The following is a 72089-nucleotide window of genomic DNA, read 5'->3' on the forward strand; positions in this document are numbered from 1 at the left end:
GTTGTGTATCTAGTTTGGTTTGCTCTTTGAATCATTGGAACTACGAATCCTAGCAAGTGAAATAAATCATTGATAGTGTGACTAGTGTAGTGATTCTTATTCTACATTATCACTAATCCATAGGCTAGACGCATATCCGGTTTTCCAATAACAGTTCGTTTTAGACTATATTTTTCTCGGCCGCTTCCGCACTTAAAACAAATTTTCAAAACCAATTTTTAATTGGTAGCGCCGACTCAAATTTTAATTGGGATCTATTTAACCCCCCCTTCTAGATCCGTGACATAGTCTAACAAGTGGTATCAGGAGCACCGGTTCACTTCGTGCTTCAAAATATAACTTTGATAGAAAATGGCTAACGAACCTAAAGGGGCTTATAATAGAGCTCCCGTTTTCAATGGTGAAAATTATAGTTATTGGAAAGACTGTATGCGGGTGCACATAAATTCCATAGATAGAAGAATATGGAACGTTATTCTCAATGGTCCAATTGAAATAACCATGACCAATGAGAATGATGAATTAGTGCCAAAGCCCGAAGCACAATGGACCGATGCTGATGAAAGAAAATACAATTATGATTGAAAAGCCAAAAATATCCTAATCTCCTCATTAGGTGTTGATGAATACTATCGTGTATCCCATTGTCCTACTACTAAGGCCATGTGGGATTCACTACAAATCGCCCATGAGGGGACGAACGATGTTAAGTTGGCAAGAATCAACACACTAACACAAAAGTTTGATCTCTTTTTCATGGAGCAAGGGGAAACCATTGCTAACATGCAAAAGAGATTTACTCATCTCATCAACCGATTACATTCATTAGGTAGGCCGGTTTCCAATGATGTTGCTACTAATAAGATCTTGAGATGTCTTAATAGGGAATGGCAGCTGAAAGTGACCGCCATCAAAGAAGCAAATGATCTTACCGTATTAGACTTGACAACATTATTTGGCAAACTACAAGAGCACGAACAAGTACTCTTGAGCCTAGAACAACACGAAAAGAAAGAAAAGTAGGACAAAACAAAGGTGAGTGAAAAGAAATCTATAGCTCTTAAGACTTCCTCCTCGAAGTCTCAAGCAAAAGAGCAAAGTGATTATTCCTCGAGCGACGAAGAAGAGGACAAGAGCGAAGATATGGGGTTGTTCGTTAAACGTTACAATCGTTACGTGAGAAAGAACGACATCCAACATTCCGAGAAGAACTTGGTAAACTTCCGGAAACAATCGAGGTACTCTAAAGATGATGACTCAAAAGGAAAAAAGACTAGAGGGTCGTGCTACACTTGTGGGAAGCCCGGTCATTACAAACCGGACTGTCCGATGAACAAGAAGACAAAGGAAAAGGAATCATACAAATCACACAAGAAATCATCAAAGCCAAGGAGAGCATACATAGCTTGGGAAAGCGATAGCGACTCCTCCGATGATGAAAGTTCTAGTGATGAAGATGAAGCTGCAAACCTATGCCTCTCTGCTCATCGAAAGAACAAAAAGAAACAGGTATGACATGCTAAATATGAAAAATCCTCTAGTATGTCTCATCATGAATTACAAGCTGCATTTGATACTTTACATTGTGAAGCTAAAGAGGCCTTTAAAAGGCTTGCCTCAAATAACCAAATTTTTATCCATTTGGAACAAAAAATTCGAGAATCCGAAAGGAAACTTGAGGCACTCAAAGCTTCTATGGTAGAAAGCACAAAAGCAGGTTGTGAGGACCTTAGAAATACAATAATTAACTATGGGTGTGATACTTGTTATATTTGGCAAGGTGAAGTAAGAAACCTAAAGGCCAAACTTGACAAGGCTCTTGAGCCCACGATTACCTTTGCAATCGATAAATCAAACTTTCGAAAAAGTATGGTTAATCCATATCAAAAATATAAATATGTTATAAAGGATGAAGATAGCAAAGGGAATCAAAATGTAAATTTCTCTTGTCTTTATTGTTGCAAGAAAGGCCACTCCATTGCTAAATGCAGGTTTAGGAGATTCTTAGTTCCTAAAGGCATTTATCAATGGCTGCCCAAATGCAACCATTTCGTTACTCACCATTCAGGACCCAATAAGCCATTGGGTACCTTCTCGTGTTAATTACATTTCCATAGGTACAATGCCTCGAGGCCACCGAGAGAAGATGGATTCTCGACAGTGGATGCTCAAGGCACATGTCAGGAGACATATCACTCTTCATTGACTTCGTGACTAAGAAGAAAGGATATGTAACCTATGGTGACAACAACCGTGGAGCAATACTAGGTAAAGGTAGTGTAGGTAACCCTTCTTCCACTACTATTTCTGATGTATTGCTTGTCGAAGGTCTTAAACACAATCTACTTAGCATCAGTCAATTATGTGACAAAGGATACAATGTATCTTTTTCAAAAGATTGTTGCAAAATTGTACGTAACGATGATAAGAAGAGTATGTTTAATGGCCTGCGAGTGAATAATGTCTATATGTTAGACTTGAACGAAGTATCGTTAACAAGTGACAAATGCCTTGTAACAATGAGTAAAGATTCATGGTTATGGCATAGGCGTTTAGCACATGTTAACTTTGACTTACTAAATAAAGTAGTCTCAAAAGATCTAGTCTTAGGTCTCCCCAAAATAAAGTTCACCAAGGATCACCTTTGTGATGCTTGTCAAAAAGGGAAGCAAACGAGGATCTCATTTAAATCCAAAAATATCGTTTCACCAACGAGACCTCTCGAACTTCTTCATATGGACTTATTTGGGCCGTCTAGGGTTAAACGTTTAGGAGGAAATTATTACGGTTTCGTAATAGTGGACGATTTTTCTAGATTTTGTTGGACTATCTTTTTAGTAAGCAAGAGCGATACGTTCTCCGCTTTTGAAAGGTTTGCTAAGCTTTCCCAAAATAAATTAAATACAAACATTGTTTCAATTAGAAGCGACCATGGGGGTGAGTTCGAAAACCATTTATTTGAAGAATATTGCGGTAACCATGGTATCGATCATAACTTCTCCGCTCCACGTACTCCTCAACAAAATGGGGTTATGGAGCGTAAAAATCGAATTTTGGAAGAATTGGGAAGAACAATAATTAACGAGAGTGGTTTACCGAAATATTTTTGGGGCGACGCCATTAGTACGGCGCGTTATGTTTTGAATAGAGTGCTCATTCGCCCCATTCTAAATAAAACATTGTATGAGCTTTTAAAAGGACGAAAGCCAAATGTTTCTCACTTACATGTTTTCGGTTGCAAATGTTTTGTATTAAATAATGGAAAGGAAAACTTGGGCAAATTCGATTCCAAGGTCGACGAAGGTATCTTCCTTGGATACTCTCAATCGAGTAAAGCATATAGAATATATAATAAACGATTACTTGTTGTGGAAGAGTCTGTACATGTAACTTTTGACGAATCCTATCCGAGAAACGTCGGAAAGGGTAGTGTTGTTCATGGTGCAGGTACATCTACGGAAGACATACTCAAGGGTGGCGAGCCGTGGATTGATCAACCCGACAAAGTCAAAGTTGAGGAGGATAAAGATGTACACCATGAGGAAACCGAGGTAGCTCATCCACCTTCAAACGATGATCTCCCTCAAGCTTGGAAGTCTCCCAAAGACCATCCAATTGACAACATTCTCGGAGATATCTCAAAGGGTGTTACAACTCGATCGAAGCTAAGTAATTTCTGTTATCACTTCGCTTTCGTTTCACAAATGGAACCTAAAAACCCTAAAGAAGCCCTACTCGATGAACACTGGTTTTTGTCAATGCAGGAGGAACTAAATCAGTTCACTAGAAATGAGGTTTGGGACCTTGTCCCTCCTCCGCGAGGTCATCTAGTAATCGGCACCCGATGGGTGTTTAGGAACAAGTTGGACGAAAACGGGGTAATAACCCGTAACAAGGCGCGTTTAGTCGCGCAAGGGTATAACCAAGAGGAAGGCATCGACTATGAGGAAACTTATGCGCCGGTTGCCCGACTCGAGGCTATACGCCTTCTCCTTACCTTCGCTTGTGCGAAAGACTTTAAACTATTCCAAATGGATGTTAAGAGTGCGTTCCTTAACGGTTACATAAATGAAGAGGTCTACGTCGCACAACCTCCGGATTTTGAATCTCATGAGTATCCTGATCATGTTTGCAAACTAAAAAGGGCTTTATATGGTCTCAAACAAGCTCCTAGAGCTTGGTATGAGCAACTAAGTAAATTTTTACTTGATCAAGGTTACTCAAGAGGAAAGGTTGACACAACTCTCTTTATTAAACACCAAGGAAAGCACTTGATATTAGTACAAATTTATGTTGACGATATTATATTTGGGTCTACTAACATGAATCTCGTGAGAGAGTTTTCGGATCTTATGCAGGGTGAATTCGAGATGAGTATGATGGGGGAGCTCACGTACTTTCTTGGTTTGCAAATTAAACAACTCAAAGAAGGAACATTCGTGAGTCAAACAAAGTACTGTTTGGACCTTATCAAGAGATTTGACATGGCAAAAGCCAAGGCCATTGACACCCCCATGCCAACATGTGCAAACTTGAATAAAGATGAAAACGGTAAGGACGTAGAGGTAAAAAGGTATAGAGGTATGATTGGATCACTTCTCTATCTTACTGCTTCTCGTCCCGACATTATGTTTAGCGTGTGTATGTGCGCAAGATACCAATCATGTCCCAAGGAATCCCATCTAAAAGTTGTCAAACGAATACTTCGATACCTATCCGGTACTCCGAAGTATGGACTATGGTACTCCAAAGGTAATGATTGCTCATTGGTAGGTTTCTCCGATTCTGATTTTGCCGGTTGCAAATCGGATAGGAAAAGCACTAGTGGTAACTTGTCATCTATTTTCAAATTCCTTGGTCAGTTGGCATAGCAAGAAACAAGTTTCAGTTGCTTTGTCAACCGCCGAAGCGGAATACGTTGCCGCCGGTAGTTGTTGTGCTCAAATCCTATGGGTTAAGCAACAATTATTGGATTTTAATCTCAAACTCGAACGTATTTCCATTTTCTGTGACAATACAAGTGCCATTAATCTTACCAAAAATCCTGTGTTGCATTCTCACACCAAACATATCGAAATTCGACACCACTTTCTTCGGGATCATGTAGAGAAAGATGATGTTGTATTTGAACATGTTAACACTAAAAATCAACTAGCGGACATTTTCACAAAGCCGCTAGCTACTGAGCCTTTCTTTCATATTCGCCGAGAACTTGGTATTCTCGACATTTCGGAACGGGCGTTATAAATTGCTTGCTTTATCTTATTTCATTTAAAACTATAATCTTGTACTTCTAACAAGTTAATGTTGTTGCAAGCACAAGTATATTGTTCATCAAGTTATTCCGGCATCGAGATGATATTGTTCCTTTACCCTTCTCTCTCTCCCAACCTTCATGGCTAAATAGTTATATTACATGATAATATTGTATATATATATGACTTGTTTCGTATACCATATATGTTTGGATGTTTAATGTTGTGTGGCGTTCTATTTATGCATCAAACATGTGAGCATATATGCATAACAGTAAAAAATTGCAAAATTTTCCTGTATGAGTCAACCATAACAGGGCAATGGTCGACGCACACCTTAAAAACTTTCTTTTTTCACAAAATTCAAACAGTATGCGTCGACGCATGCAGAGGGTATGGTCGACGCATCGCACGAAAAATCAGTTTTTCTGCATAAAATGTTCAAACTTCCCGTGCATTTACATTTCAAATTCTCATTAAGTGTGCATTTAACCCACTACATTGTGAGTTGCATCTACCTAGTGCCTATCGTCTCTTGGCCTCTCCTCTTCCCAAAACCCTAAATCTTCATCTATAAAAAGGGAAAACCTCCTTCTTGCAAATCATTCTCAAAATCCTTCACCAAGCTTCACTCTCTACCCTCACAAAAAGCTTCAGAATCTTTACCCATGGCTTCCTGGTCCCGCAGACCTACCGGTAAGAGATCAAGGGAATCATCCTCTGCCTCCTTACCCATTACCGTTGTATCATTAGTTCCACCGGCTCTTGTCGACACCTTCAACAAAGACATTGGTAAAAGAGGAGTTGTGCGGCAACATGCCTTCTACAAACTCACAGCAGAACGCATGCATCTCAGAGAAATCCTGAATCTGCTACAGTATCACGATATTGTTAAATTCCTGGAATGCAATGCCAAATATAGCGAAGACCTGGTCCGTGTGTTCTACACTTGCCTTCATGACAAATTTCGTGGTCAAAAGTTTCACTCCAGGATCGGCACAAGAAAGGTATCTTTTAAGTCTGTTGTTTGGAATAAATATTTTGATCTGACATTGGCTGCTGATGAAAATCCTCCTGCTGAGGTAACTGATTCTCACACAATAGAAGGATATGAGTTTAAGAGCGCTTTGAACGCTATGCTGAAACAACCCTACCCAGACCACATTGTGAACAGTGATGCGTTCCCACGAACTGTCACTGCCGGTAAGCTGAAAACAGGTGAGCGCATTCTCCAGTGGATTGTGTCATGCATCCTGCGGCCTAAGAAGGATGGCCTTTCCCGAGTTGAACAGGCTGAGGTTCATCTCATATATATCCTGAAAAATCAGCGCAAAATAAACTGGCCCTACTACATTGCTAGTAGGATGTTCAGTTTACGAGACTCTGGACGAGGAACGACTCTTGCCTATGGATCTTTTATTCAAGAGGTTCTTACTGCAGCCGACGTTGATTATCCGTCCTTTCCGTATACCTCTATTTCCTCAGATAAAGAATTCAGCCCAAAAACTCTCTCTATGATGGGATACTTTTGGTGTGATGAGCGAACATACAAATTTGTTCGCAGGGGGTATGTTCCTACGAGTGTTGAAGAATATGATGAAAGTGATGAAAGTGAAGAAGAAGACCAAGAGGAAAACGAAGAAGAAGGAGCAGGACAAGCATTTGAGCAGCATGATAGTTCCCCACAAGCAGACACACACAACTACACAAACACCGCTTGGATTCAGAATACCTATTCGACTGAAGAAGATGCCCCCAACCATGGTGGCTGGGGTGAATGGCAACATATGCAGCATTCACCAAAACATTTGCACGACAGGAGCGGTCCGTCGATGTGGGCCTCAAGTATCTAAGTAGTGTTGTTGACCAAATAACGGATGTTTGTTTCGGTCGAGGACGAGGCCATTAGGGCATAACACTGCATGTGCATTTGTACTTTTGTTGTTTGACTGAACTTATTATCTGTTATGCTTGTTTGTTAATCTAGTTTAATGTTATCTCCTTTTCAATTTGTTCAGTAATAATATTTGGTGTGGTATTGTTATATGATTCGCTATCTCCTGTTGAATGTCATGTTAAGTTGAATAATAGTTCTCTTTCTCTTTTTGAGGTTGTCAAAGGGGGAGAAGAGCATGTACCAAAGCCAAGCTAAGATATTCACAACAATTAACAGTTTGTTTTGCAGCCAGCCTTAGATTACAAAAGAAAGGGGGAGTGTGTGTAAATATTGCATGTTGTTTTTTCTTTGGTTTCACACAGGTTGTCATCATCAAAAAGGGGGAGTATGTAAGGGCAAATTGTCATACAACATACGATCATAGGTTTCGATGATGACAAATTACCACCATGGATGAATCGGCATTGTCGATTCCACCTCTACAAAACAAATGCAATATATCACCTATCATATCCTTTTCTATGCTCATCTAAACTATTATATTTCATAAAACATATGTGGATAAAATGTGGTCAAGACAAAATGCATGAAAACCACAAAAACCTGAATTTTTGCAGATTTGCAGGGTTTGAGTCGACCGTAGGGTTGGCGCATAACATAGTGCATTTCCTCACAGGTCAGCGCACAAAAGGCTTGAGTCGACCGCAGGGGTCAGCGCATGAACCACGGGTCAGCGCACGCCGACCTATGGTCGACGCATACTGATGTGTTTTTCAAACTATCCAAAACTGCAGGCTATGCGTCGACGCATAGACCTGCTATGGTCGACCGTTCGTGCGCAAATTTAGTTTTCAAGTATTTCCCACTCTGTTTGAAAAGCTGTTAAGTGGGTTGGTTGGTTTGTTACTATAAATAGAAGTTTAGTTACTTGTTTCAACTAACATTTGACAAAATTGATTCAAGTGTACAAAGAACAAGAAAAAGTGAAATAGGTGTCCAAGATTCTTCATCTTCATCTTCAACATCTCACAACACATCAATTACACACAACCATTTTTGAAGTGCTTTGTGATTGTTTAAAGGTGATAACGTTCGAAGCCGAGATTGGGGAATCCAGTTCGGGTTGAAGCTTGCGACAGGTTTTTTCTTGAATAAAACCTTTAGGGTTTTGTCCTCCAAGACTGGTTTGATTTTGGGGGTTTTGGACGAATTCTTCATCAATTTTCAGCTGAGCGAAGGTGATTGAGAAGAGGAAGTCTTCATCAATCTAGTAGCGGATTCAGTGATATTGAAGGGAAGATTTCGGGTTCGATTTGTTGTAGTTGAGATCAGCCGGGCCGAGGGTTTGAAGAACTGAGGGTTATTCAACAAAGGGGCTGGAATCAGAGGTCTATCAACAACAATCGAAGGACTTGATTCACCGTGAATCAAGGAACAAGGAGTGGAAGCAACATTCAGCGTCTTGAGAATTCTGTTGTATATTTGCTTGTCAATCCTTGTATAAACTGTTATACTCAACAGGTGATATCTATTAAAGCAATCTCAATTCTAGTTTTAGAATTGAGGGCAGACGTACCCCGAAGCGAGGACGACGGGGGAACTGCCTCATCAAATCTTTGTCTTCTCTATTTTTCAGCATATTTGTTTTTGGCTTAAAAATAAGTGATTTTTGTATAAGCACTTTTATCAAACCTTGATATTAATTGAGTAAGAAGTTAAAACTCTGTTTCTGAATCCAAAGTACAATAAAATATTGTACTAGACTAATTGGAATCACTTACTCAACATAAATATCACTTGGAGTGTTTTTGCACACCAAGTGTTTGATAATTTGCCTAAACCAAAATTATCTTAGTTGTGTATCTAGTTTGGTTTGCTCTTTGAATAATTGGAACTAGGAATCCTAGCAAGTGAAATAAATCATTGATAGTGTGACTAGTGTAGTGATTCTTATTCTACATTATCACTAATCCATAGGCTAGACGCATATCCGGTTTTCCAATAACAGTTCGTTTTAGACTATATTTTCCTCGGCCGCTTCCGCACTTAAAACAAATTTTCAAAACCAATTTTTAATTGGTAGCGCCGACTCAAATTTTAATTGGGATCTATTCAACCCCCCCCACCTTCCAGATCCGTGCCATAGTCTAACAGTTTATTTCTCACTTACCTCAGACGGTCGCCTTCAAGGAGAACAAGGAATGTCTACCGTGGTCCACGAGACTTATGTCTCTCACTAATGATGATATCTCTTGGTATAACCATGTGTATGATGGTGTGCGGATTATTGACTCTTGTGGCGAATTCTCCAATGTACCTCTTCTTGGTACATGTGGTGGGATTAACTACAATCCTGTTTTGGCACGTCGGCAGCTTGGGTTCCCCTTAAAGGATAAACCCAATAACATTCTGTTAGAGGGTGTATTCTTTCAGGATGGTAAAGATTCCCAAGGCTTGAAAGCTAGGATGGTCCGTGCTTGGCGCAAGATTCATAAGAAAGGAAGGAAAGAGTTGGGTCCTAAGAATTGCATCGCTTTGGAGCCTTACACTGTTTGGGTTAGGAAGAGGGCGTCTGAGTATCTCATGCCTTACGAGTATCCGAGACCTACACCTATGATTATGGCTGGGCCTTCAACCCTCCCTAATCAAGGAGTAGAGGAGTTGAGAGACGAAGACCGTTCACGTGCCTGGATCCGTGAACGTGAAGAGTTGCTTCAGCAGATTAAGGAGAAGGATGCGTTGATTGAGTTTCTTGAGCATCAGGTTATTGATGACCCTGATGATGTATGGACTTCTCTACTTCCTCAGTCTTCTATGTTTTGGAAGAGGAAGTATGATCGACTCGCCAAAGAGAAGGCCGATATGGAGGCAGCCTACGAGAGGGAGGTGAAGAGGCTTCGCGCATCTTATCTTCCTGTGTCCCGAGCTTTGGATGATTGTTTCTAGGGATCCATAGGATCATTATTTTCCTTTTCTCTTGTATATGATTGACGATGCTGCACTTCTTTTCCCTGATATTATTTGATGATATATTTCCATATGTGATAAAATGCTTAATATTTCCAGAATTTGCAAATAAAACTCTAAAGTTCCTTTGAAATAAAAAAACAAATCATATGCACAAACATTGCATGCATCATATGCATAAGCAGGTTTTGTTTCCGGTCCCTTGCCCTGTGGTCTAACTCTGTGTCCTTCATTTATTTTGAAGACAAGCTGACTCACCGGTACTACACTAGAGCCAACATTTCAAGACTGATGCATCACTTAGAGCAAGAGAACCGCGAGCTGAAAGAGGAAGTGGCCAGATTGACTGCCCTAATGGAGTCACTCATGGCTGCCCAGAGCCAGTCTTCTCCGACACCTTCAACTCCTCCCCAGAGGACAGTTATCTCCGAGATTGTCTCCTCTACTGTGCCCGCTGCCAGTGCACACTTTGTTCCAACAGCCATGCCAACCGGGTTCCCGTGGGGGATGCCTCCCAATTTCATGCCTGAGGGTCCTGTTCCTACCTTTGCTTCTCTGTCGGCATCTAGCCCGGTCCTTGCCGTTCCTCCTCCTATCGTGCATACTTTGCCCAAGGTAGACGACACCATCTACCATTCTGAGCCGTTTGAGGGTCCAGATGTTTATGAGAAGATGGATGCTATGAACAATCAATTTCTTGAGCTTCGCAAGGAATTGAAAACTCTCAGAGGGAAAGATCTTTTCGGCAAGTCTGCTGCCGAACTGTGCTTGGTTCCAAATGTGAAGATCCCTGTGAAATTCAAGGTCCCTGATTTTGAAAAGTACAAAGGAAATACTTGTCCTCTCAGCCACCTGGTCATGTATGCCAGGAAGATGTCGACTCAAACCGATAATGACCAACTACTCATCCACTACTTTCAGGACAGTCTGTCCGGTGCCGCTTTGCGTTGGTACATGGGTTTAGACAGCGCGAACATCCGATCCTTCAATGATCTCGGCGAAGCCTTCGTCAAGCAGTACAAGTACAACGTGGATATGGCTCCCGATAGAGATCAATTGAGAGCCATGTCTCAGAAGGATAAAGAAACATTTAAGGAGTACGCTCAGAGGTGGCGAGAGGTGGCAGCACAGATTGTGCCTCCGCTAGAAGAGAAAGAGATGACTAAGATCTTTTTGAAGACTTTAAGTTCTTTTTATTATGAGCGGATGATTGCTAGCGCTCCTTCTGACTTCATCGAGATGGTGAATATGGGGATGCGTCTAGAAGAAGGGGTCCGTGAAGGACGGTTAACCAGAGAAGAAGGCTCTTCTGCCAAACGTTATGGGGCGTTTGCAAAGAAGAAAGATGGAGAGGCACATGCTGTGATCTCCCATGAGAAACCAAGAAGACCCTCTGTGAGGAGGAAGACTGTGCGTCCCGCCAGTAACCAGCACCAGGTGGCTCATGTAACAATCAGCAACCACATCCGCAATATCAGCAACAACAGCACCGACTGCAGCAGCAGGCCTACCGGCCTCGAAATGGTAATCAAACCAGCACGAGTTACGAGAGGAAAAGGGTCACCTTCGATCCTATTCCTATGACGTACGCAGAGTTATATCCCTCTTTGATAGAAAGGAAGTTGATTACTCTAAGAGACCCACCGGCTATACCTGCTAACCCCTAGTGGTGGTATAAGCCTGAGTTACATTGTGTTTACCATTCTGGTGCTCCCGGCCACGACGTGGAGAATTGTTACCCTTTGAATACCAAGGTTCAAGACCTTGTGAGGTGTGGTATTTTATGTTTTGAGGACGTAGGCCCTAATGTGAAGAAGAACCCATTGCCCGAACATGGGAAATCTGTCAACATGGTCCAGGGTTGCCCTGGAAAATACAAGGTCAAATATGTCAGTCATATTCAACAGTCTCTGGTCCAGATGCATCGTTTGTTGTGTGACTACAGTCATTATGAGCATGACCATGATAGATGCCGAGTCTGCTCTGTTAACCGATTGGGTTGTTGCCAGGTGCGGAAGGATGTTCAGGAAATGCTGGACGAAGGAGTCATTGAGATCCTTCAAAACAGGAATGTTGATGAAAATGAGCCTGAGGTCAATGTGATCTCCCCAGTGTTCCGGATACCCGAGCCTGTTATCATCAAGTACCATGGTAGCAAGCAGAAGGCTTCTCCCGCTCTGATCATTAAGCCTGTTGGTCCTGTGCCTTACTCTTTTGAAAAGGCAGTTCCCTGTCGCTACAACGCCGTAGCAGTAGAGAATGGGAAAGAGGTGTCCTTGCCCTCTTCTTCTGTTGTGAATATTGCCGATGTTAGCGGTTTGACCCGCAGTGGCCGTGTATTTTCAGCGCCGCCAAAGCCTCAAATTAATGCTGATTTTGTTGAACGCCCGATCGGGAACGCTGTGAATTCTCCGAATCCGGCACTTGCTGTTAAGCCCTCCTCCGTACTGAAAACTCCTACATCTGTTGGCCCTAGTGGCAATGTGAAAGAAGACTGTGATGAGATGCTGAGGCTCATCAAGAAAAGCGAGCACAATGTTGTAGACCAGCTTCTACAAACGCCATTCAAAATATCTGTGTTATCATTGCTTCTGAACTCAGAACCACACCGAGAGGCTCTGCAGAAGGTGTTGGATGTGGCATATGTGGATCACGATGTCACTTTGGAGCAATTCGATAGCATTGTTGCAAACATTACTGCTTGTAACAACCTGAGCTTTTGTGATTCTGATCTCCCTGAGGAGGGAAGAGACCACAACTTGGCGTTACATATATCCATGGGTTGTAGTGACGATGCCATGTACAATGTACTGGTGGACACTGGGTCATCATTGAACGTATTGCCAAAGTCCACTCTCTCAAAACTATCATATCAATGGCCTCCCATGAGGCAGAATGGAGTAGTTGTGAAGGCTTTCGATGGGCCTCGCAAAACTGTGATTGGGGAAGTTGATCTCCCAATCAAAATCGGACCAAGTGATTTCCAAATTACCTTCCAGGTTATGGATATTCACCCATCATATAGTTGTCTCTTAGGCAGACCATGGATTCACGAGGCAGGCGCCGTGACGTCCACCCTACACCAGAAGCTGAAATTTGTGAGAAATAAGAAATTGGTGGTGGTAAGGGGAGAAAGGGCTCTCCTGGTTAGCCATTTGTCTTCCTTCTATTATATAGATGCTGAGGTTGAAATTGGAACTCCTTTCCAAGCTTTATCTACAGCTGAGCCTATTGAGAAGAGAACTCCTTCATTTGCTTCCTACAAAGATGCAAAGTTGGCCATTGAGCGTGGTGCAACCACTGGTTTAGGAAAAATGATTGAGTTAGAAGACAACGAGTCCCGGGCTGGCATAGGTTTTTCTTCTGGTACTTTCAACAAGCAAGGGATGTTCAAGAGTGGAGGTTTCATTCCACACTGGTCTAGATGAGGAGGCTGCTACCATTTTAGAAGAAGATACAAAGGATTCTGGAAATTTCATCATCCCTGGAGGGGTCTGCAACAATTGGGTCGCTGTGGATATTCCAACAGTTGTCCATAAGTCAACGTAATGATCACTTTGTTTAAAAACCCTTCTCCCATGCCAAAAGGAGGTGTGATAACATTGTTGGCAACATAAATACAATGATATTTTCATTCAATAAATTCATGTTAAATGTTTGTTTTTCCCATTTATTTTCCCTTTTCGCTTTTGCATGAAATTGGTGATCACATAAAACCCTAAAAATAAGAATAAAATCAATCTTTTCATCTACATAATGATTTGCCTTGTTTGAATTCTAAATCTTTTCATATCCAAAATCATTATGTAAGTTGATTTCTAAACCCATTGAACATAATGACCCAACACCATCTCCCAATTTTGAATTCCCTGTATTTGAGGCAGAGGAAGATGATGTTGAAGAGATTCCTGATGAGATCACCCGACTACTTGAGCATGAAGAGAAGATCATTCAGCCGCATCTTGAGAATCTGGAAACAGTCAACTTGAGGTCTGAAGATTGTGTGCGAGAGGTAAAGATTGGGGCACTTCTGGAAGAATCTGTTAAGAAGGGGTTGATTAAGTTGCTACGAGAATATGTTGACGTCTTTGCCTGGTCATATGAAGACATGCCTGGTCTAGATACTGATATTGTGCAACATTTCCTACCTCTAAAGCCTGAGTGCATGCCTGTAAAGCAGAAGCTCAGAAGAACTCATCCTGATATGGCAGTGAAGATCAAAGAGGAAGTTCAGAAGCAAATTGATGCGGGGTTCCTGGTGACTTCTATATATCCTCAATGGGTGGCCAATATTGTGCCCGTGCCTAAGAAATATGGAAAAGTCCGGATGTGTGTGGACTATAGAGACTTGAATAAAGCTAGTCCGAAAGATGATTTCCCTCTACCACATATTGATATATTGGTAGACAATACAACTAAATTCAAAGTCTTCTCGTTTATGGATGGATTTTCCGGATATAACCAGATTAAAATGGCACCCGAGGATATGGAGAAGACAACATTCATCACACCTTGGGGAACATTCTGTTATCGAGTGATGCCCTTCGGTTTGAAGAACACCGGAGCCACGTATCAATGAGCTATGACCACCTTGTTTCATGATATGATGCACAAGGAGATTGAGGTATATGTTGACGATATGATTGCTAAGTCAAGAACGGAAGTTGAACATGTAGAGCATTTGCTGAAGCTTTTCCAGTGTTTGAGGAAATATAAGCTTCGTCTGAATCCCAACAAGTGTACATTTGGAGTCCGTTCTGGCAAGTTATTGGGCTTCATTGTTAGTGAAAGAGGTATTGAGGTTGATCCTGCAAAGGTCAAAGCAATACAAGAGATGCCTGCGCCCAAAACTGAGAAGCAAGTCCGAGGTTTTCTTGGCCGCTTGAATTATATCTCCAGATTCATATCCCACATGATTGCCACATCTGCGCCTATATTCAAGTTCCTCCGGAAAGATCAGTCCCATGATTGGACCGAGGATTTCCAAAAAGCTTTCGACAGTATTAAAGAATATCTGTCTGAGCCTCCGATTCTGTCTCCGCCTGTAGAGGGAAGACCTTTGATCATGTATCTGACTGTTCTTGAAGACTCGATGGGTTGTGTCCTTGGTCACCAAGACGAATCAGGGAAGAAGGAGTATGTTATTTACTACCTGAGTAAGAAGTTCACTAATTATGAGTCTCGATACTCAATGCTTGAAAAGACATGTTGTGCTTTGACTTGGGCTGCTAAGCGCTTATGCCAGTATATGATAAATTATACGACTTGGTTGATATCCAGAATGGATCCAATCAAGTACATCTTCGAGAAGCCTGCTTTAACAGGGAGAATTGCCCGTTGGCAGATGTTTTTATCTGAGTATGATATTGAGTATCGAGCTCAGAAGGCTATTAAAGGTAGTATCTTGGCTGACCATTTGGCACATCAGCCTATTGAAGATTATTAGTCAGTTCAGTATGACTTCCCGGATGAGGAAATTTTGTATTTGAAAGTGAAAGATTGTGATGAGCCTACACTTGATGAAGGGCCAGAGCCTGGTTCCAGATGGAGTATGGTGTTTGATGGCGCTGTAAATCAGTATGGAAATGGTATTAGGGCCGTGATTATTACTCCCTAGGGCGCGCATATTCCTTTTACAGCAAGGCTAAATTTCAAATGCACGAATAATATGGCTGAGTATGAGGCCTGTATTATGGGATTGGAGGAATGTATTGATCTAAGGATCAAGCATCTTGATATATATGGTGATTCGGCCCTCGTTGTTAATCAGATTAAGGGTGAATGAGAAACGAATCATCCTTGCCTCATTCCATACAGAGATTATGCGAGGAGGATTTCAACGTTCTTTATTGAGGTTGACTTCCATCATATTTCTCGAGATGAGAATCGGATGGAAGATGCTCTTGCTACGCTTGCTTCAATGATTGTGGTTAAATTGTGGAATGAAGTCCCCAATATCATCGTGATGCGCTTGGACAGACCAGCTCATGTATTTGTAGTAGAAGAAGTAAAAGATGATAAGCTGTGGTATTATGATATCAAGTGTTTCCTTCAGAGCCAGATTTACCCTCCTGGGGCATTTGTAAAAGATAGGAAGACTTTGAGGAGATTGTCAGGCAGTTTCTACCTCAATGGAGAAGTGCTTTACAAAAGAAATTTTGACATGGTTCTGCTCAGATGCGTGGATAGACACGAAGCAGACCTGTTGATGACTGAGGTCCATGAGGGTTCATTTGGTACTCATTCCAATGGACATGCCATGGCTAGAAAGATGTTGAGAGCAGGCTACTATTGGCTGACAATGGAGTCTGACTGCTGCAAATTTGTGAAGAAATGCCATAAGTGACAGATTTATGCTGATAAGATTTATATTCCCCCGACACTTTTGAATGTGATCTCATCACCATGGCCTTTCTCCATGTGGGGAATTGACCTGATTGGCATGATAGAGCCGAAAGCGTCCAATGGACACAGATTTATTCTTGTAGCAATTGATTACTTCACCAAGTGGGTTGAAGCGGCGTCGTATGTAAATGTGACCAGGCAGGTGGTCGTGAAGTTTATCAAGAATCAACTCATATGCCGATATGGTGTGCCAAATAAGATCATTACTGATATGGTGTCCAAAATGATGACAGAGCTGTGTAGCGAGTTCAAGATTGCACATCATAATTCTTCTCCTTACAGACCCAAGATGAATGGGGCTGTTGAAGCTGCTAATAAGAACATTAAGAAAATTATCCATAAGATGGTTGTTACGTACAGAGATTGGCATGAGATGTTGCCATTCGCTTTGCATGGCTATCGTACATCTGTCCACACTTCAACAGGGGCAACCCCTTTCTCTCTTGTTTATGGTATGGAGGTTGTACTCCCAGTAGAGGTGGAGATCCCATCAATGAGAGTCTTGATGGAGGCCAAGTTGACTGATGCTGAATGGGTTCAGAGTCGTTACGACCAGCTGAATTTGATTGAAGAGAAGAGATTGACGGCTACGTGCCATGGTCAGTTACATCAGCAAAGAATGAAGAAAGTTTTTGATAATAAGGTCAAGCCTCGTGTGTTTCGAGAAGGTGACCTCGTGCTCAAGAAAGTCTTGTCTTTCGCGCCCGATTCCAGGGGCAAGTGGACTCCAAACTATGAGGGTCTGTATGTTGTTAAGAGAGCCTTTTCAGGCGGTGCTTTGATACTTACAACTATGGATGGGGAGAATTTCACTCGTCCTGTGAATTCAGATGCAGTCAAGAAATACTTCACCTAAAAAGATAAAGAAAAACTGAATAGCTCGCTAAGTTGAAAACCCGAAAGGGCGACTTAGGCAAAAATGAGCGTCTCGGTGGATTGAAAACCCGAAAGGGAGGTCCAGGTAAAAGTTAGAGACATAAAAAATGAATATATGTATCCCGCTAGATTGAGTACCTCATCCTGGGGCAATCTAGGCAAAAATTAGGGATTTGGCAAGTAACTGCATCCTGACAAGACTTTGTTCCACAACTGTCAATTGTCAGATATTCTTGCTCATTATCAACCAAAGCTTCAAATACATCGGATTCAGAATTGGTGGAGAAATGGTCATTATGTTCAATGTAGTCCTTTTCCAATATATATCACCAATTTCAAATTTGTAAAGATCTATGGAGTCTTGCCATTCGCAGACTACCATTCTATCAAATAAATTTGAGCCTTTTATCCAATTATTGGCACTCTTATCTGTTTCTATTCAACAAATGTTTTGCATGTTTTGATTAAGAAAATATCATTGTTTTAAACGATCAAATTTTGTTATAATTTGTTTTTAAACAAAGTGAACATTCACAATGACGAAAGGATACTTAGGAGATCCTCAGTGCTCTCCCAAGGGTGGTACGATCCCCAACAGGGTAAGATTTTTGTCCATATTCCTGGCATGACTGTATCTCCTCCCTCCGGAACCCCTTGTGGTTTATCCTACCAAGTGGATTGCTTGTTGAGAGTCACCTCTCTTCCCTTCAGCAGAGTAGCAATCTTTCTTCCTCAGTAGCTTGGATCTCTTTGGGCAAGAGCAGTATTTGGTGGTTGATCCCGATAAGTCCTTTATCTCCTCGGATAGATTCCCCAATAGAGTTGTTGGTGTGATGGACCTTGTCTGTGATAACTCTCGTCCCCAGCTGGAATGATTGATGATTCATCCCCTGCAGAGTTCTTTGCTTCCTGGTATCTCTGATCCCCAGCAGATCGGATACTCTCCGGTGAACTTGGCTTTCTCTCTTGAGATGTAGTACCGGGTGGTTGATTCCTGGACCTGGTTGTGTTAGATATGTCTGTTTGTCAGCATACATAAACCATGCATATTCATGCATAATTATAACATTCAGATATTCATGTTGCATTCTTTGCCATATATCGTTGTTTGCTGTCTCCTGCTATTTGGTGATATACTTCCCCGAGCAGATGTGTGTGTCTGATCTCTCCATATAGAGTCAGCTCCATAAGCAGAAAGCGTCTATCCTTTCTTCCATATTCCCCACCGGGTTATATCCTCGTTGATGTTGATTGTTTTTGTTCCTTCCTAACACATATACTGGGATGGTTTTCCCCATTGAGTTATATCCTCACCGGGACAAGTCTTGATTTGGTGTGCCTATCTAGTTTGATCCTAGATCGGTCTCTTGAGACTCTTTTCCTGTTTCCCCGTGGTAAATGAATAAGTGCTCAATAATAAGTAATTATTATCCCCGGCGGAGTCTGTGTTTCTCTACCCTCATACCGGTAGTTGTAAACCCTATTTCTTCCCTTTTTGCAGAGTAACTATTTTTGCTCATCTTTAATTGGTGACAGTTATCTTCACCCAATACTCGATGATGATATCCCCTCATCTGCTTGGATAATTGCCCTGATTATGCAATTTATCCCCAACGGGTCATCTCTCGTCTACCTTGTTGTTGTTGGTAATGATTGTTTCTCCCCTGAATTGGTCATCATTATATACCTAGTTTTGGTATCCCGATGCCTTTTCTTTTCGGTCGATTTATCCTTTATTAACCCAGTAACCGGTTGTGGATAATCGTCCATGCGAGTATATTACCTATGTTCTGACGGTAATAGATAGTATATCTCATGCACTCTCGGGTCTGAAGCCTTTTGTTGTTCCCCAGTTGAGTAAGATTCGTATCCCCTTTGTGGAGTCGAATATCCATCCTGTAATCGAGTTTGCTTTTAGCCCTCTTTTGGATGATAAGTGTTTTGGGAATATTCCCCAATTCACGCCTTGGTTGGTCACCTATTATATGCCCAGTAACCGGTATCCCTGGTGTTCCTTCCTCTCTGCTCCCTATTATGACTTTTTTTCCTCTGTGGAGTCAGAATCCCTGAGTTGAAGTATACCTTTTAGGTTTTCCTCAGACGTTTTGAAGTTTTGATATCTCTCACCCTTATGCCGGTCTTGGATATTCATCTCTTCCTGAGCATGTTGTATCTCTCACCCTCATACCTGGCGTTCAGATCACATGTCTCCTTGAGCTTATTACCCAATAACCGACAATACCTCGTCCCGCTGCTTCCCCAGGAGTGTCCTTGTGGACATCCCAGCGAAGTCCCTTAGTGGATTGTTTTCATCCAGATTTTATCCGAAGTATCCGCTGTGGATAGTTTTTTACTGTATTGGCATATTCCCCAAAGACCTGAGTCAACCGCATGGCACAAGTGGTATTCACAAGGGACGATCAAGATTAAAACATGGAGGATGGATCCTATGGTTCAGAGATTGTCCAGATCATCGCCGGAGCCAGAGCTCCGGTCATCTTCTCCGGTGGCACTCACCGGACTGGTCAAGATAAACCATCACCAAAAAAAGGAAACAAGGACATGATCTTAAAGAGAAAATGGCACTAAGCTCGAATCTAACCTCCAATTGCTCCAATTCCAAATATATTCAGAGATATGTGGAATTGAAATCTGAGGTACATGAACTGAGTTGCTTCGATTTAGCCTCAAAGCAACTCAATCTTCTTGCCTACATTGGTAGGACTTCAGACAACCAAAGAATCAATGGAATTGAGCAATAAATTGAGAGAATCAAAGAGTTGAAAATTTCTACAAATTACCTCCAATGGAGGTTTGATCTTGATGGATCTTGAGCTTGCTTGCACTTGAACTCACTCTAATTGCTTGCAGGAGAGGAATGAAAAGGTTTAGAAGCAATGGATTCCTGGAGAATTGAATTCCAAAACATTGGAGATTCAAGCTCAAATTTAAATGAATTTATCAGGTTTATCCTATGAGAGTGAAGGGTTTTCAATGGGGAGTCAAAGCTGGCGCAATGTGTCTGTTAATTATGAGCAAATGCGGATCTATATATAGATGAATCCATGTGATATTTTCACACTCTCTCCACTTTCCAAAATTGGCAAAATCATGATGGAGTGATGCATGGGCGCACATAGGCCCATGAAATGATAGCTGAAGGTCCAAAATTAATGATTAGATATGTTAGAGTTAACTTAGATTGCAAGGCACATGTTAATTGTTGCTTGCAGTTGGATCCATGCCAAATGATATCACCCTGTTTAAGCAATGCGCAGCCTAAGCATTTCAAGTCCAAAATGAATGAAATTTAGCTCTTTGGAAAGGTGAGATCAAGAGGAACAAGTTTTATGTTGAACACTTTTTCATTTGGATCTTGGAACTTGGAGAAAATTTAGGTGGAAGTGTCAAGCCATATGTCTCAATATTCCACCTGGCTTAACTTTTTATGGGAGCTTCAAATGAGAAGCGTGTCTTCATAAAAGTTGTATCTCTCTCAAATAACTTCAAAACGGTCACCAATTTCATGTCATTTGGATTTGAAATGATAGAGTTATGCATTTTTGAAGTTTGGAAAAATGACTTGATCAATAGTATAGGTCAAAAGTGACCTATAATGTAACCTCATATCACATGCTCAAAAAAGTTGAATGAGCTCCCACTCCAAACATAAAAGTTGAAGTAGACATATTGAATTTGATTTTTAAATTTGGAAATCTTTCATCTCATAAAAATTGAGCAAGTTATGGCCTTGGGAAGTTGACTTTCAAATTAGGGTTTAGACAAAATGACTTATAATGTTTCAACATAGAAAATGATTTTACATGAAAAACTAGCTCTAGGTATCAACATAAAAGTTGTTTATAATGTCATTTAGAATAAGTTTTCTCTTGGAATCATTTTCATATGGTGAAAATTGTAGGAGATAGGGTCTAGGGAGACCCAGTTTTTATAAGATGAATTCATCTGGCCAACCACCATCAACCAACTTGCTAACCTTCAATTCTCTTGACTTTCTTGGATCATGGTAGATCATATATGCATAAGATGATGAAATTTGAAGTGTCCCTTGAGAAATTTGATCAATTGGTGAGATAGCTTGTTGGAGAAGTTACTCAAGATACCCAGTCAAACTAGGGTTTCCAAGGCAAATCACCCTCAAACTCTTGAAGAAAACTTGATCAATATAACATGTGGAGAACATTGGGACTCATATATGATGTTCATAAACATTCTTGAATCAATTCTTGGTTGTTCTCTTTGTTCATGAGGGTCTCAAACCCTAGATATGATCTTGATGAATCAATGAGATCATGCCCTTCCTACAAAAGAGTTAGATAGATGCAAAGACATGTTTTTGGTATTTTGGTTAGTGAAATGATAAAAATATAAGTATGATATAATCAAAAAGTTCTTGGTGATCTCTCCCAAAACAAATCTAATGAATGAGGGGTAAGGAGGATGCCAAGATATGATCCCAATGCTAATGCATATAATGATATTGCATGAGGGATCTTAGGGTCAAGATTAGGGGTCTTACAATGTGGCTATATTTATTTGATGCCTTGTTATTCAAGATAATATATTGTGCAATGTTTGTTGCTTTATTCTAAATGTCCAAGGGAATTTGGGTTTTTATATGGCATTCTTGTCTATTGGATTGCTACCCATTGGTCAGATCTTTTCAACTCTTAACTTTTAATTTTGTGCTTAGGATTATCCTCTTCATATCCTCCCCACTTCTTTAATTTCAAAATCTCCCCCTCTCTTTTAAAAATATTCTTTGCTTGTGCTAGCTTTTATAAACTTAGACCTTTGCAAACTAGAAACATTGGCCTTATGCCATTGCATTTTTAAACTCCTTTTCTTAATCAAATTTGTAAATAGACTTAATAATATTTGACTTAAACTTTCAAAAAGCCAAAAAGAACTAACTCATTCAAACCATTTTAAGGCCTCTGTGCCTTTCAAACTTAATTTGTGTTAAAAAGCAATGTGTCCACTTTGAAATTTATACCATGAACTACGAGGTTTTGATCCCTCATTCTTATGTTGGTACGTAGGCACAAGTCAGAAGGTCTTGTCAAACATAAAAATATAATTAATTAATTCTTTTCTCATCCCTCTATTCTATTTATTTATAAACATCACTCTTTGGACAAAATACATGTGCACAAAAAAAAGGGCTCCCTAGGAGTACCTAAGACACTTTGGGCGATAACACCTTCCCTCTGTGTAACCAACCCCCTTACCTGTCATCTCTGACATTTTATTAGTTTTGATTTGAAAACTTCTTACTTTTAGGTTTTGTTCGTACTTTTCCCTTTTCCCTTGGAAACAATAAAAGCTTATCCATAGCTTGATGATCATGAATTTACCTCTACATGAACTAATTCTTGATTGATCTCCTTGCATTGAGGGGCTTGAACCCTAGGTATGAGCTTTATAGAGCATAAGTAAGCATACACACTAACTACAAAAGCAACAAACTACACATTGACATATTTTTGGTATTTTGGTTAATAAATAATGAAACATAAAGTATGATACAATCAAAGGTGCTTGGTGATCTCTCCCAATTCAAACCCAATGAATGAGGGGTAAGGAGAATGCCAAGGTGTGATCCCAATGCTAATGCATATGATGAGATAACATGAGGGATCTTAGGGTCAAAATTGGGGTCTTACAGCTGCCCCTATTTAAGGACATTCTAGCTGAGGAGATGAAGGTTAAAATATTCGTATCGACTCAGTAGAATGGGCTTAAATAACAACATATAGAAACAAATTTTTGTCCCTAAGAGACCTCATGATGCATATGACATGAATGTTAAAAATAATCTTGTGGGGAAGGTGGTACCATAAAGGAAAAGAATCCGGAGAGACTGAAAGTCCGCAGGAGCCTAATGTATTCCATAAGGAAAACTCATTGGGGGAAACATAGACTCTGGGGGATAAAAGAGTTATGCGTAGGCCAGGCTACGAATTTAAACCGCTGGGGGGACACGAGGGATTCCATGAAAATAATCAATGGAAAGACTCAGCCGAGGGATAAAAGGAAAATCTGCAGGGGAAACGGGTAGATCAGAACAAAGCTGAAATACTCGAAACAAGCAGGAGATGGCGACTTCACTGAGGAAGTACGCACTCAAACTCAACTAGGGAAGACATGATCTTCAACACAGGAGTAACGAAAATGTATTATCCAATATCGGTTACTGGGTAAGGAGATAACAAAAATCTGATGGGGAGGACATCCGTTACCAGTTAGGGTAAACATATCAAGGATGACTCACTAGGGGCCAACAGGAGGTGTATTCATTACCATTTACTGGGTAAGAATAAACTGTTGGGAAAAAGCCAAAATAGGATTTACAACTATTGGCTACTGGGAAGAAGAGCAAAGAGAGAGAATATTCGTCACTGGTTAAAGTGAACATATCAAGGATAGACTCAAAGGGAATAAAATTCGTCATCGGTTAAGATGAACATATCAAGGATAGACTTCTGGAAAAAATAGGAATTACATCTATCTGTTACTGGATAGAATACCGAAGAAGAGAATATCCGTCATCGGTTAGGATGAACATATTGAGAATAAACTCCGAGGGGAGGAATCGGAATTATATCTATTAGTTACTGGATAGAATACCAAAGAAGATAATATCCGTCACCAGTTAGGATGAACATATCAAGGATAAACTCTGCAAGGGGAAATAGGATTTACAACTACCGACTCCTGGGCAGAAGACCAAAAATAGGAGGAAACCCGTCATCGGTTAGGATGAACATATCAAGGATTAACCCTCTAGGGAAAATAGGGAATACAACTACCTTTTTACTGGATAGAATACCAAAAAGAGAATATCTGTCACCGGTTAGGATGAACATATCAAGGATAGACTTCCTGGGGACACGTGAGGACGAATCTGCTGGGGAAAAAAGGAAATAAATTACTTTTACTGGGTATTGGGAAAAGGTAAAACACTCACAAATTGAGAAGAATATTACAAGTTACTGGGTAACAGACTCTCAGGAGACCCAAAAGCATCTATTTAGGTAAGATCTAGAAAGAAAAGGTCAATCAAAGACTCAACCCAATGAGGATATAACTTAGGGGGAGTGGTTCCATCCAGATAATCAACTAGGGAGGAAGTTGAAATAATAATTATCCACGAGGAAATAACTCAGTGGAGAATGAGAAAGGTTAAATTCTTTCTGCTTAAGGGGATAACACTCTATAATTGAAGGAGGACGGACACACCAAATCTGCGTGGGGGAAAAGATACCACCATAACAGAGGAATTAGAGAAATAATGAATCATGAAGTGCCAATAATAATGCAATAATGAAATCTCTGAATATATATGTATATGTATATGTATATGTATATGTATATGTATATGTATATGTATATGTATATGTATATGTATATGTATATGTATATGTATATGTATATGTATATCTATATGTATATGTATATGTATATGTATATGTATATGTATATGTATATATGATGATTATGCTGACAAAACAATCACAAAGGGTACAAACATCACTAGTCTGAATCATCAATACAACACTCAGCCAATCTCGACAGGAGGGAGCTAACTGGAGAAAGAGAGGTAAAAGATGAACACGAATCATTCATCTCAAAGGCTCATCCCTGGCTGGGGAAAAGGGAACAAGATCTGCCGAGATTCTGCACCATCCACTCTACAGGGAATTTTAGGTCCACACCATATCAAATGGGAGACAACCTTACGAAGGATCAAACATACTGCTCTAGAGCCAGGGATCAGGCACAACTCTGCTGACGACCTGAGGGGAGTAATAATCTGTGCTAAATCTAATGCAAACTACTGAGACAACGCGCTTACAACTCGAGGGAGGCATTTACGAACTCAGCCGGGGAAACCAACAAAACTCGTCCGGAGATGCTAAAATGCTTCCGGAGAGGAAACAGAGCTTACGCCAACTGCTTGGGGAAAACCAACAATGCTTCGCATTTTAGGGCTTGCCTGTTTTCAGACCGTTGTTGATATTCCTTAAATGAAATCGATTGCTTTTAAAGTAACTGCTTTTCTTATTTAAGAAAACATGATTTTTGATTTAAAATTCAATTTCAAAGTGATCATCATAAAATTAAAATCTATTTGGCTAAAAATTAAATAAGAGGAGAAACAATTGAGTAAAAAGCTCAACTTTATTTAATAGAATGGTAGTCTGTAAATGACAAGACTCCATAGATCTTTACAAAAGTTGAAAAATGGTAATTTATATGGAAAAGAGCTACATTGAATACAATGATCACTAATTATTCTACCAACTTCAATATCCATTATGCTCTTGGCTTCGGTTGAAGACGATGAATCAGAACCAAAGGTCATGCTCAAGAATGTCTTCAAGACTGAAGATCAACAAGATGCAGTTACTTGACGTAATCCCTAATTTTTTGCATAGATTTCCCCAAGGTGGGGCACTCAATCTATTGGGATGGATTTTTTTTTTATGTTTTATGTCTTTAATTTTTGCTTGGATCGCCCTTTCAGGTTTTCAATCCACTGAGATGCTCATTTTTTCCTAAGCCTCCCTTTCGGGTTTTCAACTTAGCGAACTGTTCTTTTCTTTTTTAGGTGAAGTATTTCTTGACTGCATCAGCATTCACAGAATCTGGTTTGAAAGACAAAATATTAGGGGTCCATTTGCCCATAGAATCTGGTTTGAAAGATAGAATATTCTTGAGCACAAGGTCACCTGCTCGAAATACGCGAGGTCTGGCATTCTTATCAAAAGCTTTCTTCATTCTCTACTGGTATAACTAACCATGACACATGGTAGTTAACCTCTTCTCTTCAATCAAATTCAACTGATCATACCTGGTCTGACACCATTCAACTTCTGTCAACATGGCTTCCATCAAGACATGTAATGATGGGATCTCAACCTCTACTAGGAGCACAACTTCTATGCCATAAACAAGTGAGAAAGGGGTTGCCCCTGTTAAAGTTAGAATGGACGTACGATTCCCAAGCAAAGAAAATGGGGGCATCTCATGCTAATCCCTATATGTTACGACCATATTCTGAATGATCTTGTTAATATTCTTGTTTGCAGCCTCATCATCCCCATTCATCTTGGGTCTGTAAGGAGAAGAATTATGATATGCAATCTTGAAGTCTTTGCAAAGAGTTTCCACCATATTAATGTTCAAGTTATATCCATTATCAATAATTATCTTACTTGGCACACCATACTGGAATATAATCTGATTCTTGATAAACCTTACAACAACTTGCTTGGTTACATTTGCATATGATGCAGCTTAAACCCACTTTATGACGTAGTCAATTTCCACAAAAAAGAAACGATGTCCTTTCGAAGCTTTGGGATTAATCTTACCAATCATATCAATTCCCCACACGACGAAGGGCCAATAGGAGGAAATGACATTCAAAAGTGTCAGAGGAACATGAATCTTATCTACATAGATTTGACACTTGTGGCATTTCTTCACAAACTTGCCACAGTCAGATTCCATTGTCAACCAATAGTAACCTGCTCTCAACATCTTAGCCATATCATGTCCATTGGAATGGGTACCAAAGGAACCTTCATGGACTTAAGTCATCAACAAGTCTGCTTCGTGTCTATCCACACATCTGAGCCAAACCATATCAATGTTTCTCTTGTAAAGCACATCACCATTCAGGTAGAGGTTGCCGTCTAATCTCTTCAAAGTCTTCTTATCTTTCAAAGATGCCCCAGGCGGGTAAATCTGACTTTGAAGGAAATGCTTAATATCAAAATACCAAGGCTTTTCATCTTTGATCACTTTAACAACAAACACATGAACTGTCATTGAAGCCAAGTTAGGAACTTCATTCCAAAGTTTCACCATAATCATTGAAGCCAACTTTGCAAAAGCATCTGCCATCCGGTTTTCATCTCGAGGGATATGATGAAACTCAACTTTTGTAAAGAAAATTGAAATCCTCCTCGCATAATCTCTATATGGTATCAAACCGGGTTGATTCATCTCCCATTCACCTTTGATCTGATTCACAACCAAAGTTGAATCTCCATAGACGTTAAGATATTTGATTCTGAGATCAATGGCCTCTTCAAGCCCCATAATGCAAGCTTCATACTCAGCCATATTATTTGTACACTTGAAAGTCAATCTAGCTATAAATGGAAAATGAGTGCCTTGAGGAGTAATGATCACAACCCCAATGCCATAACCATACTGATTAACAGCTCCATCAAATACCATGCCCCAACAAGGACCAGGTTCTGGCCCTTTTTCAAGCAATGGTTTATCACAATCTTTAATTTTCAAGTACAAAATCTCTTCATCAGGGAAGTCATACTGCACTGACTGGTAATCTTCAATCGGTTTATGAGCCAAATGGTCAGCCAAGACACTACCTTTAATCATATTTTGAGATTGGTATTCAATATGATACTCGGATAACAACATATGTCAACGGGAAATCCTCTAAGTTAAAGCAGGCTTCTCAAAAATATACTTGATTGGATCCATTTTGGATATCAACCAAGTAGTAGGATTCAACACATACTAACGCAGACGCTTAGAAGCCCAAGCCAATGCACAATAAGTCTTTTCAAGCATAGAGTATCGAGTCTCACAATCAGTGAACTTCTTGCTGAGGTAGTAAATTGCATATTCTTTCTTTCCAATTTCATCTTGCTGACCTAGAACACAACCCATACTTTCATCAAGCACAATCAAATATATGATCAATGGTCTTCCTTCAACAGGCTGAGACGGAATATGAGGCTCAAGCAGATACTCTTTGATACTGTCAAAAGCTTCCTGGCAATCTTCGATCCAATCACTAGACTGATATTTCTGAAGAAGCTTGAATACAGGCGCACACGTGGCTGTCATATGCAAACTGAATCTTAAGATACAATTCAAGCGGCCTAGAAAACCTCAGACTTGCTTCTTAGTTTTGGGCGCAGGCATCTCTTGCATTTCTTTGACCTTGGTAGGATCAACTTCAATACCCTTCTCACTGACAATAAAGCCCAACAACTTACCAGAACGAACACCAAATGTACACTTATTGGGATTCACGCGGAGTTTGTACTTCCTCAAGCACTGAAATAACTTCAATAAATGTTCAACATGTTCTTCTTCATCACTGGATTTAGCAATCATGTCATCAACATAAACTTCGATCTCTTTATGCATCATATCATGAAAAAGAGTAGTCATTGCTCTCTGGTATGTTGCACCAGCATTATTTAAACCGAAAGGCGTCACTCTACAACAGAATGTTCCCCAAGGTGTAATGAATATGGTCTTCTCCATATCTTCGGGTGCCATCTTGATCTGATTATAATTGGAAAATCCGTCCATAAACAAAAAGACTTTGAATTTAGCTATATTGTCTACCAACATGTCAATGTGTGGCAGAGGGAAATCATCTTTCGGATTAGCTTTGTTCAAATCTCTATAATCAACACACATACGGACTTTTCCATCATTCTTTAGAATATGCACAATGTTGGCCACCCATTGTGGATATTTAGGAGTAACAAGAAAAACGACATAAATTTACTTTTGCACTTCTTCTTTAATCTTCACTGCCATATCGGGATGAGTTCTCCTTAACTTCTGCTTGACCGACAGGAATTCTGGCTTCAATGGAAATCTATGCTCCACAATCTCATAATCCAAATCAGGCATGTCTTGATAAGACCAAGCAAACACATCTGAATACTCTCGAAGAAGATCAATCAACCTCTTCTTAACCTCTGGACATATTTGAGACCCAATCTTGACTTCCTTCACATCATCTTCGGAACCCAAGTTGACTAACACAATCCGTTCTTCAAATGGCTGAATGGCTTTTTACTCATGCTCAAGTAGACGAGACAATTCATCAGACCCTTCTTCATCACTTTCTTCCTCAGCCTCAAACATAAGGAATTCAAACTTTGGAGAAGGAGTAGGATCATTGTATTCAATGGATTTTGAAACCAACCTGCATAATGATTTAATATTTTGATTTTAGAGAAGTGAATTTTTGACCAAATATTATGCAGATGATGTAGCGGGAAATTTATGATCATCAAGCTATTGACAAGCTAGAGATCAATTAACAAGAGTCGCCACCACGCTTTTATTGTTTCCAAGGGAAAAGGGAAAAAGTGCGAACAAGACCCAATTAGTAAGAAGTTTTCAAATAAAAACTAATAAAAGTCAGAGATCGCAGGTAGGGGGGTTGGTTACACAGAGGAAAGGTTGTACAAAGTGATGTTTACAAACAAATAGAATGAGGGGATGAGAAAAGAATTGATTAATTATATTTTTGTGTTTGACAATACCTCCGGTCTTGTGCCTACGTACCAACATAAAAATGAGGGATAAAAACCTCGTAGTTCGTGCTATAAATTTCAAAATGAGTGTGTTGGTTTTAACAAAATTTAAGTTTGAAAGACACAAAGGCCTAAAAATGGTTTGAATGAGTTAGTTCTTTTTGGCTTTTTGAAAGTTTAGGTCAAGTATAATTAAGTTTATTTACAAGTTTGATTTAAGAAAATGCAATGGCATAAGGCCAAAGTTTCTATCTTTTGCAAAAGTGGTCAAAGTTTAGAACAAAAATAGTTCAAACAAAGAAGGTTTTGAAAATGGAGGGAGAGATTTTGAAATTAAAGAAATGGAGAGAAGATGAAGAGACTACCCTATGCACAAATATTTAAAAGTTTAAAGTTGAAAAGATTTGACCAAATGGGAGCAATCCAATAGACAAGTATGTCAATAGAAACCCAGAATTCCCTTGGACTTTTAGAATCAACCAACACACAAATGCAAAATCATATCAATCTCGAACAGCAGAGGCATCAAATAAAGATGGCCTCATCCATGCTTATCCACTTCAATGATATTCTTCAAAATAGCCCACGTAGCAGATGAATTCCATAGATCACAGGTTCAACATAACAACTTAACAATGATCAATGTTGCATATGAAACTGGAGAGATCTTGAATGATGTATCAGATGAATTCAAATTGCAAGTTCTTGGTTCTTCAACAAATTGGCATTGGACAAGTCTATTAGCAAAGGAATGTTGCCTAAATCCTAAGTCCAATTGGGGAAAGATTAAACCAACAACCCACTCAAAAGTCTTTTAGGGTTTTTGTTATTATTATGTGCCTTAATGGTCAAAGACCACACAATCAGGTAAAGCAACAAAGTATATCACACAATATGGTCCAAGTGGACAAATTGAAAATTATATTAACATAAACAATTAGAATGATATGTATAATTACAAATGATAATAAAGTGCTAAAAATAAATTGCATTAAAAGTAAAAGCTTGAAAGTAAAAGTTAATAGTTAGTAAGTTAGTAGTTAGTTTTGTTTTGATTTTTTGATTTCAAGACATTCTTTGGAGAACACTCAACCCACTTGCCACAAGCATGGATCCTTGAACCAAAACATCTTCCAAAGGAAGAAAAGAAGGCCAAGTTTCCACACAATACCATGGAAGAGGGGAGAATTACAATCTCACTAACTAGAATGCTTATGCCTTTTATGTCACAAATTTAGTGCTATGTTAAGCAATCGTACTTGGACTTATGTAGAAGTCACAACTATTTGAGGTCGGGCAATAAACTTTTGGTGTTAATGCATGTTGGAGACATAGTATTAAGAACTATGTTCATTAAACATACCACACACAAAAAATATGCAAAGGTGTGGCCTAATCTAATCCATACTCATGTTAATCTTTCAATCCAACTAGCATTAGGACTTTGAGATGTCATTGGCCAATTGAAAATGAATGAATGAAGAAGGGGAATTAGATGAAGAGGGGAAGAGATGAATGAGATCACAAATTGGTCAAAGGAGGACTTTTATCAAATTAATATTATTCATTCATTTTGGGAGATGGAATGTACATTCCATCAATCCCCTAAATCCAATAATGTTAACTTGACAAAGTCAAATCAACCTTGACCAAGGCCCAACAACAAATGAGAAACTCAATTAAGTCAATACAACTGGTCAACACAATTAAAATGACATTTATTCAATTAAAAATATTGAAATAATGCATTAAATTCAAATATGTTTTTCCAAATCCTAAAATCTCATCAAAACACCAAATAAATGGCCATGAGATTTTTCATAGGTCAAACAAGGTCAAAGGACCTTGGAGAAAAAATTTCATAATTTTTGGACACTTAAAAATATTTTTAGACAAATAAAAACAAATGAAAAATCAATTAACTCATGAAAAATATTAATAATGATCCAAAAAAATAATTTTAATTCAGAATATGAAAGAGAAAAAAATTTGAAATTTTTTGGTGAAAGTCCCATATTTTTTGGATCAATATTAAATTTATTATAATTATTGAAGAAAATGAAATTAAATGGGAATTCAGAAAATGCTAAAATACGTGGACCATCAGATCTCCCTCATTAATTGAGGTGGCAGATCTGATGATCCACAATGCGCGTTCCATCAATGCCTTAGTCAACAGCGTTGTAACATGAGTAATCACAATGCACAACTAAGATTAAAACGTGGAGGTTGGATCACACGGTTTAGACCAAAGACACATCATCATCGGAGCCAGTGCTCCGGTTGTCTTCTCCGGTGAGGTTCACCGGACTGGTCAACATGAACCATCACCAAAATTTCAAATAGGGACATGATTTTAAAGAGAAAACATCACTGAGCATAAATATCACCTCCATTTCTTCCAATTCCAACTATTTTGAGAGATATATGGAATTGGAAAATGAGGTTCATGATCTGAGTTATTTCGATTTAGCCTCAAAGAAACTCAAACACCTTGCCTACATTGGTAGGACTTCAGACAACACAAGAATCAATGGAATTGAGCAAGAGTCAAGGAGAATTGAAGAGATCAAATTTTCTGCAAATTACCTTCAATGGAGGTCTGAGCTTGCTAGATCTTGATCTGAATCGTGCTTTGCTTCACTTCATTTGCTTGCAGAAGAGGAATGGAAAGGCTTAGAATCAATGGACTCTTGGAGAATTGAATTCTAAAACAGTGGAGATTCAAGCTCAAATTTAAATGAATTTATCAGGGTTATCCTCTTAATGTGAAGGATTTCCAATGGAGATTCAAAGTTGGTGCAATGTGTGTTAATTCTGAGCATAAGGGCTTCAATTTATAGAGAAATTGGATGATATTTGCACACTCACTTTCACTTTCCAAAATTGGAAAATGATGAAAGCATGATGCATGGGCGCGTATAGGCCCATGGAATGATTGTTTGAAAGTCTAAAATGAAGTTCAAATGCTTTGGAGATGGATTGGATTGCAAGGTACATGTGCATTGTCATTTGAAGATTGATCCATGCCAAATGATACCAGCATGTTTAAGCCATGCGCAGCCTATGCATTTCTCATCCAAAATGCATGAATTTTAGTTCTTTGGAAAGGTGAGATCAAGAGGGACAAGTTTGATGCTGAACACTTTTTCATTTGGGGCTAATAACTTGGAGATATTTGAGGTGGAAGTTTGGAAAAATTTGACATATCAAAAATTTTCTAAGTGTCAAGCCATGTCTCAATATTCCACCTTGCTTAACTTTCTATAGGAGCTTCAAATGAGAAAAATGTCTTTATCAAAGTTGTAGCTCTATCAAATACCTTCAAAACGGTCACCAATTTCATGTCATTTGGATTTTAAATGATAGAGTAATGCATTTTTGAAGTTTGGAAAAATCACTTGATCAATGGTATAGGTCAAAAGTGACCTATAATGTAGCTTCATATCACATGTTCAAAGATGTTGAATTAGCTCCCACTCCAAACATCAAAGTTAAAGTATACACATTGGATTTGATTGTTCAACTTGGAAATATTTCATCTCATAAACATTGAGCAAGTTATGGCCTTGGGAAGTTGACTTTCAAATTAGGGTTTAGACAAAATGACCTATAATGTTTCAACATAGAAAATGATTTTCCAAGCAAAAATAGCTCTAGGTCCCAACACGAAAGTTGTTTATAATGTCATTTAGAGTATGTTTTATTTTGGAATCATTTTCATATGGTAAAAAATATAGGAGATAGGGTCTAGGGAGACCCAACTTTGATCACATGAATTCATCTGGCCAACCACCATCAACCATCTTGATAAATTCCAATTCTCTTGACTTTCTTGGCTCATGGTAGATCATATATACATAAGATGATGAAATTTGAAGTGTCCTTTGAGAAATTTGATCAATTGGTGAGATAGCTTATTGGAGAAGTTAGATAGATATGATCTTGATGAATCAATGAGATCATGCCCTACCTACAAAAGAGTTAGATAGATATAAAGACATATTTTTGGTATTTTGGTTAGTGAAATGATGATATACAAGTATGCTATAATCATAAAGTGGTTGGTGATCTCTCCCAAAACAAACCCAATAAAAATGGGTAAGGAGGATGCCAAGGCATGATCCCCATGATGGAAATGCATGAGGGATCTTAGGGTCAAAATTGGGGTCTTACAACTGCTCCTATTTAAGGACATTCTTACTGAGGAGGTGAAGGTTAAAATCTTCATGTTGACTCAGTAGAATGGGCTTGAATAACAACATAGAGAAACAAAGTTTGGTCCCTAAGAGACCTCATGATGCATATGATATGAATGCAAAAGTTAACATTCTGTGGGGAGAAGTTGCCACAAAGTAAAAGAAATCGGAGAGACCGAAAGTCCGAAGGAGTACAATTCATTTCACAAGGAAAACTCACTAGGGAGACAAAGACTCTGGGGGATAAAATGGGTTATGCGTAGGCCAGGCTACGACTTAAAATTACTGGAGGCTCGAGGAAATCCATCTAAAATGGAGGGACTTAGCCGGGGAATAAACAACATCTGCAGGGGATACGAATAAGTCAAGATATCACTGAAATATTCGACTCGTGCAAGGGAGAAACACAATTTCACTAAGGAAAACACACTCAACTCAACTGGGGAAGAAATAAACTTCAACACAGGAGGAACAGAAATCTATTACCTACTACCTGTTACTGGGTAAAGGGATAATAAAGATCTGACAGAGAGAACATCCGTCATCGTTTAGGATGAACATATCAAGGATGACTCGCTGAGGAAAACCAGGGGGAAGTATTCATTACCGGTTACTGGGTAAGAATAGCCTTGCTGGGGAAACTGCAGAAAAGAGTAGGACTTACAACTACCAGTTACTGGGTAGAAGACCAAGGGTGAGAGTATCCGTCATCGGTTAGGATGAACATATCAAGGATAAACTCGACAGAGAAGAAAATCCATCATCGATTAAGATGAACATATCAAGGATAGACTTGCTTGGGGATGTCAAAGAGGATACTCGTCATCGGTTATGATGAACATATCAAGGATATACCAACTGAACAACAAAGGGGGTAATTACATCTATCAAAAACTGGATAGAAAACCATCGAAGAGAAAAATCCGTCACCGGTTAGGATGAACATATCAAGGATTCACTCTGCGAGGGGACAAAACAGGATTTACAACTACCGGTTACTGAGCAGAAGACCAAATCAAAGAGAAAATCCGTCACCTGTTAAGATGAACATATCAAGGATTAACTCTGAAAAGAGGAGTAAAAATAGGGATTACATCTATCAGCTACTGGATAGAATACCAACCAAAGAGAAAATCCTTCACCGGTTAAGATGAACATATCAAGGATTAACTCTACTCAGGGGAACAACAAGATTTATAACTACCTTTTACTGGGTAGAAGACCAACAAGGAGAAGAAAACCCATCATCGATTAAGATGAACATATCAAGGATTAACTCTCTGAGGAACCAAAATAGGATTTATAACTACCTTTTTATTGGGTAGAATACCAAAGAAGAGAATATTTATCACTGGTTAAAGTGAACATATCAAGGATAGACTCTACGGGGGGAAAGAAAAGATACCCGTCACCGGTTAGGATGAACATATCAAGGATATACTTTTCGAGGAAAAGATCCACTTGGGATACTACTGAGGAGCAAAGGGTACTTTTGCCGGGTATTGGGCAAGAAGTAACAAACTGCAAACTAAGAAGAATATTACCAGTTACTGGGTAATATACTATTAGGGGACCAAAATATCTATCTAGGTAAGAGCTAGAAAGAAAACAGTCAATCAAGACTCAACCCAATGAGGATATAACTCAAGGGGAGTAATTCCATCTAGAAAAATTGTTGGAGAGGAAAACTGAAATAACAATCATCAACAAGGAAACAAACTCAGTGGGGAAACCGAGAAAGGTTAAAGTCTTTTCTGCTTAGGGGCTGACACTCTACAATTAAAAGAGGACAAACACCAGATTTGGGTATGGGGATAAAGTACCGCCATAACAGAGAATGAAAATCTCAAATCCAATCAAATATGAAGATGCAGGAAATGCAAATCATGAATTTATATGAGTGTACATGTATATGTATATATGGTGATTATGCTGACAAAACGATCATGATGGATACAGAGGTGTCGCAAAGAAATTGAGCCACCGGTACAATCCTCGGTCAATCCACAAATCATGGAGACAAACTGCTAGAGAACAGAGAGACCAACATCCCAAAGACTCAACCCTGGTTGGGGAAGGAGATCTGCTGAGGATAAAACATCCAAACTGTAGGGAATTTTAGGTCAACACCGTGAAATAGGAGACAACCCTACTGGGGAAGAATCAACAAAAAAGCTGCTCAGAAACCAGGAGAACACTCTGAATGGGAGAAAAGGTAGAACGATTGGTGGGGACACCAAAGCGATCTACTAGGGAAAGATCAAACATCTTCAATGACGATCTATCTGCTGAAGAAATACGAACTCCGCTGGGGAAGGCCGAAACTCTTGTCGGGGACAAGGACACGCCACAAACAACTCAGCTGGAAAAAGAAATAAGCTCCACTGGGGATCAAACACTTCACCAAGGAACTGAGACAACACAAATGTCTAGGGATATTTGAAGAGTTAACTGCTTGGGGAACCTCAGATGCTTCGCACTTAAGAACCTGCTTCTTACTGAAATAATGTTGATATTCTTTTTACTTGCTTTGGAAAAGTTCTTGCTTTTATATGTTAAAGAAAACTTGATTTAAAAATTTCAATTTCAAAACGATCATAATAAAATTTAAAACCATTGGCTGAAGTAAATAAGAGTAGAAACAATTGGATAAAAGCTCAACTTTATTTAATAGGATGGTAGTCTGTAAATGACAAGACTCCATAGATTTTACAAAGTTGAAAATGGTAATTTACATGGAAAAGGTTACATTGAATACTAATGATCCTTAATACCTCTACCAAATCTTGATATCCATTGTGCTCTTGACCGCTGCTAGGATGATGAACTGATGCCAACCCTTGCGCTCAAACAGGTCTTCAAAGATCACTGAAGATCAGCAGAATGCAGTTACTTGCCATAATCCCTAATTTTTGCATAAGTTGCCCCAAGGTGGGGTACTCAACTTATCGGGAAATTATTTTGGTTTTATGTCTCTAATTTTTGCCTAGATCGCCCTTTCGGGTTTTCAATCCACCGAGACGCTCATTTTTGCCTAAGCCGCCCTTTCGGGTTTTCAACTTAGCGAGTTGTTCTTTTCCTTTTTAGGAGAAATATTTCTTGACTGCATCTGCGTTCACGGGACAAGTGAACTCTTCACCATCCATAGTTGTAAGAATCAAAGCACCACCTGAAAAGGCTCTCTTAACAACATATGTGCCTTCATAATTGGGAGTCCATTTTCCTCTGGAATCTGGCTTGAACGATAAAATCTTCTTGAGCACAATGTCACCTTCTCTGAATACTCGAGGTTTGACCTTCTTACCAAAATCTTTCTTCTTCCTCTGCTGATATAACTGACCATGACACATGGCAGTCAATCTCTTCTCTTCAATCAAATTTAACTAGTCGAACATGGTCTGGCTCCACTCAGCTTCAGCCAACTTGGCTTCCATGAGCATACTTAACAAAGGAATCTCAACCTCTACGGGGAGCACTGCTCCCATACCATACACGAGAGAGAAAGGGGTTGCCTCTATTGAAGTGCGGACAGATGTACGATACCCATGCAAAGCAAATAGGAGCATCTCATGCCAATCCTTATACGTGACAACCATCTTCTGGATAATCTTCTTGATATCCTTGTTCGCAGCTTCAACAACCCCATTCATCTTGGGTCTATAGGGAGAAGAATTATGATGTGCAATCTTGAAGTCTTTGCAAAGAGCTTCCACCATATTGTTATTCAAGTTCGATCCATTATCAGTAATGATCTTACTTGGCACACCATAACGGCATATGATCTGATTCTTGATAAACCTTACAATAACTTGCTTGGTTACAATTGCATATGATGTCGCTTCAACCCATTTTGTGAAGTAGTCAATTGCCACTAAAATGAAACGATGTCCATTCGAAGCATTGGGCTCAATCATCCCAATCATATCAATTCCCCACACGGAGAAGGGCCATGGGAAAGAGATAACATTCAAAAGTGTCGGAGGAACATGAATCTTATCAGCATAAATTTGACACTTGTGGCATTTCTTCATAAACTTGCAACAATCAGATTCCATTGTCAGCCAATAGTAACCTGCTCGCAACATCTTCTTCGCCATTGCATGTCCATTGGAATGAGTACCAAAGGAACCTTCATGCACTTCGGTCATCTACATGTCTGCTTCGTGTCTATCCACGCATCTAAGCAAAACCATGTTGAAGTTTCTCTTGTACAGTACATCAACATTAAAGTAGAAATTACCGGCTTAACTTCTCAAAGTCTTCTTATATTTCAAAGATGCCCCAGACGGGTAAATCTGACTTTGGAGGAAACATTTGATGTCGTAGTACCACGGCTTCTCGTCTTTGATTTCTTCAACAGCAAACACATGAGCTGGCCTACCAAGACGCATCACAGATAAGTTGGGAACTTCATTCCAATACTTCACTACAATCATTGATGCCAATGTTGCAAGAGCATCTGCCATCCGGTGTTCATCTCGAGGGATATGATGAAATTCAACCTTTGTAAAGAAAGTTGAAATCCTCCTCGCATAATCTCTATATGGTATCAAACCGGGTTGATTTGTCTCCCATTCTCCTTTGATCTGATTTTTACAACCAAAGCCGAATCACCGAAGACATCCAAATACTTGATTCTAAGATTCATGGCCTGTTCAAGCCCCATAATGCAAGCTCCATGTTTTGCCATGTTTGTACACTTGAAAGTCAATCTAGCTGTAAATGGTAGATGCGTGCCTTGAGGAGTAATAATCACTGCCCCAATGCCATTTCCATATTGATTAACTGCTCCATCAAATACCATGCCCCAACGGGAACCAGGTTCTGGCCCTTCTTCAAGCAATGGTTCATCACAATCTTTCATTTTCAAGTACAAAATCTCTTCATCAGGAAAGTCATACTGCACTGACTGGTAATCTTCAATTGGTTGGTGATCCAAATGGTCAGCCAAGATACTACCTTTGATTGCTTTATGAGATCGGTATTTGATATCATACTCTGATAGCAACACCTGCAAACGGGCAATCCTCCCAGTTAAAGCAGGCTTCTCAAATATATACTTGATTGGATCCATTTTGGATATCAACCAAGTGGTATGATTCAACATATATTGGCGCAGACGCTTGGCAGCCCAAGCCAATGCATAACAAGTTTTCTCAAGCATTGAATACCGAGTCTCACAGTCAGTGAACTTCTTGCTGAGGTAGTAAATTACAAATTCTTTCTTCCCAGTCTCATCTTGCTGACCAAGAACATAACCCATACTATCTTCGAGCACAGTCAAATACATGATCAACGGTCTTCCTTCAACAGGTGGAGACAAAATAGGAGGCTCAAGCAAATATTCCTTGATACTGTCGAAAGCTTTATGGCAATCTTCGGTCCAATCATAAGACTGATCTTTCTGAAGAAGCTTGAATATAGACGCACATGTGGCAGTCATGTGGGAAATGAATATGGAAATATAATTCAAGCGGCCGAGAAAACCTTTGACTTGCTTCTTAGTTTCGGGTGCATGCATCTCTTGTATTGCTTTGACCTTGGCAGGATTAACCTCAATACCCTTCTCGCTGACAATAAAGCCCAACAGCTTACCAGAACAAACACCAAAAGTACACTTATTGGGGTTCAAGTGGAGTTTATACTTCCTCAAACGCTTGAATAACTTCAACAAATGCTCAACATGTTCCTCTCCATCAATTGATTTAGCAATCATTGTAGCGGGGTATTCGTTACCATTAGAGATATTGACTAAATCCAAGGTAAATAATACAAGTCGAGTCGCCACCGCACTTCTATTTATCCAAATGAATGGTTAGAAAGCGAACAAAAACCTAAAAGTTTTATCGAATCAAAAACTAGTAAAAAAGAGTCAGAGATCTGGGTAAGGGGGTTGGTTATGCAATGGGAAGGTGTTAGGCACCCAAAACATCCTAGGTACTCCTAGGGAGCCCTTTTCATATTTGTTGTAAGGTTGTTGTTTTGTGAAAAAATTTCTTGTGCAAACATGATTGAAGAGATGAGAAGAGAATATACAAGTTATTTACATTTTTGTGTTTGGATGGATGAACCCATTGCCTACGTACCATCTTAAAAAAGATTAGGATCAAAACCTCGTAGTTCGGGGTAAAAATCTCAAAAAGGAGTGGGTGAATTGATTGGTCCAAAAGCCTCAAGGTCTTTTGTTATCAAAGGGAGAAAACTCAACCTAAAACCACAAATCCACCATGTGAGGATAGCTTCAACATGCTAGTGAGGGGTTAACCCTATAATAAGCATGGAAGACTCATTGTCCATCACTAAGGATATAGGTGAGTATTACATCTACCACAAAGATAACTCAAACCTAATAGCTAAAGGTTATGAAAGATTTGATTAAGGAAGTGGCCATTGGAACCACAAAAAAGACATTTGAATGGGTTATATTTACCAATTAGAAATATATACAAAATGGTCAAAGTTGACTTAAAGATTCAATTCAAAATAATTGTTACGAAAAGAAGGTTTGAAAATCAAAAGCATAAGGCTTAGGTTTCTAATGTTGAAAACAAATGTTAAGTGTTTGCACAAAATTTTGGCTTGGGTTAGAGTGGAGGGAAGAAGAAGAATGGCTAAAGTCCTAAGCATACAAAGAGGTAAGGAATAAGAAACAAAACCACAATGGAGTTCCTCTCTTGAGATCATATTGATGATCCAAGTAGCTCCCATCCTTTGGAATAAGCAATCACATAAGCATAAACTCAAGCAATCAAGTGAAATCTTGGAAGGCTCTTCAAGGCATCTTGTAATTCTTTCTCTTAGAAGCTCATGGCAATAGTTCCTCAAGTTTGAATCAAGATGGAATCCCTAGCACAAGAACACACACATCAAAGAGTTTTATGAAGCAAATCAAGAATGTGCAAGAGTGAGTTTAGAGTATGGTCCTTCTAATCCATCTTCATCATTAAGATCCTTTTACTCCAATTTTTGCATAGGGAATGTCCTAGAAACTAAGTCCATTTGTCCATTTTTTGCATTTGGTTCTCAACAATCAAAACAAAACACAAGCACAATAGTATATACACAATTATGTGCTCAAGTGAGCAAAAGGAAAATGGCATTAACATAAACATGTGCTCAAGTGAGCAAAGGAAAAAAGCAAATGGATAATATGTGCAAGAATGGTAAATTGCATAAAAGTAAAGAGCAAAAAGTAAATGTTAATGGTTAATGGTTAGTGTTAGTAGTCAGTGTGCCATAAGGCAAATTTAGTGTTATGTTAAACAATCGTAATTGGACTTATGTAGAAGTCACAACTATCTGAGGCCGATCAATAATAATGTAGGAAACAACACAAGTTAGAAGTCTTGATTAGTGAACCAAGTTCCAACAACTTGCCATGCCAAAAAGGAAAAGAGAATTGATCTTGTATTGGTTTAAGTCCTTTGCATGTTTAAGAAACAACCTATCCTTAATGCAAAGCCATTCACTTTATCAATTGATCAAGATGAATTAGATTTGAATCAAGGAAGATTAAGCCTCCCTAATCAATGCTAACTTATCAATCTTTAACTCATTGATCAAAAAGAAAGAAGAAGAAGAAGAAGATGAATAATGGATTATGAAAATGGAAAGATTAAAATGCATAAGGTGAAATAAAAATGTACCAATCCATGTATATTGACCAAATGACATTGAAAGTCAAAGTCAAACAATGAGAAATCAGAAATGAGATGAAGATTGGAGGTCAAACAATAAACAAAATATTTTTGGCATTTTTAATATTACAATAAACTTGAATTAAAAATAAAAGAAAGGTCAAACTTCAAAATCACTTGAAATCAACTTTGAAAGGTCCAAGTGATTTATCCCAAGTTCAACAAGGTCAAACAAAGTTTTGACAAAAAAATTCAGCATTTTTAAAAGTCAGAAACTATTTTTAATCAATTAAAAATGAATAAAAATAACCTAATTGAACTAAAATCTCAAATAAATCTCAAATCAATTAAGAAATTGATGAGAATATTTTTCATAGATTCATCATCATTCAAATAGGTTAGGAAATAATTTTTGTATTTTTTGAATATCAAAAACTATTTAAAATGAATTAAAAATAACCAGAAAAGAGAAAATTCACAAAAAATATCAAATTAAAATATAAAAAATATTAAAAATCAAAATTAGAAACTAGAAATTATTTGGAGAAGAATGCAATTGGTCCCATATTTTTTGGATTTAAAATGAAGGAGGTATGAATTTTTGAAAATAATGGAAATAAAAGAAAATAAATCAGAAAATAAGAAATTCAAAAAAAAACGAGGAGCGTTTGATCAAGCCTCATTAATTGACGTAGCTGATCAAACGCTCAAGAAGCGCGCGCTCATGGTAGGCTTCAGTCCACGCGTAACACCAACAATTATTAAAAGTCATAAGAAGCGAGGGCCAGGATTAGATCTGGAAATAAGAATGGACGGCCACGATTGGATCTGGAGACCAGGCGGTGGCCAGCGCCACCGTCTTCTTCGGCTAGCTCCGGTGAGAGCTCAAATTTGCAGAAGAGCAAATGTGCGTCAAAACACACGATCCAGGCATCAATCGAAAGAGGAAGTGTTGTACATCACTCATATACCACTTACTTCCACTCTAGATTCCTATAAATGGAGAAATCAGAGATGGAAGCATGATGGTGTTCATCATGAACTTGATTAATTTCAAAAATTAAATGCACAATAATAATGCCTCTATTTAGAGGACTTCAACCAACACAAAATCCAAGCAAATAGATCAATAAATGGTGAGTTTCGAAGAGAAAACCAGTTGGAGAGCAACCTTGAATTCTGGAGATTTAAGCTTGCTTCCTTGCTTCCTTTGGCCAAACAGAAGATCAATGGAGTATGAGAGAGAGGTCTAGGAACTTTAGATCTAGAAATTCAACCGGATTTAGTTGAATTTCAGATCTGAGAAATTGAAGAATATTGGAATAGTTCCTTTAGGTGTGGCTTGGTTTCGATTTCTGCAGCACTTCAGGTTGATTCATGGATAAAATTTGAATGGAGTGAGGCTCTTATTTATAGATGGAAAGGCAAGGAAAGTGTGATCAAAGCCGTGTGCATGGAATTGGATATTCATTGCATGGTCTTGCATGACCATTCAAAAGGCCTAAATTCAATGCCAAATGCACTTTGAAGCATAATTGAGCTGAAATGGTCGTGGAATTGGCAATGCAGAAGCTTGTATAATGAGTTCCAACATGTTATGCATAATCATGCCTAAAACTTCTCCTCTTCGAAAATGCCAATTGCCAAATCCAAACATGAGCATGTGAGTAATGGTTGGAAAGGTTTTGGTGTAAGGAACAATTGTTATGTTGGGCAAAAATCCATTTGAAGTGTGGAAATTGGTGAAATTTGAGTTTAAAGTGCAAGGTGCAAAACATGTAAAGGCAAAGTTTCTAAATTTGGACAATGTTCAAGCCCTTCTGTTTTGATGATGCAAGCCCCAAACGAAAAACCCTCCAACATCAAAGTTGTAGATCTATTCAAGACAATCAAAATGGAGTTAAATTTGGCATCATTTGGATTTTTGATAAAAGAGTTATGGGCACTTGAAGTTGGACTTTTTTGCCTTTCAATGCATTTGGTCCAACGTGACCTATAATGTTTTGCATTATCACATGTATTTCCTTTGCTATTTTGAAATTTGGTTCAACATAACATTTGAAGTAAACATCTTAATCTTTCCAATGCATTTAATCCCACCTAAAAATCATAAAACATGAATGAGTTATGTCCTTGGGAAGTTGACCCAAAACTAGGGTTTCAGTCAAAATGACCTATAATGTCTTGGAATGGGAGATGACCTTCCATTCCTCAAATCAATTTTTGATGAATATTAAAGTTGTTCATATTTTCCTTAAGAACATTTTTTCTTTGGGGATCATCTCCATTTGACCAACACATAAAAAGTTAGGTCTCAGTGCATTTCAAAATAGTCATATGAATTGACTGATCAACTTCTCAAGTCTACAACTCATATCCTGATGAATTGATGATTGAGGACACTCAAATAAGTTCAAATATGCATGGAATGAAGAATTAAAGAACTTCCCTTGATTGTATTTGATCATGGGCTGAGGTTGCTTCAAGAGCAAGGCATTGTGGTGCATAGATGAATTAGGGTTTCTTTGGGGGGACAAACCTCAAACCCTTTGACTTGCTTTGATCAAAATGATGAATTGAGATGCTAGGGAGGCATATTTGATAGAGGAGAGATTTGGGAACCATTACCATGCTTGATTTCATCTCCTCTTGGTCTTATCATTGCACAAAAGATCTCCTAGGAGCTTTGGACCTTGTGATTGCTCAAGCTACAAACAAAAGATGTTAGTGACATATTTTTGTGCTTTTGGTTAGTAAACAAAATAAGAAAAGCAGTAATATACAATTCAAACATTCTTGGTGATCTCAAACCACTCATAAGAGGTCCTACCCAAATGTAAGGGGAACCAAGATGCTTATGATCCTTGAGGCAATGCAAATGCAATGTTATGATGCCATGAGGGATCTTAGGGACAACATTAGGGTCTTACAGATGCCCCTATTTAAGGTCATTCTAGCCGGAGAAGTGAAGGTTAAAATCTTCGTCTGACGGGGTAGAATGGGCTTAAATAATAACAAAGAGACGAATTTTGGTCCCTAAGAGACCTCATGATGCAGATGTATGCATGCAAATGGCAAAACTCTGTGGGGATATGTGTCCACAAAGGCAACGATCAGGAGGAAATCAACAATCCCTATGAATAATTCATTCTATGGGGCAGAGACTCTACCAGGGAGTAAAGGGATGAAAACGCGTGAGCAGGTCACGACTTGAAACTTGCTGAGACACGGAGAGAATCCATGAAATAAATCAATGGAAGGACTCGAGCTGACTCGAAGATGCATGTATTGGGGAATATGCCAATACAGCAAAATTATCCGTAACGGATACTTCGGATAAAAATCCGGACTCAGGTGGGGATGTCCACTAAAGACTTAGCTGAGGAAATAACAAATGAGGTATTACCAATTACTGGGTAATAAGCTCAAAAAGAGATCATGTGATCCCACCGGTATAAGGGTGAGGGAAGAACATGCTCCAGGAGAATGAATATCTAAGACCGGTATAAGGGTGAGAGATATCAATCAACCAAATCATCTGAGGAAGACCTAAAAGGTATATTTCAACTCAGGAAAATCTGACTCCACAGGGGACAAAAAGTCATAATAGGGAGAAGAAGGAAAGAACACCAGGGATGTCGGTTACTGGGCATATAATAGGTGACCAACCAAAGCGTGAATTGGGAAATATTCCCAAGACACTCATCATCCAAAAGAGGGCTAAAAGCAAACTCGATTCTGGGATGGACATTCGATTCCTCAAAGGGATACGAATCTTACTCAACTGGGGAAGAACAAAAGGCTTCGACCAAAGAGTGCATGAGATATATTATCTATTACCGTCAGAACGTAGATAATATACTCGCATGGAAGATTATCCACAACCGGTTACTGGGTTAATAAAGGATAAATCGACCGACAAAGAAAGGCATCGGGATACCGAAACTAGGTATATAATGATGATCATTCAAGGGGAGCAACAAACATTACCGGCAACCGGTATATGAAAGATGACTTGCTGGGGATAAACTGCCTAATCAGAGCAATTATCCAAGAGAATGAGGGAAATATCAACACCGAATATTGGATAATGATAACCGTTAAGGAGGGGATTACATCTACCAGATACTGGGTAGAAAACCACGGAGAAGCAACCGTCATCGATTAGGATGAACAAAAGGTTAACTTTGCGAGGGGATGAAATAGGGTTTATAACTACCGATATAAGGGTAGCAAACCACAAACTCCACCGGGGATAAGATGAACGATTACTGATTACTAAGCAATTATTCATTTATACCACAGGGAAGTGTGGGAAACAAATCACAGGAAACCAATCTAGGATCAAACTAAAGAGGCAAACTGAATCAAGACTCGTCCTAGTAAGGATATAACTCAATAGGGAAACCTATCCCAATATATGTGTTGGGAAGAAACAGAAACGGCCATCATCCACGAGGATATAACTCGGTGGGGAATATGGAAGGAAAGATAAACACTTTCTGCTTAAGGGGATGACTCTATATGGAGGGATCAGACACCGACATCTGCTTGGGAAATGTATTACCAACTAGCAGGGGAAAACAAACAAAGATATATGGCAAAGAATGCAATCATGGATATCCGCACGTTTGAAATATATGCGCACATGCGTGGTTTATGTATGATGAATGTTGACAAACAGACATTTCTAACACAAACAGTACACAAACATCCGGTACTACATCTCAAGAGAGAAAGCCAGGTTCATCGGAGAGTATCCAATCTGATGAGGGCAAGAGATACCAGGAAGCAAAGATCTCTGCAGGGGGATGGAATCAGTCATTCCAGCTGGGGACAGGAGTTATTGCATAGAAAAAAATCCGCCGCATAAGCAACTTTATTGGGGAATCTATCCGAGGAGGTGGGGGGAATCTGGGGAACAACCACCAAACAGGAAGCTTCCAAGATCACCGCCAAATACCGTACTACCAAAGATAACACCTGCTGAGGAGGAAAGAGGGATGAATATCTTACCACACACTCCTCTTGGTAGAAAAAACCACAAAAGGCTCCGGTAGGAAGAGGATACAAACATGCCAGGAATATGAACAAATGTCTTACCCTATTGGGGATCATACCATCCCTGGGAGAGCACTGAAGATCTCCTAAGTATCCTTTCGTCATTGTGAATGTTCACTTTGTTTAAAAACAAATTATGAAAAATTTGATTATTTAAAACAAAGATATTTTTTTCAATTAAAACATGCAAAACATTTGTTGAATAGAAACAAATAAGAGTGCAAATAATTGGATAAAAGGCTCAAATTTATTTGATGGAATGGTAGTCTGCAAATGGCAAGACCCCATAGATCTTTACAAATTTGAAATTGGTGATATATATTGGAAAAGGGCTACATTGAACATAATGACCATTTCTCCACCAATTCTGAATCTGATGTATTTGAAGCTTTGGTCGATGACGAATGAGCAAGAATTTCTGACAGATGACAGTTCTAGAACAAAGCCTTGTCAGGATGCAGTTACTTGCCAAATCCCTAATTTTTTCCTAGATTACCCCAGGATGAGGTCCTCAATCTAGCGGGATACATATATTCATTTTTTATGTCTCTAACTTTTTCCTGGACCGCCCTTTCGGGTTTTCAATCCACCGAGACGCTCATTTTTGCCTAAGCCGCCCTTTCGGGTTTTCAACTTAGCGAGCTATTCTGTTTTTATTTTAGGCGAAGTATTTCTTGACTGCATCTGAATTCACAGGACGAGTGAAATCCTCTCCATCCATAGTTGTAAGTATCAAAGCACCGCCTAAAAAGGCTCTCTTGACAACATATGGACCTTCATAGTTCGGAGTCCACTTGCCCCTGGAATCGGGCGCGAAAGACAAGACTTTTTTGAGCATAAGGTCACCTTCTCGGAACACACGAGGCTTGACCTTCTTATCAAAAGCTTTCTTCATCCTTTGCTGATATAACTGACCATGGCACATGGCGGTCAATTTCTTCTCTTCAATCAAATTCAGCTGGTCATAACGACTCTGAACCCATTCAGCATCAGTCAACTTGGCTTCCATCAAGACTCTCATTGATGGGATCTCCACTTCTACTGGGAGTACAGCCTCCATGCCATAAACAAGAGAGAAAGGGGTTGCCCCTGTTGAAGTGCGGACAGATGTACGATATCCATGCAAAGCAAATGGCAGCATCTCATGCCAATCCTTGTACGTGACAACCATCTTTTGGATAATCTTCTTGATATTCTTATTAGCAGCTTCAACAGCCCCATTCATCTTGGGTCTATAGGGAGAAGAGTTATGATGTGCAATCTTGAACTCACTACACAGTTCTTTCATCATTTTGTTGTTCAGGTTAGATCCATTATCAGTAATGATCTTATCTAGCACACCATATCGGCATATGAGTTGATTCTTGATAAACTTCACGACCACCTGTCTAGTCACATTTGCATATGATGCCGCTTCAACCCACTTGGTGAAGTAATCAATTGCTACAAGAATAAATCTGTGACCGTTGGACATTTTTGGCTCTATCATGCCAATCATGTCAATTCCCCACATGGAGAAAGGCCATGGTGATGAAATCACATTCAGAAGTGTCGGGGGAATATGAATCTTATCCGCATAAATATGACACTTATGGCATTTCTTCACAAATTTGCAACAGTCAGACTCCATTGTCAGCCAATAGTAGCCTGCTCTCAATATTTTTCTAGCCATGGCATGTCCATTGGAATGAGTACCAAATGAACCCTCATGGACCTCAGTCATTAACAGGTCTGCTTCGTGTCTATCCACGCATCTGAGCAGAACCATGTCAAAATTTCTCTTGTAAAGCACATCGCCATTGAGGTAGAAGCTTTCCGACAATCTCCTCAGAGTCTTCCTGTCTTTCACAGATGCCCCAGGCGGGTAAGATTGGTTCTGAAGGAAACACTTGATGTCATAATACCATGGCTTAACATCCTCCACCTCTTCTACTGCAAATACATGGGCTGGTCTGTCCAAGCGCATCATAGTGATATTGGGAACTTCGTTCCAAAGTTTTACCACAATCACTGAAGCAAGTGTAGCAAGAGCATATGCCATCCGATTCTAATATCGAGGAATATGATGGAAGTCAACCTCCGTAAAGAACTTTGAAATCCTCCTCGCATAATCCCTATATGGAATGACACCGGGCTGATTCGTTTCCCATTCACCCTTAATCTGATTAACAACGAGGGCCGAATCACCGTAAACATCAAGATGCTTGATCCTAAGATCAATGCACTCCTCCAATCCCATAATACAGGCCTTATATTCAGCTATATTATTCGTGCATTTGAAAGTTAGCCTTGTTGTAAAAGGAATATGTGTGCCCTGAGGAGTAATAATCACTACCCCAATACCATTTTCGTATTGATTTATAGCGCCATCAAATACCATGCTCCATCTTGAACCAGGTTTTGGCCCTTCATCGAGTGTAGGCTCATCACAATCTTTCATTTTCAAATACAAAATCTCCTCATCTGGGAAGTCATACTGAATTGACTGATAATCCTCAATTGGCTGATGTGCCAAGTGGTCAGCCAAGATACTACCTTTAATAGCTTTCTGAGCTCGATACTCAATATCATACTCGGATAACAACATCTGCCAACGGGCAATCCTCCTTGTTAAAGCAAGCTTCTCGAAGATATACTTGATCGGATCCATTCTAGATATCAACCAAGTTGTATGATTCAACATGTACTAGCGTAAGCGCTTAGCAGCCCAAGCCAAAGCACAACATGTTTTCTCAAGCATAGAGTATCGAGACTCACAATCGGTGAACTTCTTGCTTAAGTAGTAAATATCATATTCTTTCTTTCCTGATTCGTCTTGCTGACCAAGGACACAACCCATTGAGTCTTCAAGAACAGTCAGATACATAATCAATGGTCTTCCTTCCACGGGCGGAGACAGGATCGGAGGTTCAGACAGATAATCTTTAATACTGTCAAAAGCTTTCTGGCAATCCTCGGTCCAATCATGGGACTGATCTTTCCGGAGGAGCTTGAATATCGGCGCACATGTGGCAGTCATATGGGATATGAATATGGAAATATAATTCAAGCGGCCAAGAAAACCTCGGACTTGCTTCTCAGTTTTGGGTGCAGGCATCTCTTGTATTGCTTTGACCTTTGCAGGATCAACTTCAATACCTCTTTCACTGACGATAAAGCCCAATAACTTGCCGGAACGGGCTCCAAATGTACACTTGTTGGGATTCAGCCGGAGCTTAAACTTTCTCAAACGCTGAAAAAGCTTCAACAAGTGCTCTACATGTTCGACTTCCGTTCTTGACTTAGCGATCATATCGTCAACATATACCTCGATCTCCTTGTGCATCATATCATGAAACAAGGTGGTCATAGCTCGTGGATACGTGGCTCCGGCGTTCTTCAAACCGAAGGGCATTACTCGATAACAGAATGTTCCCCAAGGTGTGATGAATGTTGTCTTCTCCATATCCTCGGGTGCCATCTTGATCTGATTATATCCGGAAAATCCATCCATAAATGAGAAGACATTGAATTTAGATGTATTGTCTACCAACATATCAATATGTGGTAGAGGAAAATCATCTTTCGGACTAGCTTTATTCAAGTCTCTATAGTCCACACACATCCGGACTTTTCCGTCTTTCTTAGGCACGGGCACAATATTGGCCACCCATTGAGGATATGTAGAAGTCACCAGAAACCCCGCATCAATTTGCTTCTGAACTTCCTCTTTGATCTTTACTGCCATATCAGGATGAGTTCTTCTGAGCTTCTGCTTTACAGGCACGCACTCAGGTTTCAAAGGTAGGAAATGTTGTACAATATTTGTATCTAGACCAGGCATGTCTTCATATGACCAGGCAAAGACATCAACATATTCTCGTAGCAATTCAATCAACCCCTTCTTAACAGATTCTTCCAAGAGTGCCCCAATCTTCACTTCTCGCACACAATCCTCAGACCCCAAGTTGACTGTTTCCAGATTCTCAAGATGCGGCTGAATGATCTTCTCTTCGTGCTCAAGTAGACGGGTAATCTCGTCAGGAATCTCTTCAACATCATCTTCTTCCGCCTCAAATACAGGGAATTCAATGTTGGGAGATGGTGTTGGATCATTATGTTCAATGGGTTTGACTAACCTGCATAATGATTTGGGATATAAAGAGCTTTAGAATTCAAACAAGGCGAACCATTATGCAGATGAAAAGATTGATTTTATTCTATTTTTAGGGTTTTATGTGATCACCAATTTCATGCAAAAGCGAAAAGGGAAAATAATTGGAAAAACAAACATTTAACATGAATCTATTGTATGAAAATATCATTGTATTTATGCGCCAACAATGTCATCACTCCTCCTTTTGGCATGGGAGGAGGGTTTTTAAACACAATGAACATTACTTTGACTTATGGATAACTGTTGGAATATCCACATCGACCCAATTATTGCAGATTCCCCCAGGGACGACGAAGTTACCAGAATCCTCTTCGTCCTCTTCCAAGATGGCAACAGCCTCCTCGTCTCGACCAGTGTGGATGAAACCTCCACTCTTGAACAACCCTTGCGTATTGGAAACCCCAGATGAATAACCTATGCCAGCCGGGGATTTTTTGTCTTCTAGCTCAATCATCTTCCCTAATACAGCAGTTGCACCACGCTCAATGGCCAACTTTGCATCTTTGTAGGAAGCAAATGAAGGGGTTCTCTTCTCAATAGGTTCAGCAATAGATAAAGCTTGGAAGGGAGTTCCAACTTCATCCTCAGCATCAATATATGAGAAGGAAGACAAATGGCTAACCAGGAGAGCCTTTTCTCCCCCTACCACCACCAGCTTCTTATTCTTCACAAATTTCAGTTTCTGGTGTAGGGTGGATGTCACGGCACCTGCCTCGTGAATCCATGGTCTTCCTAGGAGACAGCTATACGACGGGTGAATATCCATAACCTGGAAGGTAATCTGGAAATCACTTGGTCCGATTTTGCCTGGGAGATCAACCTCACCAATTACAGTTTTGCGAGACCCATCGAAAGCCTTCACAACTACTCCACTCTGCCTCATGGGAGGCCCCTGATATGACAACTTCGAGAGAGTGGATTTTGGCAATACGTTTAATGATGACCAAGTGTCTACCAAAACATTGGACAGGGCGTCATCTTTGCAACCCATAGATATATGTAATGCCAAGTTGTGGTCTCTTCCCTCCTCGGGGAGATCAGAGTTACAAAAACTCAAGCTGTTACAAGCAGTAATGTTTGCAACAATGCTATCGAATTATTCTATCGTGACATCATGATCCACATATGCCACATCCAACACCTTCTGAAGAGCCTCTCGGTGTGGTTCTGAGTTCAAAAGCAATGATAACACGGATATTTTGGATGGCGTTTGTAGAAGCTGGTCTACAACATTGTATTCGCTCCTTTTGATGAGCTTCAGCATCTCATCGCAGTCTTCTTTCTTATTGCCGCTCGGGCCAACAGAAGCAGGAATTCTCAATGTAGAGGAGGGCTTAACAACAAGTGCCGGATTCGGAGTGCTCATAGAATTCTCAATCGGGCGCTCAACAAAATCAGCATCAGCTCTTCCTCGAGCATCAGCTTGAGGCTTCAATGGTGCTGAAAATACATGACCACTACGGGTCAAACCGCTAACATCAGCAATGTTAACAACAGATGAAGATGGCAAGGACACCTCTTTCCCATTTTCCATTGCCACAACGTTGTAGCGATAGGGGACCGCCTTTTCAGAAGAGTATGGTACTGGTCCGGACGGCTTAATGGTTAATGCGGGAGAAACCTTCTGCTTACTACCATCATACTTGATGATAACAGGCTCGGGGATCCGGAATACTGGAGAAATTACGTTGACCTCATCAGCATCTTCGTCAACATTTCTGTTTTGAAGGATCTCAATAACTCCTTCATCCAGCATTTCTTGAACATCTTTGCGCACCTGGCGACAACCTCTTTGATTAACAGAACAGATTCGGCATCTATCATGGTCATGCTCATAATGACTATAATCACATAGCAAACGATGCATCTCAACCAGAGATTGTCGAATATGACTGACGTATTTAACTTTGTACTTGCCAGGGCAGTCCTGGACCATGTTGACAGATTTCCCATGCTCGGGCAACGGGTTCTTCTTCACGTTAGGACTTACATCCTCGAAACACAGAATGCCACACCTCACAAGGTCTTGAACTTTGGTCTTCAAAGGGTAGCAATTCTCCACATCATGGCCGGGAGCACCAGAATGGTAAACACAGTGTAATTCAGGCTTATACCACCACTGGGGGTTAGTAGGTATAGCCAGTGGGTCTTGCGGAGTAATCAAGTTCCTCTCTATCAAAGAGGGATATAGCTCTGCATACGACATCAGAATAGGATCGAAGGTGACCCTTTTCCTCTCGTAACATGTGTTGGTTTGATTAATGTTTCGAGGCTGGTAGGCCTGCTGTGGCGGACGGTGTTGTTGTTGTTGATATTGCGGATGTCGTTGCTGATTGTTGTTATGTTGCTGGTACTGCTGATTATCTCTAAAGACAGGTGCTATATGAGCCACCTGGTGCTGGTTACCAGCGGGGCGCACGGGCTTCCTCCTCACAGAGGGTCTTCTTGGTTTCCTATGGGAGGTCACAGCATATGCCTCTCCATCTTTCTTTTTCGCAAACGCCCCATAACGTTTGGCAGAAGAGCCTTCTTCTCTTGTTAGACGCCCTTCCCTAACCCCTTCTTCTAGACGCATCCCCATATTCACCATCTCGGTGAAGTCAGAAGGAGCGCTAGCAATCATCCGCTCATAATAAAAAGAACTCAAGGTCTTCAAAAAGATCTTAGTCATCTCTTTCTCTTCTAGAGGGGGCACGATTTGTGTTGCTACCTCTCGCCACCTCTGGGCGTATTCTTTGAATGTTTCCTTGTCCTTCTGGGACATGGCCCTCAATTGATCCCTATCGGGAGCCATATCCACATTGTACTTGTATTGCTTGACGAAGGCCTCGCCAAGATCGTTGAAGGATCGAATGTTCGCACTGTCTAAACCCATGTACCAACGCAGAGCAACACCGGACAAACTGTCCTGAAAGTAGTGGATGAGCAGTTGGTCATTGTCGGTCTGAGTCGACATTTTCCTGGCATACATGACCAGGTGGCTGAGAGGGCAAGTATTTCCCTTGTATTTTTCAAAGTCAGGGACCTTGAATTTCACAGGGATCTTCACATTAGGAACCAAGCAGAGTTCGGCAGCAGACTTGCCGAAAAGATCCTTTCCTCTGAGAGTTTTCAATTCCTTGCGAAGCTCAAGAAATTGATCGTTCATAGCGTCCATCTTCTCGTAGACATCTGGGCCTTCAGACGGCTCAGAATGATAGATGGTGTCGTCTACTCTAGGCAGAGTATGCACGACAGGAGGGGGAACAACAAGGACCGGGCTAGATGTCGGCATAGAAGCAAAGGTGGGAGCAGGACCCTCGGGCATGAAATTGGGAGGCATCCCCCACGGGAAACCGGCTGGCATGGCCATTGGAGCAAAGCGTGCACTGGCCGCAGGCACAGTCGAGGAGACAATCTCAGAGATGACCGTCCTCTGGGGAGGAGTTGAAGGTGTCGGAGAAGACTGGCTATGGGCAGCCATGAATGACTCCATCAAGGCACTTAATCTGGCCACTTCCTCTTTCAGCTCACGGTTCTCTTGTTCCAAATGATCCATCAGTCTTGAAATGTTGGCTCTGGTGTAGTACCGGCGAGTCAGCTTGTCTTCAAAATAAATGAAGAACACAGAGTTAGACCACAGGACAAGAAGCCGGGAACAAAACCTGCTTATGCACATGATGCATGCAATGCTCGTGCATATGATTTGTTTTTTTTCTTTTTATTTCAAAGGAACTTTAGGGTTCTATTTGCAAAGTTTGGAAGTATTAAACATTTATCACATATGGAAATATCTCATCAAATAATATCTGGAAACATTTTTACACTAAAGAAGTACAGTTTTGGTAACCAAATATAATACAAGAGAGAAGGGAAATAAACATCTTATGGATCCCTAGATGCAATCATCCAAAGCTCTAGACACAGGAAGATAAGATGCACGAAGCCTCTTCACCTCCCTCTCGTAGGCTGCCTCCACATCTGCCTTCTCTTTGGCGAGTCGATCGTACTTCCTTTTCCAAAACTTGGAAGACTGAGGAAGTAGAGAAGTCCATGCATCATCAGGATCATCAATGACCTGATGCTCGAGAAACTCAATCAAAGCATCCTTCTCCTTGATCTGCTGAAGCAACTCCTCTCTTTCGCGGATCCAAGCACGTGATCGTTCTTCGTCTCTCAACTCCTCTACTCTTTGGTTAGGGAGGGTTAAAGGTTCAGCCATAACAAAAGGTGTAGGTCTTGGATACTCGTAAGGCATGAGATACTCAGACGCTCTCTTCCTAACTGTCGCAACCTAAAAAATGGAATGCGAATAAAAACAACCGGCGAAGAAAGACAGGAGAGTCGCCACCGTGCGTTATTTATCCCAAAGGAGGGAAAGGAAACGCTCGAAGTAAACCTAGAAAAAGGAAAGGACAAGACAGGGTCTCGTAACCAAATCTTGGGTTCGGGAGTCAATTATGCGAAGGGAAGGTATTAGCACCCCTACGCATCTGTAGTACTCTACGGGATCCACTTTTGTAGTTCTTGTCTAAAGGGTGTGGGTTTATCTAATGTGTTATTTACTAAAAAAAAAGGGGTCAAAAGAAAATGACTCGCACGGATGTCGCATCCACTACATACGTATCTCATCTGAATATGAGAATCAGAGTCTTCGTAGCTCGGCTACCTAGGGGTTAAGGGTAATTGTGCTCGCTAAGACATCGCGTCTTATGCCTACGTATCTCATCTGGAATGAGAATCAGAGCAAGTCGTAGTTCAACTAACTATGGGGTTATGGATTGGGTTTTGGACGAACGACGTTACTACGCAATCTACCGGATGCTCGGCCTTTGGAGACTTACTCGTCTATAGTAGAAGGAGTTAATGTGTTCTTAGGAGAAGAAAGATCAATGAGTTGGTAGGGTTAGGGATGCTCATGCAAAAAAGACAGTCCTTGATGAAGGAACCTGTAAAAAAAATAAACACACAAAAACATTGCCTCCTATCGAGGTCTTCCAGCTAGGAAAGCAGTAAAAATACGGGAAAATGTAAAAGTACCACACGGATAAAGATCCGAAGTAACAGTAATTAACGGAACAAGGAAACCCTAAGATCCTCCCAAGCTAACACCATCAAAGAAAGTGAGTCAGTACAGGTAATCAGAATGAAACCTCTAGGCGATATCCCACAAATAAAGTGGAACACCAGGCAAACCATCTCTGCAAGAGTCGTATGAGCCCTCACAAAATAAAACTCAACAAACAGGTTAGAGAAACAAAATAGGGTAACCAAGAGTTGCCCCCAAATCAAAATGTAACCACATGAATCATGCCATTAAAATTCACAAAAAGCTCACAAAAAGCAACCAAGGGTAGGAGGCCTAAACCTCTTGTCAAACACATGCATCAAAAGGGTATCAAATTCACCCATAATACCTCATTCATTTAGAGCATTCAAATTAAAGGCATAAAGATGATGGATATAGGGCAAACCTGATTGGAGAGATTGGTTGAAATCAAATGGCACGGCTGGATTTGCAAACCAATGTTAGGGTTTGCTTGAGCTGAAAGTGTGTGAGTCAGAATGAACCTTTCAGAGTTGCCTGGAGGTTGCTGCAGATTAATTCTCACTCTCTCTGTCTAGGTTTCTCTTCAGGTTTTGTCCAGGGTTTTGTTCCAAGGAAACCTCAGAGTGTTTTTGCTTCTCTTTCTTTTTCTGTCTGTTCTCCCTCTTTTATAACCTCATTTTCATGGCTTTGTGGGCTCAAATGAGAGAGGTCCAAGTCTAAGATTTTTCTATTATATTTTATTTATTTATTATTATTATTTTTTATTTATTTATTTAATTTAATTATTTATTTATTTATTTTGCATAACACGTGGGCTTCACCTAGAGAGCATGACAGCTCATGAACAAACCTTTGCTCCTTCAAGATTAACGTTTTGACTGACGAATAAACCCCTGTTGGAAGTAACTCAAGTCTTTCCCTTGTGTTGACTGATCATCTAAATAGAACCCACAAAGTGTCCTGGATGATGTTCAAGCTTCTTGGAGCTAATCCCGATTAACATGATGAAATGCAATGTATCTAATGTTAAATGACCTAAAAATGAATGCGTGAATAAGGAGGGCAAATTTTGGGGTGTTACATCTGCCCCTATTCAGTCATCAGCTAACCCGAGCAGGATGAAAGCGAACAGCTTAATAGACAAACAGGGTGAGCTGTGATTGAATACCAAAGACAGACCAAAAATTTGCGCTCCGTGAACACCACAAAAATGCTGAAATACACCGCGTTGTTTATTTCTCTTCCGATCCTCTGGCTGAATCTGAATCAGTCTTCTGACTTAATCTGGAGTTTCGATCCTCTGGCTGAATCTATACTCAATTTAGTCCTCTGGTTGGATGTTAATTTTGATCCTCGGGCTGGATACGGTTTCAATCTTCTGGCTAGATCTTCTTCGATCTTCTGGCTAGATCTCCTTTGTTTCGATTCTCTGGCTGAATCTATTTTCTTTGATTCTCTGGCTGAATCTACTTCGATCTTCTGGCTAGATCTAAATTGTTTCGATTCTCTGGCTGAATCTATTTCCGGTCTTCGGGCTAGACCTGACTTCGATCTTCTGGCTAGATCTTCTTCGATCTTCTAGCTAGATCTCCTTTGTTTCGATTCTCTGGCTGAATCTATTTTCTTTGATTCTCTGGCTGAATCTACTTCGATGTTCTGGCTAGGTCTAAATTGTTTCGATTCTCTGGCTGAATCTATTTCCGGTCTTCGGGCTAGACCTGACTTCGATCTTCTGGCTAGATCTTCTTCGATCTTCTAGCTAGATCTCCTTTGTTTCGATTCTCTGGCTGAATCTATTTTCTTTGATTCTCTGGCTGAATCTACTTCTATCTTCTGGCTAGATCTGAATTGTTTCGATTCTCTGGCTGAATCTATTTTCTTTGATTCTCTGGCTGAATCTACTTCGATCTTCTGGCTAGATCTGAATTGTTTCGATTCTCTGGCTGAATCTATTTTCTTTGATTCTCTGGCTGAATCTATCTATTTTTCGGTCTTCGGGCTAGACATGACTTTGATCTTCTGGCTAGATCTGGTCGTAGGCAACGGGACCTCTTGACCTTTCTCCATCATCATAGCATTGTATTGATACGATACAACCTTATCAGATGCATACGGGACTGGGCCCGCTAACCATATTACCAACGGCGAAACTGATCTTTGACTGACATTATGGCTATTGCTGCTATCATACTGAATCACCAACCGCTCTGGTTGTTTGAAAACGGGAACAATGACATTAACATCGCCATCTATATGACGAGATTGAACAATCTGGATCATGCCTTCATCCATCAGACGTTGGATGTCCCTTTTCACAACAAGACCCCCCCCCCCCTTGGGTTCACGCTACAAATATCACAACCATTATGGTCATGTTCACAGTCACTCACCAAATATATATCTTTGTGCATTTGCACCAAAGACCTTCGGATAAACTGGACATCAAAAACCTTGAATTCACCTGGACAGCCGTCCACCATGTTCACTAAGGTATTCCCATGAGCGATCAAAGGATTAACTTTCACATTAGGCGCGCGGTCTTCAAAAGACACCATGCCACTCTTCATAAGCTTTTTCACCTCGTACTTCAGCGGATAACAGTTCTCAATATCGTGCCCAAGTGCACCCTGGTGAAAAGCACAATAAAGCTCGGGTTTATACCACCAAGGAAGTGGTTCTGGGATTTACGGCGGGTTCCTCGGTTGAATCAAATTCTGGAGGACTAAAGATGAGTACAATTTTGCATATGACATAGGAATTGGGTCAAAAGAGACCTTCTTCCTCTCAAAATTATGTTGCTGGTGATGATTGTTGTTGGAATTGTTGTTGTTGTAGGTGTTCGTTCTTTGTTGCGGTTGTTGTTGTTGACGTTGATTTTGATACTGATGTTGTTGTTGTTGAATTGGTGTTGTTTGCTTTGAAAATACTGGAATGATAGATGATACTTGATGATGGTGATGTTGACGGGGTGGTGGATTTCTTCTGATTTGAGGCCTCCTCTGCCTCCCACTGGAAATTGCGTTTGTCTCATTATCTTTCCTCTTACTGAAACTACCCCCATACTTCTTGCTGGTTGACGCCTCATCTTTCGACAGTCATCCTTCACAGACCCCTTCTTCAAGTCTCATCCCCATGTTTACCATCTTGGTAAAATCACTGGGGGAACTGGCAATCATGCGTTCATAATAAAATGAACTCAGGGTTTTGAGAAAGATTTTCATCATCTCCTTCTCCTCCAAAGGATGAGTGATTTGGGCAGCCAACTCTCTCCAACGCTGGGCATACTCTTTGAATTTCTCCTTATCTTTCTGAGACATGGACCTCAACTGGTCCCTATCTGGCGCCATCTCCACGTTGTACTTGTACTGTTTCACGAAAGCCTCGCCTAGGTCATTGAAAGTGCGGATGCTTGCACTATCTAACCCCATATACCATCAGAGCGCAGCACCTATCAGGCTATCCTGGAAATATTGAATCTGCAGTTGATCATTATCTGTTTGGGTTGACATCTTGCCAGTATACATCACAAGATGACTGAGCGGACATGAGTTTCCCTTATACTTCTCAAAGTCAGGCACTTTGAATTTCACTGGGATTTTCACATTGGGCACTAAGCACAGTTCAACAGCACTCTTCCCAAATAGATCTTTACCTCTCAATGTTTTCAGTTCCTTGCGCAGCTCAAGGAATTGACCTTTCATTTCATCCATCTTCTTATAAACGTTTGGGCCCTCAAATGGCTCAGAATGATAGATGGTGTCTTCTACACGCGACAAAGTGTGCACAACTGGAGGTGGCACAGACATGACCGAGCTAGATGCCGGCATGGAAGCAAAAGTGGGAGTGAAATCCTCTGGCACAAAATTAGGAGGCATTCCCCAAGGGAATCCAGCAGGAAGATTCAGAGCGAAGTGGGTGGTGGCAGCAGGCATAGTAGAGGTAACCACTTTAGAGATGATAGTCCTCGCGGGAGGAGTTGCAGGTGTTAGAGAAGCTTGGCTATGGGCTGCAAGAACTGACTCCATCATGGAAGTCAGTCGGGAAATCTCCTCTTTCAAGTCTCGGTTCTCTTGCTTAAGGTGTTCCATGATCTTTGGACGATTAGCTCTGGTGTTGTACCGGTGAGTCAGCTTGGCTAAAGCACAGAAGAACACCAATCAGACACCTGGCAAAAACCTGTTTATGCAAATGATGCACGGAATGCAATGCTTGATTATTTTTATTTCCAAGGAACTTACTATATCATTTGCAAATATAAAATTTAAATAGTAATTGCAACAATTTGATATGACCAAAAATCTCTTTTTATTTATATAAATTGGAAGGATTACATTGAGTAAAATTTCAGAAACCAAATGAAAAATACAAGAGAAAAGGAGACTAGTCATCCTAAGGATCCCTAACAACGGTGTCAGAAGATCTGGCTGAAGGCGCGTACTTCCTTCGAATGCGATGGATCTCGGTCTCAAAAGAAGCCTTCATATGAGTCTTCTCGAGGACAAGCTGGTCAACAATCTTCTTCCAAGCAACAGAAGGCTGAGGCATGCTAGAAGATGAAACCTCTGGCTCTCTCTGGCTCTTCGTCACTCAGTCTTCAAGTAGCTCAATCAGTGCATCTTTGTCCATATACTCCAACTGCAACTCTTCATGCTTCTTTCTCAAAGCATGGAAACGCTCTTCCCACATGTCCTTCTCTTGCTTCATCTTAATGAGCGTGTCTCCCAACTCCTCTACATCTTAGTTAGGGAGAGTTAATGGCTCAACCACAACCATAGACATAGGACTTTCGCAGGGATAAGGCATCTTCAACTCCAAAGCCCTCTTCTTCACCCAAAGAGTGTAAACTTCCAAAGCTACACAATTGCACGGACCAAGCTCGGATCTTCCTTTCCTATGCACATTATGCCAAGCATGCACAATCTTCTGCTTCAAATGTTGGGGATCTTTACCCTCTTGATAGAAAAGACCTTTTAACAAAGTGTTATTAGGCTTGTCTCTCAAGGGGAACCCAAGTTGACGACAAGCCAAAGCAGGGTTGTAGTTAATTCCTCCTTGTGTACCAATGAGAGGCACATTGGAGAATTCACCACAACTATCAATAATCTCCAAACTGCTTAAAGATGGGTCATACAAAATTATATCATCATTAGTGAGAGACGTAAGTCTCTGATACCACCTTAGACATTGTTTGTTCTCCATAAAAGCAGGCGTCTGAGGCAAGTGCAAAATAAACCACTTGTACAGAAGAGGAATGCAACAGACAATAGTTCCACCACCCTTAGAATTCCTTAGATGCAAATAGAAATACATATCACCCAACAAAGTAGCACGGGATTCCCAATCAAGAAAAGTCTAATGGCGTGAACATCAACAAAACAGTCAATGTTAGGGAACAAAGCTAATCCATAAATGAGCAACACGAAGATAGCTTTGAAAGCATCCACACTACCAACTTGAGCAAAAGTAGTAGCTTCCTTGATGAGGAAAACAGATGGCAACCCAAATAACCCTCCTTTCTTCACCCAATGAGTCTCTATCTCAGACTTCTTCAAGTGAAGAGCTTCAACAATAATACTAGACCGGGGAATCTTCTCCAATCCACTAAAAGGCACTCTACTAGAAACAGGTATCCCCAAAAGATGAGAATACTCCTCCAAGGTAGGCACAAACTAAAAATCTGGGAAAGTGAAACAATGGTAGAGAGGATCGTAGAACCGCAAATACACTCAAGAGTCCTTCAACTACATCAGCAGACAAAATGGACAGAAGCTTCCCATGACGTTGTTTGAAGGCCAAGGGATCTAATACAAAAGATGTTAGCTTCCTTAACTCTTTCAAGTCTGGACATCTGAAACTGTACATCTTAGTGTTCCTTCGTCCACAATCGATGGTCTGAAAATATTTGCAAATGATACCTTAGTTCCTTGAAATTGTGTGTGATGAATGTTATGATGCGCATGAAATGCATGAATTCAACAATCACAAATACGGGATCACACACAAGGCAAACAAAGGTCAAGGAATGAATCAAGTCATTGTCAAGATCAATCATCCATTTTGGTGGTTTATGGTTTACACCTTATCAACACCCAAGTTCCATTGATATTGACAAGACTTGATTGGATCAACCAAGAATCAAGGGTTTGTTGCAAGTCACAAGTATGGAGTTTGGGTAAGAACCATCCCAAAGGAGTTAACTAAGGATAAAAACTTGTAGATCATGTTCTAAAAAGTTCCCAGAGTCTTAATTCCATCTATCAGATATTACAGGTTAAGATGACTGACTCATCGACCCAGAATATTCTCAAGAGAAACTCGTCTGAGTGTAGTATCACGTAACAACTGTTATCAAGTCTACACCTGAACAGTTTCCGCACTATGTAACACCCTTCTAAAAATACCCCAAATATTTAATTAAAATAATAAAATATCAATCAGAGTAATTATGCCCTGAAGGGTGTCACACAATCATTTCACACCAATCATCAAAATATCCTGTCATGCTCATTTATTTAATCTAAATAAGACATTTTTGCATAATTCGCAGCGGATACAAAAATAACAACATCCAAATCATGTACTACATTACATGTAAAGTTGTTCAACAACTGAAAGAAAACATAGTAAGACATCCCATCCCGATGTTACATCTACCAGAGCATGACCCACTAAGGACTACACTAGACGCCAAGGACTAGCTTCTATTCAATCACTGCTCGTTACCTGAAAACATAGTTGTAAGGGTGAGTCCTTCAATCGATATAATAAGCATTATAAAATATCATGTAATGCTAAGTAATATAACACATATCATTACCCTAATCAGATTACACATATTCAGCAACGGCAATATCAACTCATAATCATCACCATCATCATACTCAAACTCAAAACAACCATAAAACACACGTATAATATTGGAATACATCCATTCATATTATACGCTATACATACATATATTATGCAATGAGACTCCATGCATGCGGTATCGACTATTCGTGAACATATAGTTCAACCTCACCGACCAAATCCAGGTACGGCTACCAAGCTCACTAGTCCCACTCATTTGAGACCTAGTGACTCACATCACTAATTCCTCACCATGGGAATTAGCTACCACCCCAAGGGCTATGCTATGCACGCTAAATCACCTAGCATGCAAACATCAACAACAATCCACAATAACTCATCACTAATTCCTCACCATGGGAATTAGCTACCACCATAAAGGCCACAACATGCATGCTAATCACCTAGCAATGCTACATCATCAACAACAATTCAAGAATAGATATATGCTCACACTCTAAGCCATAAAACAGTCTATTCACAAATGCACACATAACTGATACATTCACAGCATCATGCATACCTCACACATCATCAGTATTTTATCACATAAGCATATCATGTCATGCCAAATAACAACTACAGTATTAGCACACTCTACTAATACCTATACTACTCAAAATAACGGGAAATGATCCCTAATATACATCATACATCATTTGAATTACGTTACTCAGCTGAACAGTTAAAACTGCACAACAACAGCTCAGGAAAATCACAATCCTGTCCATACGCGTATTGCCTAACCCCATACGCGTATTGCCCACGTCTGACCAAGTCCATACGCGTATTGCCCATGCCCATACGCGTATGCTACGCGTACCACATCCTCATACGCGTACCAACAGAGACAATTTTCACGTTCAAAACATCATCTTCCTCATCCATACGCGTATTGCCTAGTGCCATACGCGTACCATGCCATCTCATACGCGTATTGCCTAGTGCCATACGCGTATGACCAGAAACCAGACTTCCAGATCTGCTATGGCTTTCTCTGCTACGAGATCTATCCAATTCAACCTTCCACAGTCCAATTTTTCACAATAATTGTTTATATCATCTAACACGAATTATAACCTATTCGATCTCACAACTCCTAACACTATTGCATCTAATTCCTACGAATTTCCTCTCAATTGTAACCCAATTTCGTTCATCCAATGTTTCACAATTTCATCATAATCATCCAATTCAGAGATCAATCAATGGTTTATCACTACCCATGACATATTATCCCATAATACCCATTAAACGATGATAAACCCCCCTTACCTGAGTTAATCCGGCAAATCCTGCAGCTTCGAGCTCTTCCTCTCTCCAACCCTTGTTCTCTGGTTCTCTTTTGCCCTTTTTCCACTTTTCTGCCCCTTTTTCCTTTTCACGTGAAAAATAACTCTTTTTACCAAATGGAACCTTTTCTAATTCCAACTTTTATTCCAATAATAACATAATAATCCAATAATAATAATCCCAATAATATTCCAATAATTATTATTCCAATAATAATAATAATTCCAATTATTTAATTAAATTAATAAATATATTATTAACTCAATTTAAATAATTATCTTATTTTATCGGGGTGTTACAACTCTCCCCCACTAAAAGAGTTTTCGTCCTCGAAAACATACCTCAAGTGAATAACTCAGGATAAGACTCCTTCATCTGACTCTCAAGTTCCCAAGTCACATTGCCACCTGCTGGTCCGCCCCAAGCTACCTTTACCAAAGCAATCTCTTTACCCCGCAACTGCTTCAACTCTCGATCCTCGATCCTCATAGGTGATGTTTCAACAGTCAGGTTATCTCTCACCTGTACATCATCTACTTGGACCACATGCGACGGATCAGGAATGTACCTCCTCAACTGAGACACATGAAAAACCTCATGTAAATTTTCAAGTGACGGCGGTAAAGCGATACGATAGGCTACCTCTCCTATCCTCTCCAAAATCTGATAAGGACCAATAAATCGAGGTGTCAACTTCTTCGACTTCAAAGCTCGACCAACACCAGTTATCGGAGTAACACGAAGAAACACATGATCTCCCTCTTGAAACTCAAGTGACTTCCTTCTCTTGTCGTGATAACTCTTCTGACGACTCTGAGCAATTCTCATCTTCTCCTGAATCATCTTAATCTTTTCCGTAGTTTGTTGAACAATCTCCGGTCCAACCACAGCACTCTCACCGGATTCATACCAACATAAAGGTGTCCGACATCTCCTACCATACAAAGCTTCAAACGGTGCCATACCAATGCTCGAATGAAAACTATTGTTGTAGGTAAACTTAATCAAAGGTAAGTAACAATCCCAAGTACCTCCTTTTTCCAAAACACAAGCTCTCAAAAGATCCTCTAGTGACTGAATCGTCCTCTCAGTCTGACCATCAGTCTGCGGATGATATGCAGAACTCAATCTCAGCTTAGTTCCCAAAGCCCTCTGCAAACCTTCCCAGAATTTCGATGTAAATCTAGGATCTCTATCCGAAACAATACTCGACGGAATACCATGCAAACTTACAATCTTCTCAATATACAACTCAGCTAATCTCTCTAACGGATAATCCATTCTGATCGGAATGAAATGAGCCGATTTCGTCAATCTATCAACAATCACCCAAATAGCTTCGAAATTCTTATTTGTCCTCGGTAACCCAGAAACAAAATCCATACTGATACTATCCCACTTCCACTCTGGAATAGCCAACGGTTGCATTAGCCCAGACGGCTTCTGATGCTCAATCTTTGACTTCTGACAAGTCAAACAAGAATAAACAAAACTCGCAATTTCTCTTTTCATTCCCGGCCACCAAAATAACTTTTTCAAATCATGATACATCTTCGTAGCTCCAGGATGAATACTCAGGCCACTACGATGTCCTTCCTCCAGAATACTCTTCTTAAGTTCGGTAACATCCGGAATACACACCCGATTACCAAATTTCAAAACACCATTCTCATCAACTCTGAATTCACCACCTTGACCTTGATTCACTAGAGTCAACTTATCAACCAAAAGCACATCGGATTTCTGACCCTCTCTAATCTCGTCCAGAATACCACTCGTTAACTTCAACATTCCCAATTTAACACTATTGTGAGTACTCTCACATACCAAACTCAAGTCTCTAAACTGCTCAATTAAATCCAATTCTTTAACCATTAACATAGACATATGCAATGATTTCCGACTCAATGCATCAGCCACTACGTTTGCTTTACCCGGATGGTAATTCAAACCAAAGTCATAATCCTTCAGAAACTCTAACCATCTCCTCTGTCTCATATTCAGCTCTTTCTGATCAAACAAATACTTTAAACTTTTATAGTCACTGAAAACCTCAAATCTTGACCCGTACAAGTAATGTCTCCATAACTTCAGAACAAATACCACGGCTGCCAACTCTAAATCGTGTGTCGGATAGTTCCTCTCATGAACCCTCAGTTGTCTCGAAGCATAAGCTATAACCTGCTTATTCTGCATCAACACACCACCCAAACCCAACAATGAAGCATCACAGAAAACCTCAAATAGTTCTGACGGACTCGGTAATATCAGAACAGGAGCAATAGTTAACCTTCTCTTTAACTCTTGGAAACCTTCTTCACATTTTGAGTCCCAAACAAACGCTTGCCCCTTTCTAGTCAACATCGTCAACGGTAATGCCAACTTAGAAAATCCCTCAATGAACTTCCTATAATAACCAGCCAAACCAAGGAAACTTCGAATCTCAGCAACAGACTTAGGAGCTTCCCACTTAGATACCGCTTCTATCTTAGAAGGATCAACAGCAACACCACCTCTTGAAATCACATGACCAAGAAAGCTAATTTCTTCTAACCAAAATTCACACTTAGACAGTTTAGCAAACAACTTCTTTTCTCGTAGAACTCCTAAAACCACTCTCAAATGCTCAGCATGCTCTTCTTCAGATTTCGAATACACCAAAATGTCATCAATAAACACCACAACAAACTTGTCTAGGTACGGATGGAAAATCCTATTCATATACTCCATAAATACTCCAGGCGCATTAGTCACCCCAAAAGGCATTACAGAATACTCATAATGTCCATACCTTGTTCTGAAAGCAGTCTTCTGAATATCCTCAGTTTTCACACGTATCTGATGATATCCCGACCTTAAATCTATCTTGCTGAACACACTTGCACCAACCAACTGATCCATCAAATCATCAATCCTCGGTAGAGGATACCGATTCTTGATCGTCACTTTATTCAGTTGCCTGTAGTCCACACACAACCTCATAGTACCTTCTTTCTTTTTAACTAATAACACTGGTGCACCCCACGGTGACACACTCGGACGAATAAATTTCTTATCCAACAGATCTTCTAACTGACTCTTCAATTCAGTTAACTCCACAGACATACGGTACGGAGCTATCGATATCGGCCTAGTACCAGGTACCAAATCAATCGAGAACTCAACTTCACGCTCTGGCGGCAATTCATTCACTTCTTCTGGAAACACATCAGGAAAATCACACACTACGGCTAGATCGCCAATCACCAGTTTATCTTTAGCTTCCAAAGTCGCTAACAGCATAAACAACTCTGCCCCATCTGCTACTGCCTCATTCACCTGCCTTGCTGATAGAAACAAACTCTTCCCTTCCTCAATCCCAGGAAAAATCACAGTCTTATCAAAACAATTGATATAGACTCGGTTAAACACCAACCAGTTCATACCCAGAATAACATCAATCTGCACTAGTGGGAGACACACGAGGTCCATCCCAAAGTCTCTACCAAAAATACTCAAAGGACAATTCAAACAAACTAAAGTAGTAGTCACTGAACCCTTTGCAGGAGTATCAATCACCATACTTCCATGCATCTCAGATATCTCTAACTTAAGTTTCACAGCACAATCCAAAGATATAAAAGAATGAGTTGCACCTGTGTCAATAATAGCTACAAGAGGAACGCCATTAATATAACACGTACCTCGGATCAAACGATCATCTGCAGAAGTCTCAGAACCCGATAAGGCAAAGACCTTGCCTCCCGACTGATTCTCTTTCTTCGGTTTAGGACACTGTGGACTGATATGACCCACCTCTCCACAGTTGAAGCAAGTCACAGTCTTCAACCGGCAATCTGCAGCCAAATGACCACCTTTCCCACATTTGAAACACTTCTTCTCAACACTGGTACACTCGTGAAAACGATGTCCAGCCTGACCACATCTGTAACACTTAGCAGGAGCACTGGAGTCTCCCCCACTAGGCCTCTTCATCCCACTCTGTCACTGGAAACCTTTGCCAACTACATACGGTTTCCCACGATCATTCTGATTCTTGCCTTTCCTATCAACCCTCTGCTGATAGCTCTCTGCTCTAGCCTTGGAATCCTGTTCAAAAATCCTACAACAGTCAACCAAATCAGAAAACACTCTGATCCGCTGATACCCAATAGCCTGCTTGATCTCGGGACGCAACCCGTTCTCAAACTTCACACACTTTGAAAATTCCCCAGTAGCCTCGTTATAGGGAGTATAATACTTTGACAGCTCTGTGAACTTAGCAGCATACTCAGTAACAGACCTGTTACCTTGTTTCAATTCCAAGAATTCTATCTCTTTCTTTCCTCTGACATCCTCTGGAAAATACTTCCTCAGGAATCTCTCTCTGAACACTGCCCAAGTAATCTCAGCATTCCCAGCAGATTCCAACTCAGTGCGGGTAGCAACCCACCAATCATCTGCTTCCTCTGACAGCATATGCGTACCGAACCCGACCTTCTGGTTATCGGCACACTCAGTCACTCGGAAGATCCTCTCGATCTCCTTCAACCACTTCTGAGCACCATCTGGATCGTACGCTCCCTTGAACATTGGAGGATTGTTCTTCTGGAACTCACTCAGTTGGCGAGCAGCTCCCAATCCCACAACATTCGCATTCCCTCCAAGTACTCCAGCCAGCATACCCAGAGCCTCAGCAATCGCAGCATCGTCTCTACCTCTTCCAGCCATCTCTATTCTGAGTACCCAACAAGCTAAAACAATAAGTACTGATAGGGTTACACAACACCTATCCCGTACAGGGGAAACAGAATAATTACGACTCGACTCGACCGACTATGCTCTGATACCACTAATGTAACACCCTTCTAAAAATACCCCAAATATTTAATTAAAATAATAAAATATCAATCAGAGTAATTATGCCCTGAAGGGTGTCACACAATCATTTCACACCAATCATCAAAATATCCTGTCATGCTCATTTATTTAATCTAAATAAGACATTTTTGCATAATTCACAGCGGATACAAAAATAACAACATCCAAATCATGTACTACATTACATGTAAAGTTGTTCAACAACTGAAAGAAAACATAGTAAGACATCCCATCCCGATGTTACATCTACCAGAGCATGACCCACTAAGGACTACACTAGACGCCAAGGACTAGCTTCTATTCAATCACTACTCGTTACCTGAAAACATAGTTGTAAGGGTGAGTCCTTCAATCGATATAATAAGCATTATAAAATATCATGTAATGCTAAGTAATATAACACATATCATTACCCTAATCAGATTACACATATTCAGCAACGGCAATATCAACTCATAATCATCACCATCATCATACTCAAACTCAAAACAACCATAAAACACACGTATAATATTGGAATACATCCATTCATATTATACGCTATACATACATATATTATGCAATGAGACTCCATGCATGCGGTACCGACTATTCGTGAACATATAGTTCAACCTCACCGACCAAATCCAGGTACGGCTACCAAGCTCACTAGTCCCACTCATTTGAGACCTAGTGACTCACATCACTAATTCCTCACCATGGGAATTAGCTACCACCCCAAGGGCTATGCTATGCACGCTAAATCACCTAGCATGCAAACATCAACAACAATCCACAATAACTCATCACTAATTCCTCACCATGGGAATTAGCTACCACCATAAAGGCCACAACATGCATGCTAATCACCTAGCAATGCTACATCATCAACAACAATTCAAGAATAGATATATGCTCACACTCTAAGCCATAAAACAGTCTATTCACAAATGCACACATAACTGATACATTCACAGCATCATGCATACCTCACACATCATCAGTATTTTATCACATAAGCATATCATGTCATGCCAAATAACAACTACAGTATTAGCACACTCTACTAATACCTATACTACTCAAAACAACGGGAAATGATCCCTAATATACATCATACATCATTTGAATTACGTTACTCAGCTGAACAGTTAAAACTGCACAACAACAGCTCAGGAAAATCACAATCCTGTCCATACGCGTATTGCCTAACCCCATACGCGTATTGCCCACGTCTGACCAAGTCCATACGCGTATTGCCCATGCCCATACGCGTATGCTACGCGTACCACATCCTCATACGCGTACCAACAGAGACAATTTTCACGTTCAAAACATCATCTTCCTCATCCATACGCGTATTGCCTAGTGCCATACGCGTACCATGCCATCTCATACGCGTATTGCCTAGTGCCATACGCGTATGACCAGAAACCAGACTTCCAGATCTGCTATGGCTTTCTCTGCTACGAGATCTATCCAATTCAACCTTCCACAGTCCAATTTTTCACAATAATTGTTCATATCATCTAACACGAATTATAACCTATTCGATCTCACAACTCCTAACACTATTGCATCTAATTCCTACGAATTTCCTCTCAATTGTAACCCAATTTCGTTCATCCAATGTTTCACAATTTCATCATAATCATCCAATTCAGAGATCAATCAATGGTTTATCACTACCCATGACATATTATCCCATAATACCCATTAAACGATGATAAACCCCCCTTACCTGAGTTAATCCGGCAAATCCTGCAGCTTCGAGCTCTTCCTCTCTCCAACCCTTGTTCTCTGGTTCTCTTTTGCCCTTTTTCCACTTTTCTGCCCCTTTTTCCTTTTCACGTGAAAAATAACTCTTTTTACCAAATGGAACCTTTTCTAATTCCAACTTTTATTCCAATAATAACAAAATAATCCAATAATAATAATCCCAATAATATTCCAATAATTATTATTCCAATAATAATAATAATTCCAATTATTTAATTAAATTAATAAATATATTATTAACTCAATTTAAATAATTATCTTATTTTATCGGGGTGTTACACACTACGTCCTAAATAGGCCAAGATGGGTTAGGTGTTCTAAGGTCCTCAACTTCTCAGACCCAATTAGAAATAGTAATGTCTAACCATAAATACTTGTGTGACATTTCCAAATCCAAAGGAGTCTCCACTGAGCGTATGGATCTCAAGCCAACTTGTTAAGGACTACTCCACACAAGTCGAACATGACTATACCATCCTCCTATCTTAATTTCACTCTAGTTCGGGTTAGAAGTTAACTCACCACTTAGAGATCACCAAGCACAACAAGCAAATTATATCACACATACATATATACAAACATCACATATATGCAACTATATTCACACAAAAAAATAGGCTAAACCCACTGGAGACTACTCCCCAGCAGAGTCGCCACTTAATTTCTGTAGCGGGAAATTAATGATTATCAAGCTATTGACAAGCTAGAGATCAATTAACAAGAGTCGTCACCGCGCTTTTATTGTTTCCAAGGGTAAAGGGAAAAAGTACGAACAAAACCCAATTAGTAAGAAGTTTTCAAATAAAAACTAATAAAAGTCAGAGATCGCAGGTAAGGGGGTTGGTTACACAGAGGGAAGGTGTTAGCACCCAAAGTGTCCTAGGTACTCCTAGGGAGCCCTTTTTGTGTGCATATGTATTTTATACAAAGTGATGTTTACAAACAAATAGAATGGGGGGATGAGAAAAGAATTGATTAATTATATTTTTGTGTTTGACAAGACCTTCGGTCTTGTGCCTACATACCAACATAAAAATAAGGGATCAAAACCTCGTAGTTCGTGCTATAAATTTCAAAATGAGTGTGTTGGTTTTAACAAAATTTAAGTTTGAGAGGCACAAAGGCCTAAAAATGGTTTGAATGAGTTAGTTCTTTTTGGATTTTTGAAAGTTTAGGTCAAGTATAATTAAGTTTATTTACAAGTTTGATTTAAGAAAATGAGTTTAAAAATGCAATGGCATAAGCCAAAGTTTCCATCTTTTGCAAAAGTGGTCAAAGTTTAGAACAAAAATAGTTCACACAAAGAAGGTTTTGAAAATTGAGGGAGACATTTTGAAATTAAATAAATGGAGAGAAGATGAAGAGACTACCCTATGCACAAAAATTTAAAAGTTTAAAGTTGAAATGATCTTACCAAATGGGAGCAATACAATAGACAAGTATGTCAATAGAAACCTAAAATTCCCTTGGACTTTTAGAATCAAGCAACACACAAAT

This window comes from Lathyrus oleraceus, chromosome 3 (assembly GCF_024323335.1).
Source record: "Lathyrus oleraceus cultivar Zhongwan6 chromosome 3, CAAS_Psat_ZW6_1.0, whole genome shotgun sequence".
Classification (NCBI taxonomy): domain Eukaryota; kingdom Viridiplantae; phylum Streptophyta; class Magnoliopsida; order Fabales; family Fabaceae; genus Lathyrus; species Lathyrus oleraceus.